The sequence below is a fragment of the Lycium ferocissimum genome, unplaced genomic scaffold, assembly GCF_029784015.1.
Source record: "Lycium ferocissimum isolate CSIRO_LF1 unplaced genomic scaffold, AGI_CSIRO_Lferr_CH_V1 ctg3230, whole genome shotgun sequence".
NCBI lineage: Eukaryota > Viridiplantae > Streptophyta > Magnoliopsida > Solanales > Solanaceae > Lycium > Lycium ferocissimum.
The window spans coordinates 89,456-150,403 of record NW_026725369.1 but is presented as its reverse complement, the minus strand read 5'-3'; the positions used below and the strand labels follow the sequence as shown (position 1 = coordinate 150,403).

At 34.1% G+C, this 60,948-nt stretch overlaps 5 protein-coding genes across 5 annotated transcripts; 2 read left to right on the top strand and 3 right to left on the bottom strand.

Annotated features, from left to right (window-relative positions):
• The first annotated feature begins 9,536 nt into the window (after positions 1–9,536).
• LOC132044017 (G-type lectin S-receptor-like serine/threonine-protein kinase At2g19130) lies at positions 9,537–11,080 on the top strand. The gene has a single exon (XM_059434490.1). The coding sequence runs from the start codon at positions 9,615–9,617 to the stop codon at positions 10,869–10,871; it is 1,257 nt and encodes a 418-aa protein (XP_059290473.1). The 5' UTR covers positions 9,537–9,614; the 3' UTR covers positions 10,872–11,080.
• Positions 11,081–14,981: 3,901 nt separating this feature from the next.
• LOC132044016 (G-type lectin S-receptor-like serine/threonine-protein kinase At2g19130) lies at positions 14,982–17,857 on the top strand. The gene has a single exon (XM_059434489.1). The coding sequence runs from the start codon at positions 15,189–15,191 to the stop codon at positions 17,646–17,648; it is 2,460 nt and encodes an 819-aa protein (XP_059290472.1). The 5' UTR covers positions 14,982–15,188; the 3' UTR covers positions 17,649–17,857.
• A 12,269-nt stretch (positions 17,858–30,126) lies between these two features.
• LOC132044011 (uncharacterized) lies at positions 30,127–31,453 on the bottom strand. The gene is made up of 2 exons (XM_059434486.1): positions 31,176–31,453; positions 30,127–30,606 (listed from the first exon to the last, which is right to left on the bottom strand). Exons 1-2 carry the CDS (start codon positions 31,281–31,283, stop codon positions 30,238–30,240), a joined length of 477 nt encoding a protein of 158 aa, XP_059290469.1. The 5' UTR covers positions 31,284–31,453; the 3' UTR covers positions 30,127–30,237.
• Positions 31,454–37,498: 6,045 nt separating this feature from the next.
• On the bottom strand, positions 37,499–39,108 carry LOC132044015 (uncharacterized). Its single transcript, XM_059434488.1, has 2 exons — positions 38,658–39,108; positions 37,499–38,218 (listed from the first exon to the last, which is right to left on the bottom strand). Exons 1-2 carry the CDS (start codon positions 38,928–38,930, stop codon positions 37,811–37,813), a joined length of 681 nt encoding a protein of 226 aa, XP_059290471.1. The 5' UTR covers positions 38,931–39,108; the 3' UTR covers positions 37,499–37,810.
• Positions 39,109–40,710: 1,602 nt separating this feature from the next.
• On the bottom strand, positions 40,711–41,178 carry LOC132044001 (uncharacterized mitochondrial protein AtMg00810-like). The gene has a single exon (XM_059434482.1). It carries the CDS (start codon positions 41,176–41,178, stop codon positions 40,711–40,713), a length of 468 nt encoding a protein of 155 aa, XP_059290465.1.
• Between the last annotated feature and the right edge of the window lie 19,770 nt (positions 41,179–60,948).

The window sequence follows — 60,948 nt, the reverse complement described above, 5'->3', positions numbered from 1 at the left end:
GTCATCCATTCGGGTTGTTCTGGGCTTGGCTGCAAGTCTAGATTTAGAGGTTGAGCAAATGGATGTTAAAACTACTTTTCTCCATGGTGACTTAGATGAAGAAATTTATATGGAGCGAGCCGAATGAAGGTTTTGAAGTCAAGGGTAAAGAGAATTATGTTTGCAAATTGAAGAAAAGCTTGTATGGTTTAAAACAAGCTCTCGAGCGTGGTACGGTAGTTTGGTTCTTTTATGAGTCAACGGGGCTTGAAGACTTCTTCGGATCATTGTGTTTTTGTGCAAAAATTCTCGATGGTGACTTTATCATTCTATTGCTTTATGTTGATGACATGCTTGTTGTTGGTCAGAATTCTTGTAGAATTCAGAAGTTGAAGCAAGAGTTGAATAAGTCTTTTGCTATGAAAGACTTGGGACCAGCAAGGCAGATTCTTGTTATACCCCATTTAAACGGGCTAAATAGGTACAACAAATTGGAGATTCCTATTTTGTTTTATTTTAAGGAGTCGCCACCTAATTAATATAATGGTGAATTAGGGCACCTAATTATTAACTAAGGTAAAGCTAACTGAACCTCCGTTAACGATCTGCTTAATTTTCAATTCTAGGTAAGGGTTCTAATTATCCTAAAGGGAAGGGATTAGGCATCCTCTAGGATCCGTTAACTACGGTTTACCGGCCAAACTCAGGTTAATTAATTTAGATTAAATATAGTGCTTAAATTTTAAGAAAATAGCTTACAAATATCGCTAAAGTTTAAAGAAAAATAATATTAGCTAAAATGAAACTTAAAGAAAATAATTTATGAAAAGAACTTTAAAGGCTAATAAGACTTATAAAAAAAGTTATTAAAATTTTAAAGAAAAAGCATACAATGATGCTATTTAAATAATATTTCATAAATATTGCTAAGGCTTTAAAATGCTATTTAGAATAAGGTTTGTACCGAATATATTAACCTTGCATCAAAAAGAAACTTCAAATGCCATTTAAAACAAAGCTTATGAATGTTGCTAAGGCTTTAACTAAAATACTATTCAAAATAAGATTTGCATAAAATATGTAAGTAGAAGAAGGTGTGGACTCATGCAGCGTTTAATAAATATTTGACATAATTTAAGTGGCGAGGTATTAATTGGTTTTGTGCATTTTTGGGAGTATAAACAAAATACAAAAATAGCTAATGAGAGTTTTCTTCATTTTTTGTTAACTATACTTTAAAATATGCATAATTGACTCAAAACTTGAGGGTTATTTATAGAATATATTTGATTTTTATGTTTGCGTATTAGTGATGTTTCGAAATTTCTAAGATAGTAATAGATAAAACATAATTCTTTTGATTTAAGATATGCTATTTAAAAATCAATTATTTTTGAAAGTAAATATTGAGCTACTATAAACAACTTAAACAAATGAAGAAAATGAATTAACTTAATTGTTAACTTGAAAACTAAGTTATTTTGTAAAACATATTTGAGTTTATATTTGCGTATTAGTGACGTTTTAAAATATATATGATAGTAAAGATAAAATATAATTCCTTTTACTTAAAATATAAAGTCATGCCATTTTGCAAATCAATTATTCTGAAAATAAATATTAGACATTTTTAACATGAAAAGAAGAAAGTGAAAACTTATGGAATTAATTTTAGTCTTCCTTAAACTAACTACCCACTGCTAAAACTAAAACTACTAATTCATTAGGATTCATCTAAGTTAAGGAAAAATAAGATAAGGTTAGTCATACAAAGCAAATCAACATATACAACAATAAAATAAGATAGAGGAGAAGAAAATTTAATGGATCTGGCCCATTTTCTAGGCCCAACTGCTGCGAACTATTCATGCTGTTGGGTTTTGGCCCAATAGGTTTCCTTTATATATTGCTGCGGATTGGGCTGCTGTATGGGCCTTGACCCAAAATCATTTTATATAGCTGATGGGGCTGAATCGAGAGAGAAATGATGCTGGGCTTTTAGCCCAAAAAGCCAATGCGGAGAGAAAACGAGTCCCTCGGACCCGTATGCGATGATCATGCATGAAACGAAAGAAAAGGATTAGTATATAATAAAGGACTAAGACATAAATAAAGGAACTAAGTACGCAAATTGAATTAGCGCATAATACAATAATAGGACAATTAGAGAAAATGTCCAAGCTCAAATAAGACAATGATAAAGAAAACAACTGAAGCCATGTGATTTGTTTCATATTACTGAATAACTTAAGCCCAGCAAAGTCATATTCCACATTTTGAACAGAGGTCCATCGAATAGAGAAAAGAATTCCAATATCATCAACACTTAATGGTGGAATTAACTATCTAGGATGATACTTTCAACATACATTAGATATACTATCATATATATGTCTAGATAGGTGTACAGAGTTGAATATACTCTGTATATATGAGCATATGCCCTCTATATACTACAGTTACTCAGTCATATAAGAGGAGAAATAGGAAAGAATGATCGTGCTAAGTCATTTAACATATAAAGAATCCTGTGTGGCTAGCATCAAAGAACCAAAATGAAGACAAACAAACCACCAGATCAGTGCACAGCAATATAAATCCCATCAGCATTCCTTTGACACTCTTTTTAGTTATACTAGAGAAACATAATGATCTCAACCTTCACATGGACCAAAGAAACAAAGCATCATGCAAGAATACATAGTATTCCAACTCATATAGTGTCCTTAAATGCACAAGCAAGTTTAAGTTCAACATGAAATGATCATGCGGCACATATAAAAAAAAACTAGTATTTTTATCTAACAAAACACACCAGGTAGCCTTACAAATCCAGCAGGACATTATAATAGACAAGCGAGATAGCACCCCGATATAGGCAGAACCCTCAGACAGCCACAACATGGCATGCCTTAATCAATACAAACTGCCTCACGGTATCAAACTAGCTGCCAGTTTTATAGCTTATGATAATACCCAATTCCGTACTTTAATTTAATTTCTTACAGAGGCAAACGAACAGAACAAACAAAGTATTTCGTATCGTAAATATGGAGGCAACAGTCACCAGCTTCCCTCACTGCTTTAACAAAATTGAAGCAATTGTAGGTGCATTGAAAACATTCTAACCAGCTGATTATACTAAACACAGAAACTCAATTATAGATATATCGAAACAGTAGCAGCTAGGCTTAACACTACACTCTCATCAACTGAAAGTATCTGTTTCCTTTAAACCAGTGGTTCCCTTAGTATAGTATCGACATCATATTACAGCAGCCAACAATTAACAGAGACAGACACAATGATGGGCATAGAACAGCGGCAAAATTCCACTTGTTGACATGTTTAAGACATCATTCCAAGACATACAAAAGGCACTCCAAAGAAGGGGGACACGACATCTATTCATCAAATTCGACCCCAAAATAGGATCTCAAACATGTACCATGAGTTTCCCAGAACACTAGATAAATTCACAGAGGCTACAAGTTACGTTTAACAATCCTTTTATACACATTATGTGATTTTGGAATACCAAACCAATCGACCTAGACTCATATCATGGGCACAGATTTAATAAGAACAACAACAAGATTATACGCTAAGCAAAATGAAGGACCAGAACTTGAACTACTTCCTCCTTTAGCAACCAGTTTTGAAACTACAACCAGAAGTCATTGAAAAATGGGCATTCAACTGTCTCTTAACATGGTAAATATACATTTATGACCACGACACATTTTGATATAAATTTATAATGACATAGACTTAAAAGAGTATGCTTGATCACGCAAATTGAATCAGAGGTAAGATCATGTCTGTCTAGGACTGCTTTAAGCTATGATAGTGCACAAAACATGACCACCCTTAATGGTACAGGCCATCATGAAGGAAGCAGGCCTATTAGCATACTTAACTTATTTGTTCCAAACCACAATATTACACCTACCAAACAAAATACTACTAGACTAATACATGTTCTGCCTACATTGTTTGAAACCCATCAACATCTAATCTTCATCATAGAATGGCCAACTTAATGTAACAGCCGAATTGATCTACATGGAATGCTTACTCAACATGGCCACTGACCCGAATGACATTTTAAGGGAGCTAATCTAACATGCTGGGTTAACAACCAATTTTTAAGTTTAACATAGCATGCTGCAACAGATAGGCAAGCCATAAAGAACTAAATCAAGGTAGCGAAGAAGGGAAATTATTCATCTAATCTATAACTAGCACATGAACATACTCACACATTCAAACCAGCTAAAACCAAACTGCCATACCTAACATGCGCAATTGTATAAACAGAATTAACTTAACAACTAAACCATCATGCAAAAACCGATTAAGCCCGGATTAATATCAAACACAACAAACTTATCCATTAAAATAAATTAATCTAATTAATCGGCATGTTTTAAACTTCACGGTAATTAAAGAAACATAAATAAGGCAGAAAATAAAAAGGGAAAGGGAGAATTACCTTCTTCGGGTGCAGCGAAGTGGGTGTGGGTTTCCGATCTAACCCGAACACTTCAAACCTCCGAGTTTGCGTAGCTCGAATTCGAAGCAGTACCAAAGCAAACAAAAATTAAAAATTGATTTAGTATTTTTGACTCGATGCTAAAAAGACAGTATCGCGACTGCTACAAGATTAACAGACAGGGTATTCTAGGCAGCTAAAATGCATATTTTGTGAGGAGATTTGCGACTGAAGAACTCATTTTATTTGGGATTTCGTGGCTGAAAGACTTGTATTTTAGGGATTCAAGGGCGGTTAAACTTATATTTTCCAGGGGGGTTTTCCTGATCTCCGTTTTTTCTTAAAACAATTCAAAACTCCTATTTATAGGGTTTTCCATTCGATTTTTAAGAAAAGAGAAGGGAAGTGCGGTGGGTGAAAAGGAGAGAGGAGCGGGGAAGAGCGGCGGTGGTAGGGATGAGAAAGAAAGAGAGGAGAGAGAGAGAGAGGTGTGAAGAGGGAAGGGAGCGTCGGTGGTGGGGAGAGACGATGATGAGAGAAGAGAGAGAAGTGTGGGGGGGGGGGGGGCGTGAAGAAAAGGTGAAACCCTTAGGGGGTTTCATTTTTTGTTAAAATGAGAATTGGGTCGGGTCGTGGGTTAATAGGCGGGTCAATTTTCTTTTGGGGCCGAATTGGTTGAAAATGTGGGTGCTAAGGCGGATGAAAATAATGGGTTAGCGATTTGGGCTTGCTATTTTAAAATATTGGGATGGATGGAAGAAATTTGTTTGGCTTCTAAATTTAAATAAGAGACCCATTTTAAATTAATCATATGCGAGTGTGCTAAAATATCCCCAAATATAAAATATGTATTTATTAGTATTTAGATGAAAATAAAATGATGCGTAATTGCCGTGCGATAATATATTTGAAATTCAACAGTAAGTAAATGCTATTATTAAATTATGCGAAGATAAATGCGATGCGTGTGCATAAGCTGGTAAAAATGCTGAAACGATAAAAAATACGACTTATAATAATACTGGTAATAATAATAATAACACAATAATAATAATGATAATGATAATAATAATAATAATAATAATAATAATAATAATAATAATAATAATAATAATAATAATAATAATAATAATAATGGTAGTAGTAACGGTTGTAAAAGATAATGACAGGATAATGAAATGCCGGTATTAATAAAGCTAATAATTATAGTAAAAAACGCAAATAATTATTTTTAAAGTTGCCAAAATATTGGAAGCGAAAAATAGGTATCTCGGAGGAAAGGTGGGACAAAATTGGGTGTCAACATACTCAAATGACTGTTCCTGATCAGACTTATGAGGGATCAGGTTTAACCAAAGATGAGCACTCTCGGTTAGGTTCCTACTACACAAAACTCACATATCCTGGATCGTCTCATTCTCTCCGCATCCGCTCACTTTGCGGGTAGAGTTGCTACTCATAGTGTTTTGCTCAAACCTTGTCTATTTTCAAAGGTTGATAGTTCAGTATGGATCATAGACTCAGGGGCATCTGATCATATGACCTCCAAATTGTCTCTCCTATTTAACATTAGACCCCTTTCTATCCCCTGCCTTGTTTCTTTACCTAATGGCTATAAGGTCAAGGTAACTAATACTGGATCTTTAAATCTGTTTCCAAATTTTACTCTACATAATGTGTTATATGTTCCTACTTTCCAATACAATCTCATCTCTGTATATCAATTAGCTTCCCAGTTTGATGGTGTTGCCCATTTTACCAAGAATCTGTGCTTTTTTCAGGACCATTCTCAGAGGAAGCCACTGGTTCTTGGTAGGTTGGACAATGGCTTATACAAGCTGACTATTCCTCCACCTGCTAACCCCTGCTACTTTTGCCACCTCTTGTCCCTAGTCATTCTATTTCGTTAAGCTGTTTCGTTTGTAATATTCGATTTAAACATCTTGTTTTGGTGATGATTTTACCTCTAATGTTTCTCTAAAAAACATCTGTATGTTATTCCGTGAATATTAATAAAATGGATGTTGTGTGGCGTTTCAGGCTTGGCCATATCCCCTTTTCTAGAATGAAAACCATTCTGTCGCTATTAAGTCATCTTTATCTTCTACTCAATCTTTTCCTTGTTCTATATGTCCTTTAGCTAGACAAACTAGGCTTCCCTTCCCTTCTAGTGACATCCATTCTACTGCCATTTTCCAATTAATACATGTAGATACCTGGGGTCCTTATCACACATCCACTATATCTAATGCTAGATACTTTTTAACTATTGTTGATGACTACTCTAGATGTACTTGGACCCACTTGATGGGGGCTAAGAGCAATGCTTTTGATTTGCTCAAAGCCTTCATTGCCATGGTTGACACTCAATTCCACGCTGGAACAAGGCGCGAAGTGACAATGCCTTGGAGTTGGGTTCTAGTCATGCTGGTTCTTCCTTCTTTGCTGAGAAAGGCATCACCCATCAGACTTCCTGTCCACACACCCCACAACAAAATGGGGTGGTGGAAAGAAAACTCTCGTACACTCTTAGAAAGCTGCTGGGGCAGACCTTTGCTTTTCGCCCAAATTGCCCATTTCTTTTTGGGTATTTTGTCTTCAGTGACCACATATCTCATTAACGAGGTTTCCTTATCTCGTCCTTAATAATAAGAGTCCTTTTGAGATATTATATGGCATTCCTCCTACTTATGCTCGTTTAAGGACCTTTGGATGCTTGGCGCTATCTTTTACCACACCTAAAAGTCGATAGACACAAGTTTGATCCTAGGTCCATTCCTTGTATTTTCTTGGGCTATCCCTTTGCTAAAAAGGGCACAAATTATACAATCTAGTTTCTAAATCTGTTTTCATCTCAAGGGATGTAGTCTTCCTTGAACATATTTTTCCTTTTTCTACACCACCTCAGGACTCACCTACTACTTGCCCTCTGTCTTCAATACCTGATGATTGTTCCTTTTCCCCTTCTCCTTCCTCTTCTGTCCACCCTGATTCTGCTCCTCCCTCCCCATCTCATTTTGCTCCTGCTACATCAGCTGCATCTCCTTTCCCTCCTCCTGCATCTTCTTCCCCTTCCCCTCCTCCACCTGCTCTAACTCTGCTTTGCCGACCATTTATTCATGTTCCCCGACGATCTTTCTAGGCCTCATCATCCTCCCAAATCTCAAAGATTATCATTATGACCTTCCTCCCTCATCTCTTCCTCTGCTCGTTTCCTTAGCTACTCCTCCGAAAATCATGTGTTTGAGCCTAATACTTATTCTCGGGCGACCTCGGGTCTCGAGTGGCAAGATGCAATGAGTAAAGAATTTCAGGCCTTGGAGGCTAATCATACATGGGCCATAGTTGATCTTCCCTCTGGTAAGAAACCCATAGGGTGTAAGTGGGTTTTTAAGGTAAAGTACAATGCAGATGGTCACATTGAAAGATACAAAGCTAGGCTAGTTGTTAGGGGGGACACACAAGTTGAAGGGGTGGACTTTCATGAAACTTTCTCTCCTGTGGTTAAGATGTCCACTTTGTTAAGACCCTGGTTCTTTATTGCTATCAAGAAACAAAGGCCTATGTTTGATTAGATGTCAACAATGCCTTAACACATGGAGATTTGGATGAAGAGGTTTTCATGAAGTTGCCACACGGATATATGCCTCCTTCCTCCCTTCCTATGCTCATCACATTTTAAACTTCCAAAAATCACTTTATGGCTTAAGACAAGCCTCTAGGCAATGGTATGCCAAACTTTCTCAAGCCCTTTCTACCAGAGGTTACTCTCATTCCATGAATGATTATTCTCTTTTTACAAAGCTTTCTGGGGATTCAGTTGTGATATTAGCTGTCTATGTTGATGATATTATACTTACTGGTACTGATGTTGCTGAGATTTCCTCTCTTAAAGCTTTCCTTCATGAGCAGTTCAAAATCAAAGATTTGGGGTACTTGAATTATTTTTTAGGCATTGAGGTCCTTTCTTCCAGTTCTGGTGTATTACTTCATCAGAAGAAGTTTGTCCAGGATTTATTACATGAGTTTCATTGCTCCAATGTCTCTTACCGTTACCGTGCCCTCTCTTGAATTGAATGTCAAACTTAAAGCTCGCTACGGTGATCCTCTTCCTAAGCTTTGAGGTTTATAGGTCCCTTGTTGGGAAGTTGAATTTTTTAACTCATACCAGACCAGACATTTGCTTTGCTTTCGATCTCGCTCTCGGTCGATTTATCAAGCTCCTGTGTTCCACACATGTACCGCCGCCCCTTCTTTTTTGAGGTATTTGAAAGGCCTTACCGAGCATGGCATTTTCTTGAACAATGGTCCGGACTTGTCTCTTCTTTGCATATTGTGATAGTGATTGGGCCTCGTACCCCGATTCCGGAGGTCATCGTCATTTTCTTGTGTTCTTCCGGGGCGACCTTATTGGTTGGAAGACGACGGCCAGTTGTTTCCATGTCTTCTGCTGAAGCTGAGTATAGGGCTATGAGCAAAGCTGTCGCTGATCTTGTCTGGCTCTCTCGGCTTCTCGCTGATTTTGGTTTGGGCTCTTCATCTCCTATTCCCTTGCTTTGTGATAATCAGGCAGCCATCCACATCGCCAAGAATCCCGTATTTCACGAAAGGACCAAGCACATTGAATTGGTGCGCCATACGGTTCGGCCAGCTTCGGGGAAGGTCTCGTTCATCTTTCACATACCTCTTCTCGTACTCGAGTGGTCGACTTTGTTCACTAATGTTCTTCTGGTCTGTTCATCATGATGCTTTTACCCGAAGTTGGGGGTGTTGGCACCTCCAACTCGACTTGACGGGGTGTTGGACTTATTCGACTAGCCCATTAGTCTTAGTCCACTTGGGCCATTTCATTTATTTGTACATAGGTCGGCCCAATCCAAATGGTCGGGCTTGATTGTATTATTATGTATGTTGATATATGCACTTTGTACAGCAGACTGATCATTCAGATTTTTCATTTTCAATCTAATATACATTCTCTCTCTTCTTTATCTCTCTAAACTTTGAACTCGTTCATCAATTTCTTCAGATTGTAAGTTTCTTTCCGCTGCTAACAGAATCTACCTGTTTGAATAATTGCAATTGCACTGCTTATGCTTATGGCAGTTCATGCTCGATTTGGAATGGCGAACTCTTGAATATGCAGCAAAGCTCACAAAATGATGGTACGGGCGAATCGATCTATGTCAGGTTAGCTGCATCTGACATCCCAAAATCCAAGAGTAAAAAGGGAATTCCAATTGGTGTTTCTGTGGGGTCTGCTGCTGCCGTAGTGATCGTTTTGGGCCTCATTTTTGTTGTATACGGGAGAAGGCGTAGGCATATTGTTGGAAGTGGGAAAACAGTGGAGGGTTCATTAGTTGCGTTTGGTTACAAAGACTTGCAACACGCGACTAAAAACTTCTCGGAGAAGTTGGGTGGTGGAGGCTTTGGTTCTGTTTTCAAAGGGAAACTATCTGATTCATCTGTTATTGCTGTTAAGAGGCTAGATAGCATCAGCCAGGGAGAGAAGCAATTTCGATCAGAGGTCAGTACAATTGGGACAATCCAACATGTTAATCTTGTACGCCTTCGTGGATTTTGCTCTGAAGGTAACAATAAACTGCTGGTTTATGATTACATGGAAAATGGATCGTTGGATTCACATCTTTTTACCGAACAGCAGTCAGATGTTATGGATTGGAAAACGAGGTACCAGGTGGCGCTGGGGACAGCTAGAGGATTGACTTATCTCCATGAAAAGTGCAGGGATTGCATTATACATTGTGACATAAAGCCTGAAAACATCCTCCTTGATGCACAATTATGCCCCAAAGTAGCAGATTTTGGCCTGGCAAAGCTTGTTGGGCGCGACTTTAGCAGAGTTCTTACTACTATGAGAGGAACAAGAGGTTATCTTGCACCGGAATGGATAACAGGGGTGGCCATTACAGCCAAAGCTGATGTTTATAGCTACGGGATGATGCTTTTGGAAATTGTATCAGGGAGGCGAAATTCGGAGAATTCTCAAGATGGGAAAGTAAAATTCTTCCCTAGTTGGGCTGCACGTGTAGTAGTTGAGGAAGGCGATATCCTTAGCTTATTGGACTATAGGCTGGACAGAAATGCTGATGCTGAGGAGGTGTCAAGAATATGTAAAGTCGCGTATTGGTGCATCCAAGATGATGAATTACAAAGACTCTCAATGGGTCAGGTTGTTCAGATTCTTGAAGGAGTTTTAGAGGTGAATTTGCCTCCTCTCCCGCGTTCTCTTCAAGTTTATGCAGACAACGACGAGCATATAGTTTTCTTCACTGAGTCATCATCGAGCCAGACTAATTCACAAGCTCAGAGCAAGACTTCAAGTGCAACATCTCAATCCAAAAGCACCACAAAGTCTACGAATTCCAGGTCTTGAAGATGACTTTCAACTACTTCTTGCAATGTATATCATTAGTAACTATTTCGAATTACCTATGCTTAGCTGTGTAAAATCATTTAATGGTTAGCCCTAGCATCACCTGTTGAGTTTGCTGGGTTCGCTAGTTCTATTTTATTTCATACTTTTGGTAATTTTGTGGTGAATTTTAGAGTGCAGAGTGAATAAATACTTGAAAAGATTTCAAAGTGTGGAGTTAAGTTTCTACCTATTCTTTGAATTGATATATCTAATTATAATCTGATAGTGAAAAAGGTTAGCAAAAGAGGTATTCCTATTTATATTCTCATGTGTGTAGTATACCTGATTGATAATAAAAGGTTATGCCAGGAAAGTTTTCAAATTTATAGTTTACCATGGAAGATAAACAAGGAAAGAGGCAAAGAAGAGTGAATTTTTACCTGTATGGATTTTCTTAGAAGACGAGGTACTAAACCATTTTAACTGGTGGATTGACTTAGCTCACTTTTTTTTTTTTTTTTTGTAATTAGAAATTTTTTTATGCGGGAAGAAATATTTACAGTTATGCAATGCGAAAAGTGTTGAAGGGCAAAGTCCTTTAGGAATTAAAGTTTTGTCGTGTCCGGCATAACTTGCGTGATATAATCTAAACTATGCTGAGCAAAATCTAAAGTTATGCCACGCGAAAAGTGCTTGAAGGGCAAATGTTAAATTACACTCCTAACAGGAAGTAGATTCTTTTGTAAAAATGGAACGCCCTTAGAAGATTTAAGATCAAATTATACTCTGACCAGTTCTGTTACAAACATTTAGTTTGGTATATATTATCAGATTGCATAATTTGCTACTGTTGTCTAGAGTTCCTGTGGAAGAATGTCTACATTCACTCAAAGGTATTGTTACTTAAAATATCCTGTAATTCACTTGCTTCAGATAATTTTTTGTGATAGGTTGCTTCAAAGATAATTCACACATCTGAATGTGACTTTCTATTTCTTTTTGATAATTTATGCATATAATCAGCAACTCCTTTTGCAGCGAAGGAACATAGATTAAACGTTTGGCACTGTTTATCCATTGAGGAAATAGCTCCTTTGGTTCTTGACTGGTAACACTGGCAATGGTCCTCTTCTCTAGAGAGATCAATATGATCCCATGGGTCCATAGTCTCATATATGAAATGTAGGTTAGACCGCTAAAGAAACTATATATTTGCTGGATGATAAAATGCGGCATCTCTCCCTCTCTCTCTCTTTTGTTGTATGTTTCTGACTCTCTTGCAGTGAAGTTCCAGACCTCCAGGAAACGCTAGCCGATCATTCCAGTTAATGGTGTATCCAATGGCCACCCCGTATGGTTCCAGACTCTCCACTAGAAAGTCAGGTATAAGAATTCTCAGATAACAAAGCATTTTATACCTGTTTCGTCTTTATGAACTTTTTTAGCAGGCATTTAGTCCTGTTGGTTTGAAGGGAGTTCAGTTGCACTTCTTTCTTTAGTTGAGTTAAATACTTAAGTTGGGTTGAAGTGTACACTTTTTTGCCTGACAAATATGCATACTTTTTATGCACTTAACTATCTGGTTCAAGGTCTAGATCTGTAAGCTAAACTGTTGTTTGACAATATAATAACATGCATAAATTTCTTTAATACATGGGTGGCCACAAATGTTTCTTTATGATATTTGTTGATAAAAATGTTACATAACTGTAGACACATTAATGTTCTTTTTAAATGTATACCTCCTGACTATGAATATTTTAAAGATAAACTTAATTTCGAAATAGTACTTTGTGACTGAGTATCAAATTTGGATGAGAAAGAAGGGTAAAAAAATGATGTAGCTATTTGATGTCTGACTGAGTCTTGGCTTCTGGATTGTGGCTTCTAGTCCTTCATAATCAGAGTATTTTAAGGTTCCAAGGTGTGTTTTCATTCTTACTGAATTGACCTGACTGGTGTTGTCCCATTACTTTGCTCTGTACTTGTGGAAAATACAGAAGATCTTGAGTCAACATTTGTTGGTTTGACTGATTAGTAAAGAAAAATATTACTATTAGTTTCTGCAAGATTACCAGCAGTATTAAAGAAAATATTTAATTTCTTACAGAGTTTTCCTTCTTTTTTACTAAAGCATCCTTTAGCTTGAACCTCATTATCTCCCTTAAACAGTTGTCCTTTCTTGTAGGAATTCGCTTCATTATTTTTTAAGTTAAAATGTTAGATTTATGTATCTTACTTGAAATCTCATCTGGTCCATTGCGAATTTTGTGTTACCTTATTTGCTTAGTGTATATTAACTGTGTAACAGAAATTGTAGATTACTTGATCAATTATAGGTAAGTGATGAGTAAAAAATAAGCCTATCAAATAGCAGTCCTCAACTTCTTTGGGGACTTGGTTTAGCTATATCGATTAAACAATTGTCATTCGTCGAAAAATTATAAGCTGAACATCTTTTGCCGGAAATTACTTTGTGTATACAGAAAACAACATTGTGTATATAGGTCAAAATTACGCTTGCTAAAAGTCCTAGCTTCCCCACTAGAACTTTGTGGGGGAGTTGAAATTATTTACTTTCTAAAGTTGGTAATACTATGTACAAGTTATCAAAAAGTAAATGGTAAAATGATGCTCACCAAAATGGTTGAATCCAAATTAACGTTTTCTAAAATATATGGTATTTCCTATCGTCCACTTCGTATCTGTGCCCAATTCGCACGAAATATGAAATAGGATGTGGATGGTTGGCCAATGAATTGTGGATGTATTGTCCATCAGTAGCTTTCTTGTTCAAATTTTTAATGATATTAATTTGTACATCAATTATGTAAATACATATTATTCAATTTCTTGCGCGTTGTCATAGAGAAAAAAATGGTGCATCTGATAGTTGGTAAGAGAAACCTACTTGGATCCGTTTTAGAGGCTGTTGGGTAAGCATTTATTGTTCTCCACTATGAGTTAATGTGGGTGGCTGAGACTTATTTCAATGTGATAGTGACTTATCAAATTATGGCTAATGCTATGTTAGAATTTGGTGCTGGTGATATCTATTGATGCACTAGTCCAATGGAATTATCGGATTTAGCTAAACTAAGTGACCGTCATATGCAACTTTGAATAATCTCCATTTGATAAGTTTTTGCTACAATGGGTAACTGACTTTTCTTTCTCATAGATAGCACGTGGGAGGACTTTTTCCAGCTGTGTTTTCCATTTGTGATAGAATGACTATCATGCCCCTTCCTGGGTTGCTCATAGTTCGCATTTGAAAAAGAAATACTTCTATTAATTTTTTTGATAATCCTTGTGTCCGGTTGGGTTTGTGCACACTTCGATTAATTTCATGCCGCTAACCCTCATCAACATAGGTATCGGATAATTCTATTCATCAAGGATTGACAGATAGGAAAAGATCACATATTTTGTTTCTGTTGATATTTAAACCTAACATTCATTCTTAACTTACTTCATTGACACTAAATTACATCCTTATATGTAATTGCTTCCATTATTTATTTTTCGTGAAATGAAATGCAAGGACTTGCTGATAGTTGAAAAAACAAAGTCATGCTATTGTGCATTAATAACATATTCATGGTTTAATGGTTGATCCTTGCCAGATGAAATATTTGTTCAGTTCAGCTATGTCATAAATGAACTTTGCTGTTGTACCACAAATTTATATATTTGTCAATATAATGCTTTCAGCCACGACCGGCGATAAAATAGTTTTATGTCTGCCATAGACTATATATTTTGCAATTATGATGCACATGCACCAAAAATCTCGTTATTCTCCTGTTCTCGTATAGAAGATATGAATTGCTTGACCAAATATTTTGACCCACAAATAACTACTAATTGGAATTAGGCAAGGTAAATCTGGTCAATTTTGAGTATTTAAAATTTAAACAATATAACAATTAAAGTTTGTTTAGACTCTTATGTAAAAATTTCACCATAGCACGTCACAGTGATTAATGTAAAAAATTATTTTCGCCATTTATTAGTAAAAATTAGTCCATGTTCCTGTTTAAGCATCTTTCTTGTTTTATTCAAGTACTAATTCTCTAATTACTTCTTTATGTTATTTTCAATTTCAGACAGAAGGATTAAGGGTGAAAATGTCAATTTAAGATAGCCCTGTTGACTTGACGCCAGACCAAAAGTTCTGTTTTCCAGCAGTCATATATGAAAGTGTTTGTTGCCCATTTTCAGACTGACCCATTCTTCAAGATAGATCCCATGAATGGTTTCTTCCAAAAAATGATAATATAAATCTCCTTTGTACATCATATCTTTGTCCTATCCCCAAGCTCTGAGCAAGAAATGGACATAAAAAACAGTTCTTTCCTCTTCATTTTTTTGTTTTACCTATGTTTCTCTCTCAAAACCCATCTCTCCTATGGAGCTGACACTATTTCTACAAATCAATCTCTTTCTGGAGACCAAACAATTACCTCTTCAGGTCTGAAATTTAAGTTGGGTTTCTTCAAACCGGGTAATTCTTCCAACTACTACATAGGCATCTGGTACAATAGAATTACACAAACTGTAGTTTGGGTTGCAAACAGGGAAATACCTGTTTCTGATAAAACCTCTGCAGAGTTAAAAATCTTAGATGGTAATTTAGTACTTGTTAATGAGTCTAAAACTCCAATTTGGTCCACAAATATCAGTTCCAGCAAGTCAAATTCTGTGGTAGCAGTTCTCCAGGATGATGGTAATTTAATCTTGACTGATAGGACTAATTCAGGACCACCACTTTGGCAAAGTTTTGATAACCCTGGCAATACTTGGTTGCCTGGTTCTAAACTTTCTTACAACAATGTTACCAAAACAAAACAGCTTCTTACTTCATGGAAGAGTTTGGATGATCCTACACCTGGCCTGTATTCTCTTGAGCTGGACCCAATTAAGAAGCAGTATGTTATAAAGTGGAATAGAACTGAGCAATATTATGACACTGGATCATGGAATGGCCGTATTTTCAGCGGGGTGCCTGAGATGAGATACAACTATATTTACAATTTTAGCTATGAGGTCAAGCAGAATGAAAGCTATTTTACGTATTCACTTTATAATGATTCTATCATATCAAGATTCATTATGGATGTCTCTGGACAGATTAAGCAACTCTCATGGTTGGATACTTCAAATCAGTGGAATCTGTTCTGGACTCAACCAAGATCACAATGTGAAGTTTATGCTTTTTGCGGGCCATTTGCTACCTGTCAGGAAAGCTTGCCCTTTTGTAATTGTTTGGATGGTTTCAAGCATAGTTCAGAGACTGATTGGAATCAAAATGATTTTTCTGGAGGATGTAAGAGGAAAACGAAGTTGCAATGTGGCAACGCTAATGGGAAGAAAGATGGATTTTGGATGTATCCCGGGATGAAAGTACCTAAAAATTCTCAAACTGTTGCTGCTGGGAGTGCTGCAGAATGTGAATCTACCTGTTTGAATAATTGCAATTGCACTGCTTATGCTTATGGCAGTTCATGCTCGATTTGGAATGGTGAACTCTTGAATATGCAGCAACCCTCACAAAATAGTGGTACGGGCCAATCGATCTATGTCAGGTTAGCTGCATCTGACATCCCAAAATCCAAGAGTAAGAAGGGAATTCCAATTGGTGTTTCTGTGGGGTCTGCTGCTGCCGTAGTGATCGTTTTGGGCCTTATTTTTGTTGTATACCGGAGAAGGCGTAGGCATATTGTTGGAAGTGGGAAAACTGTGGAGGGTTCATTGGTTGCGTTTGGTTACAAAGACTTGCAACACGCGACTAAAAACTTCTCGGAGAAGTTGGGTGGTGGAGGCTTTGGTTCTGTTTTCAAAGGGAAACTATCTGATTCATCTGTTATTGCTGTTAAGAGGCTCGATAGCATCAGCCAGGGAGAGAAGCAATTTCGATCAGAGGTCAGTACAATCGGGACAATCCAACATGTTAATCTTGTACGCCTTCGTGGATTTTGCTCTGAAGGTAACAAGAAACTGCTGGTTTATGATTACATGGAAAATGGATCGTTGGATTCACATCTTTTTACCGAACAGCAGTCAGATGTTATGGATTGGAAAACGAGGTACCAGGTGGCGCTGGGGACAGCTAGAGGATTGACTTATCTCCATGAAAAGTGCAGGGATTGCATTATACATTGTGACATAAAGCCTGAAAACATCCTCCTTGATGCACAATTATGCCCCAAAGTAGCAGATTTTGGCCTGGCAAAGCTTGTTGGGCGCGACTTTAGCAGAGTTCTTACAACTATGAGAGGAACAAGAGGTTATCTTGCACCGGAATGGATAACCGGGGTGGCCATTACAGCCAAAGCTGATGTTTATAGCTATGGGATGATGCTTTTGGAAATTGTATCAGGGAGGCGAAATTCGGAGAATTCTGAAGATGGGAAAGTGAAATTCTTCCCTAGTTGGGCTGCACGTGTATTAGTCGAGGAAGGCGATATCCTTAGCTTATTGGACTATAGGCTGGACAGAACTGCTGATGCTGAGGAGGTGTCAAGAATATGTAAAGTCGCGTATTGGTGCATCCAAGATGATGAATTACAAAGACCCTCAATGGGTCAGGTTGTTCAGATTCTTGAAGGAGTTTTAGAAGTGAATTTGCCTCCTCTCCCGCGTTCTCTTCAAGTTTATGCAGACAACAACGAGCACATAGTTTTCTTCACTGAGTCATCATCGAGCCAGACTAGTTCTCAAGCTCAGAGCAAGACTTCAAGTGCAGCATCTCAATCCAAAAGCACCACAGAGTCTACGAATTCCAGGTCTTGAAGATGACTTTCAACTACTTCTTGCAATGTATATCATTAGTAACTATTTCGAATTACCCATGCTTAGCTGTGTAAAACCATTTAATGGTTAGCCCTAGCATCACCTGTTGAGTTTGCTGGGTTCGTTAGTTCTATTTTATTTCATACTTTTGGTAATTTTGTGGTGAATTTTAGATTGCAGAGTGAATAAAAACCTGAAAAGATTTCAAAGTGTGGAGTTAAGTTTCTACCTATTCTTTGAATTGATATATCTAATTATAATCTGATAGTGAAAAATGTTAGCAAAAGAGGTATTCGTATTTATGTTCTCGTGTGTGTAGTATACCTGATTGATAATAAAAGGTTATGCCAGGTAAGTTTTCAAATTTATAGTTTACCATGGAAGATAAACAAGGAAAAAGGCAAAGAGTGAGTTTTTACTTGTATGGATTTTCTTAGAAGACGAGGTACTAAACCATTTTAATTGGTGGATTGACTTAGCTCACTATTTTTTTGGTAATTAGAAATTTTATTATGAGGGAAGAAATATTAACAGTTATGCCGCGCGAAAAGTGTTGAAGGGCAAAGTCCTTTAGGAATTAAAGTTTTGTCGTGTCCGACATAACTTGCTTGATATAATCTAAATTATGTTGAGCCAAATTTATAGTTATGCTGCGCGAAAAGTGCTTGAAGGGAAAATATTAAAGACCACAATTTTGAGGGAGAAAAATTAAAGACCCCCCCCCCATCTCCGAAATAGGGCATTTGTACGAACGACCCTATTTTAAACTATAAATGGACAAGCTGGATCTAAGTCGAAGACCACCGTGGCTCCAAAAAAATCCTGGGCAATTTGCACGATATCCCTTATTTAGGGGTGTTCTTCACCTAATATCCCGAGGTTCTGGGTGCGAATCCAGAGACAGTAAAAAAAAAAATTACAAGGCAGAGTTTCGTAACAAAATTTGGCCTATTCGGGCAAAAGTTAGCGCCAAGACAGTGAGCAAACTTTTGCCAAAATTAAGCATTCTTAAGCGCAAACATCCGCCTGCGCCCAACTTTTGCCCGAATAGGCCTAATTTTAGGGAAATGTTGAGCCTTAAGGCAAAGGTTCCGTGAAAGCCTTGCCTTGTGAATTTTTTCTTTTATTTTTATTGAGCAGGTGTTCGAACCCATAAGATCGGATATTTTCGATCACTTTTTTAAGCAAAGAACAAAAATTAAAGACCAGCAATTTGACGAGCAAAAATTAAAGATCAGTGTGTTTGAAGGACAATCCGCATAAAAAAATGAAAAATGCTCTACTTGTTCATAATAACTTTTGGGCCCAATTTGAGTTTTATAGTGGCCTATTTCCACGATTTCCCTTATTTGGGAGTGGTCTTTTATTTTTACCCCTCAAATTGGTAATCTTTTATTTTTGTCCTCCGCTAGAAGCCCTTAGTTTCTGATTTCGAATTCCCACTAAGTAGAAAATTAAAATAAATTTCACAAGAAGAGTTTAGATTCGCAAGGAGGCAGATTTTTGCTACCTTCAGGCAGAGTTTGAAACTCTCCCTTAAGGTACAGTTTGCACTTTATCTTATCAGGCACAGTTTGAGTCAAACTCTGTCTGATCACGTAGAGTACCTTAAGGTTAAGATAGAGTTTTGCATTAAGGCAATTTTTTTTTTTTTTACTCAGTTGGAATTTCGCAAAACTATGCCTTAAGGCTTAACTTTGACCCGAATAGGCCTAACTTTGCTACGAAACTCTACCTTGCGAAATTATCTCTTTTTTTTTTTTTTTTTTTTACTGAGCAAGGATTCGAATTCCAAACCTCATGATATTAGGCGAAGGTCAAAAAATTAAGACCACTAATATGAGTGCCAAAAATTAAAAACTAGTGCATATGAGGACCAATTCGCACAAAAAAAAATGTTTTATAGTTCAATGTAGATGTGCACTCAGGCCATCTTCAACCTTGCACTATTTTTTGCACCATCACTATTCATTAATAATTTATTATTATTTTTTTATTATATAACACTTTTAATTTAATATATTATAAATTTTAATTTTTACATTTAGATTCCTAATATACCTATTCATCTACACCATTACTATTCATTAATATTTTATTATTATTCACTTCGTAATGCATTAGTAGAGCATTTATGGGAGCAACGTACTAATCATGGAAGTTGAATATTTATGTAGAAATTAAAATAAATTCTACCTTAATGTAATAGTATTTATTTAATTATATTTTATCAATGATTTCACTTTTATTTAAATTCTCTATGAATATGTATAACGTATAATATTTGCTTACAATTTATATTATTTAAAATTTTATGGTATAAAATAATTTTATATTAAATGATTATATAACAAAGGATTATGAATTACATGGGATGGATATGTAAAAAAAGAAAAAAAGGATTTTTTTTATGAAATTAAAAATAAAATTTAAGTAAAAGAAAATAATATAATATAAAAGAGAGAGAAGAATATAAAAGGAATATTCTTTTTTGATGCAAAAAATAATACAATGAATTGGAGTTAATTTGCACTATTTTAGTTCAAAAAATGGTGCAATGGGTTGGAGATGCCCTCAGTAGCCAACTTTATAGGGGCTATTTAAGTTATACATCTAATGCTGTCAGAAGTACTTAACTTGTACTGTAAACAGCTGTTGCTGCTCCTCCGCTTCTTCCGCTTTCCATTTTTTCAAAGTCTTGAGGGTACTGTGGAACTCCAATAGAAAAATGACAGAATAATCTCTCACCATGGATGCTTACCAAACTTCGATCGCCCAAAAAGAATGCATTGTTCAGTTGGAATTATATGAGCTTATGGGCCTTGTAGTAGCCAATTGCATAGTAGTAGCTAATTAGATTTGGTAATAAACTTTATTTTTTTGCGCGGGCTGTCCTTTAAATCTTGGGACTCAAATTAGTGGTCTTTAAGTTTTGTTCTTCGCTTAAAAATGTGGCCGAAAATATCTTGAAGTTTTGGATTCGAACTCCCGTTCAGTCAAAAAAGAAAATAATTTCGCAAGGCATGGCTTTGCAAAAAGTTTGTCTTATGCAGCAGACTTTTTTAAGGCATATACAAAAGTCTTTGTATAACGAACTTTTACTTAAGGTGTAGACTTAGTTTTATAAGGCAAACTTTTAATTATGACTTAAGGTAAAGTCTGCCCCATAAGGCAGAACTTTTTCTTAAGGCACAACTAAAAGTTTGCCTTATAAGATAAAGTTTTGTCCTCTCCGGCAGACTTTTAGTTATGCCATAACTTTTTGCAAAGCCTTGCTTTGAGATTTTTTTAAATTTTTATGACTAAGTCGGAGTTCAAACCCAGAACCTCGGGGTATTTTAGACGAAGAACAAAAATTAAAGACTAGCAATTTGAGGGGCAAAAACCAATCAACTGCTGATGTGGCAATCAACTACTTATTTACTTGCCTTAGTTCAATCTGGTCAGCCCATGTCGTGCCTGAGGACGGCAGCAAGCCTGCTAGAAGGAAATAGACAGTAACGGGCTGTTTGGTTTGCTATTAGTTATACAGGAATTATAATGTAATGGTAGTTTGGATTTTTATGCTGGTCTATTTGCCGTGAGCTCCATCAAAGCGAATGAAGGAAAGCACTTTGTAATAAATGATTGCTATTAAAGAATTGCTTACTTTAAAAGGACATTATTTTTGTTAAATAATTTAACTCAGCGTTGCTAATACATGATTCTTATTTCTTCTTCTATCTCGCGTAAAATGATATAGAGATTCCTATATAACTTGATACATATATTGTTATCACCAACCAAATGTTGCATTAATTATGCAGCGATTATCATTGTCTTTCTTATATGGCCAACCTAATACTGTATTATCTTATGTGAGATTTTACACTAGATTAAATGCACCAATGCCACAACCAAACGATCACTAAGTAGGCATTTGGCCATCAATTTTCAAGCCAGCGTTTGGACATGCATTTTCAGTCATGGTTTTAAACCCCAAATCATCCAAAAAGGCATGATTTGGGGTTTGAAACCATGGTTTCAACTTTTTTAAATATAAAATATAACTCATAAGTTTATATTTTGTAAAAAAAGACCCATAAGTTGATAGATATTTTTAACAATTACTCCCATCAATCATTTACCAATCTCATTAACTTCCACCAAATTTTATTTATGTCTACCAACCTTTTAATTTATCTATGACTACCAATTTTATTTATTGAACTAAAATTTAATCAATTGATGTTGTCTTTTTAGAAAGGTCTTCTAGTATTAATTTTGAGCCGGTTGTTATGAATTAGTGTATTAATTTTTGTTAACTATAACTTGCTCATTTAGTAAGATTGTATAAGAACGAGAATGTTTTGATAGTTTTCACAACCTGTGGGGTTTTTATGTCTATAAGAGAAAATACTCCTTAAAATATTCAAATTGCATGTCAAACCATGTCCAAACAGGGCCTAAGTATAGGGTAAAGGATTGAAGTTAAAAAAAAAAAAAAAATGAGAAATGGAGGTGGCACATCTTTATGCAATCGGCTTGTTATATGTGTGTTGTCTGATCGAAGTGACTTTTCCTCTTTCTTTCCCTAGCACCTAATCTAAGACATACCAAAAAGAGGAGAGGATATTCTTCCAATAAAGTAGAAAAAAGAAAATAGTAAAACAGAAAGAAAAACTTTTCGAGAAGCATGAGGGCTAAGCAAAGGCCATATGATTGAGATCAATGATGAATGTCTTTTAAACGCATTGTATTTGCAGATGAATGAATTTAGGTTTAAGCCCCACCAGAATTCAATATATAAGTAGAAAAAATATCATATGACACAAAAAAGAGAAACTGAAAAAAGACACTTTGTAGCAATCAACTAAACACTCAAGTGGGAGTTAAATCTTTGTTGAACTAAGATATTGTAGAGGACTTTAGCACGCTTTTGCTACTAAAATTTTATAGCAAAAGCAGAAGCACCAATATTTTCTCCCACTCGTCCCCTACCTCTTTTTCTCTTCTTCAAGGATTTAAGGAGGCATTTCGACATAAATTGAGTAATATTTGAAATAAAAGTAGCATATAAAAGTAGCATTTAAAGTTAAAGTTGAAAAATGGTATTTAAAAGTTGAAATTATGTCTGGATATGTATATCACTTAAAAAAACTTGAAATTTTAAGAGAAAAAAAATTCACTTAAAACTTCATCTCAAAAACTAAAAAAGAAACATTCCAATGCATAATCAAATAAACCACCAAAGGATGTGGTGCAACGGATGGGGCTGCCCCTCCTTTAATTAGAGGTCTCGGGTTCGAGCCCTAGGTATGAAATTTTTTAGGTAGGGAGCACTTCTCCCCAAATGGGCCTTACGAGGCGCCAATCCGGATATAGTCGGGCTCTATTGCAAGTACAAAACACCGGGTGGAAAACGAAAAAAAAAAAAAAAAAAAAAACGTTATGATTTTTTTTTTTTTTTTTGAGAAGAAAAGGAAAATACCCATGTCCAAATTACTGTAAACTATATACAGTCACAGGGTAAACTTTTATTTTGTTTTATATTACTCCATTCGTTTCGAATAAGTGGTGTTTTTAGTTTAAACATACTCCTTAATAAAATTACATGTTCCTAGAAAGTAAGAAGTGTTTTTACTAATTTATTCTTAATTAATCAAATGCCTTGAATAATAAGTAGCTCTTTAATGATTTCTTGATTATGTAAAACTTCATTTATTTAAATAAAGGTAAAATTGAGGTAAAAAATCAATGCCTTCTCAATTTTGTGAAACACTACTTATTTGGAAACAACATGAAAATATAAAATAATATCTTATTATGAAACGGAGGGAGTATCGTTTAACTTTAAATAGCAAGCTAATTCCATTTTGTAGAATCAATAAGTATCACAAAAAAAAAAAACAAAAAAAAAAAAAAAAAAAAAACAACTTTATTATGTAAATATTTTTACGTTCGGTGCATCGAACTGAAAGATGTCCCGAAATGGACTGACCTGCTTTTGTAACACGGGGGAATTTAAAGGGTTATTTCCATTATAGGATTCACCTAAAAGCTTTGTCCCATCAAATATTGGAAAATCACTTCTTACTAGTTCTTTCTCGTTTTTATTTCTAATTGTTAAAGATTATGCAAATGCAAATTCATTCAAGACAAGTAATTTGCTAAATTGATTAATAACGAAAAGCAAGGAATTAAGAAAAAGCAAATGGTAATTTCAATAATGATCATTAAACTTTTACTTATTATATCAGGAAGTATCATAAGAAGTCGCTTAAGTAATAGCTTATAACAAGTAAAATTACTCAACTGTGCCCAATTATCATAAAAAATGAGTCATTGTTTCCTCGGAAGATTTTCTAGGTAAAGTTGAATGATTGTATTTTAGGTGCTTTTAAGTCGAAATAGCTTTTAAGTGCTTTTGTAATATTTGGGTAAAATAAAAAAATACTTTTAAATACTTAATCTTAAGCAAAATAATAAAAATAAGTCAAAAGCCATAAGCTCATCCAAATAGGCTCTAAATCTCGTGATACTTAGGTAAGATCAATGACTTTTGTACAAGAAATAAAAATTACATGATCATTTATAAAATTAACAAAAAAAAATATACCAATATGTAAATATGTGGACGGGCTAGCCTTTAAAAGTCTAATCCAAGATCCAAATTTATGGAGTAATAGTATAGTTCTCCTTCCGGATCAAAAAGAGTGTCTACTTAGAGCTCGTTTGGATTAGTCAAAAAAGTAATTTTTAAGCATAAGTGCTTAAAGTACTTTTTAAGTGTTGAAAGTTATTTTATAAATAAACAGTTACGTGTTTGGATAAAAGTGCTTAAAGAGTTTTTAGAAGTAAGGTTGGTATTGGAATTAACGGAAAATATAAGGGATCAAAGGGTAAGTTGTTTGTCAAACCAAAATGACTTTTAAGTCAAAAAAAAAAATAAAGTTGGGGTTGAGTAACTTCTTGGTTTTGGCTTATTTTAAGCACTTTTTAACTTAATTTAAGTTATTTTCTATTTTACCAAACACTCAAATGAGTTAAAAAATGGCTTATAAGTTGATTTTGACCAACATATAAGCCAATCCAAGCGGGCTCTTAGCCTACTTTTCTTGGTTAAAAAAGAATATCCACTTATCAAATCAAGAAAGAATTAAACTTATTTTTTCAAATTTGCCTCTATTAAGGGGTCGTTTGGTTGGAAAACAGTTATCCCAGGATTACTTATCCCAAGATAAGTTATCCCGAGATTAGCTACTCCACCCTTTCACAGGGATAATATAACATTATAATCCCGGGATAACTAATCTTAGGATTAGTTATACCGTGATTTTATCCTAACCAAACGCGAAATAAACTCATCTCAAATTTAATCCTAGGATTATTTATCACTTATCAATTGTGCCAAACGAGCCCAAAGTGTTATGTGATCAGATCCCAATACCTATTTAATTAGGGATAGTTTAATCGAGTTACCTATTTTTTTTTTAAGTTAGTATTTTCTTAAGAAGTGTGTAAATGGCTAAGTGGACATTCTTTTTTATCTGGAGAGAGTACATGGTAGCAACTGTTCTTTCTCTCTTCTTTTAGAGCTTACATGCATTCACCGCCTATAGAAAAACTTATTCTTTTTGTCCAAATTTATGTGATACGTTTTTCTTTTTAATCTGTCTAACAAAAGAGATACATTTTTAATAATGTAATTCAAAACTTTCTCTTATACCCTTAATGAAACGATTTACAGCTAGAGGAAGGCATAGTGTGGTAGACACCGATTATCATACCGAAATCAAAAAATTTTATACCGTGATTTCGGCAATATGGTATTTGGTATGCATTTAAAAAAAAAAAAAACTATTTATAAAGAAAATACCGAAATTACCGAATACCATATCAAAGTATATAGTTACATATACATTTTAGTATATATTATAATACTGAACGATATATAAACTAGTATTAGTACAAAACTAATTGTTTAGGTATTATAAATTTGACTACTCTTTTTTTTTATTGAAATGTCTTTTTTGTGTAATTGATTTACAATGTCTGGAAGCTAGAGGTGTTCCTGTAGCATACATTAGAGCGATTAAGGACATGTATGAGGGAGCCAAGACCCGGGTAAGGTCCGCTGGAGGTGACTCGGAACACTTTCCAGTCACGATGGGCTTGCACCAGGGGGTCCGCGCTTAGCCCGTTTCTGTTTGTTGTGGCAATGGACGCTCTGACAAGCCACATTCAAGGAGAGGTACCGTGGTGCATGTTGTTTGCATATGACATTGTGCTTATTGACGAGTCGCGGAGCGGTGTTAACGCGAGACTGGAGGTTTAGCGACAGACCCTGGAGTCGAAGGGTTTCAAGTTGAGCAGGACTAAGTCAGAGTACTTAGAGTGCAAGTTCAGTGATGGGAGTCAAGTAGAGGACGAGGACGTGCAACTGGATACTCAGATCATCCTGAAAAAAGAAAGTTTAAAGTACCTAGGGTCGATCATCCAAGCGACTGGCGAGATTGACGACGATGTCACACATCGTATTGGAGCGAGATGGATGAAATGGAAGCTCGGGGAGGATCATTGTGAGATAAGAAGGTGCCGTCTATTCTAAAGGGAAAGTTCTACAAAACGGTGGTTAGACCGGTTATGTTGTATGGGATGGAATGGTGGCTTGTTAAGAAAGCACATGTCCAGAAGATGAAGGTAGCTGAAATGCGGATGCTGAGATGGATGTGGAGAGATAGGATTCGGAATGAAGTGATTCGGGATAAGGTCGGTGTGGCCCCTGTGGTGAATAAGATGCAGGAAGGGAGATTGAGGTGGTTCGGCTATGTACAACGGAGATGCGTTGATGCGCCAGTGAGGAGGTGTGAGAGGATGGCGGTGGTGGGCCCGAAAAGAAGGAGGGGGTAGGCGAAGAAGGCTTGGGAGAGGTGATTCGGCGGGGACGTGGCGTTACTCATCCACCGAGGATATGACGGTGATAGGAGTGGATGGAGGTCGAGCATCGTGGTAGAGGGCTAGTGGGGGGCGCGAGGTTTCCTTTCTCGTATTAGGAGTATTTTATCCTCGCTTTGGCGCGTGTTGGTCTTGCCAATCTTTTCGTTTTATCATGACTTCGTTGCTTTTGCAATTTCTCATTTTCGCATTGTTTTGATTTGCTTATCCGTATCTGACTCTTTTCCGTTGTTTTCCTTGTTTTCTTTTTAGCCGTAATTCTTTCGAAAACTCTCCCTACCTTCTATGCGGTCTACATACACTTTACCCTCCTCAGATCCCATATTGTGGGATTCAACTGGATATGTTGTTGTTGTGTAATTGATTTACAAAACGGATTGCTTGTACTATTTTTTGAATTTTACATGCGTGAGATGTTAGTACGATATAATTGAGACGTTTCTTGAATAGGCGAAGTCATAATTCTATACGATATGATTATATGTAAGTCGAAGTCGAATAAACTATGAGAATTACTGATTTATCGTACCGTAAAATAATCGAACTTCAGAATACCGAAACATACTGAATTAATTTGGTATGATAATAGTATAGTAATTTTAGAAATCGAAAACCGAAATTACCGTACAGAAGTTCCAAATACCGTACCATTCCCACTCCTATTTACAGCCACACAAATATTTATGACTTGTTTTAGACTATAAATTTTAAAATCTTTCTTTCTTTTAATACTCATACTTAATTAAACTATATCGCATAAATTGAAAAGGGAATATAATCTCCTGAACACCCGTTATTTCTAACAGCTTTCGCTAAAGCAGCAAGGGGATTTATCTATCCGACAATTGAAAACTGTGTATAATTTATTGCTCTCCACGTGTAGTACTTTAGTACAGTAGTGGTTTGCTTATCCTTTTGGCCATGGATAGTTTTTTACCCTTTTCGTTGTTCCCAAAAACAGTTTAGACATAAAATAGTTAGTACAATTTTCAAAAGTTTTCACAATTTTCATTCCAGATCATTCATAAAGATTTAAAAATAACTTTAATTCCCGAATAACATTTTCAATTTAAAAGCAAATACTACTTTTTTCAAATTTCACAATTTTTACGTCAAAACGCCCACTTAGTGTTTGCATCTCTATACTTGGATGAAAAGTAAAAGGGATCACAATTGTGTACATATTTGATTCTGGCTTCTTTTATTTGTTTCCATCATAATATTCATTATATACTGTAATATTTAAGTAATATATAATCTAGCTAATACACTGCCAATCAAATTTCAAATAATTAAACTAGGTTAATAAACATGTCGAATAAATATTCAGTAAAATCCTAATAAGCTTAATTAAAAGAGATTATCATCATATTATATTCAACATTATCTATTAGTATTCTCTTCGCTAGTTAGTGTAAAAGTAAAAGTATCAGTATCAGTTCGTGTTGTGCCAATTTGTGAGTATCCTTTAATTGCTTGATTTAAAAAAAATAAAAAAAATAAAATTACACTATATTGGCGCTCACCAAAATTAAAAATTCAACAAACATGGACATGATAGTTTGGTGAAAACACAAAATAAAGGTGAAAGAAGCAAAATGAGATCTCATTCTATAATTTCTTATTTTGTTTTGTTTTCTTATAACCTAACTTCAGTATTAAGAAAAATTTAAATAATTTATGAATATTCCATGCAAAAAGTTTGGACACTTTGCGTGATGCTCGTGGCACAAAGTTGATCAAGAAAAGGATGAGAATGCATATAATTAATCCCATGCTCCTCTCCCAAAAGCAAACTTGAGGGATAGCGACAATCAATTGTTTCACGAGGCAATAATTTTTATAAGCTTCTTCCTTTTTTTCATTTTTCAAACAAGTTATGATAAGCTTAGCTTTTTTGCTTTTATTTAATGTGTCAACGTAGAAAATGACGTTTGATGAGACAATAATTTGGATAGGCTTCTTCCTTCAATTTTTCATTTTTGAAACGAGTTATGTAATTTAAAGTTTAGCATTTTGCTTTTATATATGGGAGCCGCTCATCAAAAGTAATTACGATCTCTAATCATATATATAAAATATACATTATTTATGTTATATAACAACAATATTAACAATATACCCAACATGATCCCATAAGTGGAGTTTAGGGAGTTTGGGATGTACGCAGACCTTACCCCTATTTGGTTAGAAGTAGAGAGACTGTTTCGATACATCCTTGGCAATAAGGAAAAATACTCTCTATGTCTAGTGGGAATGAATATTTATCTGGTTTAGCCCAATTTTTCCTTAAACACTCCGTATACACTATTATACACATGTATATATGGTGAACACATTGTTTTTACCTAAGTGTATAATCTTGTACACCGTGTGGTATAAGCACTATTGCGAAAAAGAAGTTGTATAAAGAAGCGAAAATATGGCTATGTAGGTGTTATGTTGGGTATAATTTTGTTAAAATTCCTTTATGTAATGTGTGTGTGTACAAAATATATATATATTGATTATTATTTTGGCGGGCGGCTATACGGTGTTAAAGTCCCTCGTATTTATGTACAACATAATGATATTATTCTGTATTTGAAACTGGCTAACCTAACTAATATAGATTTGTTACCAGTAAACTTATAAATAAGATCAAACACTTCCTATCGAAAGATTATTCATTCTCAATATTTAAATTTGTAATTTCTATTCAATGATGAAAGAATGCTAACGATCTCATCACATCCCTTGTGGATCATTAGGTTGGTGGGACAAGAATAATAATTTCGGAATATTTTATGAGATTATTTTATCCTGCGTTTGATAATGGATATTATGTAGTCCGAAAATCAATGGTGCGATGAGTTATCCTATATATAAGGTGAGATAAATAATTCCATGAAATATCCCAACTCATGAAATATTATTGTATGTCCCATCCGTCAGCCCAACGACCCTTTAGGATAGGAGATGATTCCTAAGCAGTAAGCACTAAGCAGGGTCAGATCCAACCTTTATGGTACCAGTATCATCTACACTTAATATTTTCAATGTGAAAAATAAATTTATGTATAAAGTTTATTTAATTTCAATAAATAATAAATATGAAACTTATAATTCTACAAATATAATACGCTTAGTGCGAAGAACATTAAAAATTATGTTTTATTTATATATTACATATATTGAATTTCTTTAACTTTAATTTCAAAAAAATAATAAATATAAAAACCCCCGAACTCATCCTCAAATGTGTCTGTCAAACACACCGACTTACATAGTATTATATCTTCATTTGTTAATATATATTATAATTTAATTATGTCATTTTTTTAGCTAAGATTAGCCAAGAACATCAAAAATTATGTTTTATTTATATATTACATATGTTGAATTTATTTTTTGCTTTAATAAAAATCATATTTAGAGGTTTGAGTGTATATTTATTTTTTATATTTTGATTTTTTATATTTTGAACCTGTTAGTTAAAATTTAAGCTCCGCAATTGTTAACACAACCCACAAGAAGTTCGTACTAAAGATTGAAAAATATGTAAAAGAAAAAAAAAGGACTCTGAAATTAGTAAATGTTAATTTACCATGCTCATGAGTAGAGAGGGATTTTCCTTAATTTTGCCTCTGTTTTCTTGTTTCAGTTCCAGCAACTACATACGATTTTCCAATTTCCGGTTTCCAACTAAGGTGAAAAACATAACTCCGAATGACGTTACAACTATTGCATAGACCTTACCAATATAGATAAGCAAACATAAAATGAAAATAAACAAATATACCCAAAACGAACTAGAATAATAGACTTTGTCACATTCTGCTGAACCATTTTTAGCTTCTTTCTGATCATATGAACTTGATGAATTTGATCTTGATAATAACTCATCTTCAGTAGTAGAACAAGAAGATGATGATGATGATGATGATAAAGATGAAGTTGAATAGGAAAGTACAGATGATGAAGAGCCTGCTTTCTTTAATGACTTGTCTCTCCTAGTACTCCTCTTGCCTTTTGTTTTCAACTGCAAAATTAAAGTGAAGGCACCACAGTCAAGATTTAACCATGAAAAGACATAAGACTTACAAAAAAAAAAAAAAAACTGAATTTAGCTATAAATTTTGTAGCTAATCTGCCGCAAAATAGTTCATAGCTAACAGATTTTTTTGATAATCTGTCGCCAATCCTAAAATAGACGCAATTGGTTGAGGCAATCAATAAATAGTAGACACGCTTAAAAATAAGACGTAAAACTCAAGTCAAAGCAATCAACTGGAAATCGACCAGTTAAGCTAGCCTCTCAAGTCAAAGCATGCATCACATATCATTATGCATAGCTTATTAGTTGTGCTGGTCTCTCCTTAAAAAAGGATTAACAACAGATTTTATCATTTAGCTACACAATTTCCTGAAAGCTAATTCCTTTTCACTAGGTACTCTATTAAATAAGTGATAGAAAGTATATCAACAACAACACACCTAGTGTAATTTCACAAAGTGGGGTCTGGAGATGGTAGAGTATATGCACATCTTATCCCTAATTTAGAAGGTAGAAGGCTGTTTCCGATATTCAAAAAGAAAAAGAGGACTTACAGTTGAATCTTCTTTGTGATGTCTTTTTACAGAAGACCGATGTTTGAGAATAACAGAATCCTCAGCAACGTTAATAGGTCGAAAACAGAGGAAAAATCTGTTCTTCATTGATTTGTTTCACTTATGGATGGCTGATTTAGGAAAAAAGAAAAATTGGAGACGAGAATTTATGAAGAGAGTGGATTTATATTATTAAGGGAGGTTGAGACCAAGAAAAGTGGTTCTTGTTTGCCAGGTGGCAATTCGGCTACTTAGGCCGGCCTCACCCTTTACTTCACTCTTTGACAGTGAGAATTGGTGGAAAACAACCAACTAATTTATGTATTTATGTCACATCCGACAACAGGAATAGATTACGAATTTCACAAGTAATTAATTTACTAGGTACACTTTGAAGAATTCAAATGGAGTAATTTTTAATCCCAATTTATGTAACATAATTTTTTTAAAAAGCTGTTTTGATTAGCTGGATTTTAAGTAACAAAAACACTTTTAAATGTTGGCGCTGATTTTATAAATAAGTAGTTATGCATTTAGATATAAGTGTTGAAGTTTAAAAAAAAAAATTATTAAAGCATTTGATAAAATAACATTGATAAAACTTTTTCTATTAAAATAATTGAAATATCCTTTGAATCTGGTGGCACTATAAAGAAGGTGAATATTTCAAGTTTTTACTTCTTATTAATGTTGTATGTATTAGTGAAATATGATAAAGAGAGTTTTACTTTGGAATAAGCAAAGCGACTCATGAGTTACTCTTGATCGATCAGGTCACCGTATGAATAAAAATTTTGGAGAGATATATCAGGAAAAGATCTCAATTATGCCCTACAAATCACTATTCAAATAATCTCCCCCGAACATGATTCAAAATGGTCGAGCAACAGAGGTAGATGATAACGTCGAAAACTCGAGATTTAAGGGATCAGATTCTATCTTATTAGGAGCTCACAATCTCCACACTAATAACAACTAAGTTGTGCATAGGGTTAGGGAAGTTAGTTAGTGAGGTCAATTACATTTATTCTATTATAATTGTACCTTATCTAATTTTTCGCATGAATACAATATTACTCTATACTGTTTTTTGCAAAGCAAATAATTGTTCATTCATTAAGCAATATCCATCACCGTTCGAGGAGATTTTTATTATTCAGTTCTTTAATTATAATTAATTATTGTGTTTATTATTTTGATTGCTATTTACTGCATCGATTACTTAATCAAATGATTACCAATATTTGAATTAATTGCGTTGATAAAGATTTCTGTCAAAAAAGTTCAACTAGTTTCCCTAATAAATAAATTTTAGGTTAAACAGTTTGAAGCCCACAGTGGAGCCTTCACAATATTAGTTATCCCAAGGTATTTTAATCCTTCACTGAGTTGTGTTTGAAAGCAAAACAATGAATGACGAACAATATTTGGCTGCTCTTCAAGCTGCTGCTAAGGCATGTGATGCTGCTGAAGTCCCAAACCCTGAATGAGGAGGCTATTGTTGATGTGGAAGGAGACTTTAATGATGACAGTGAACAAGAAAAGGGCAAAGAATAGAGCCATCTGAGTGTCGTGGTAACCCCACACCCCTTATGGAGCCACACGTCGAGGATGCTTCACGGCCATGCCGCGTTGACAAGGGTAAGAAGTATAGCATAACCTATGGACTGACATTATGACATGAACACAAAATTCGATAGTGTATTGTCTTCTTTGGCTGCCAACAAGAACACAAGATCGCTCGCGCAACCAAGGACAACTCTAATCTAAGGCACGCCAAACCCTGCACCGAAAAGTTCTGGTATGACGGATATTCCAAGTAATTCGGGAGTTTGAAGGAACTCGGGAATTGGTGTAGTGGTTCAAGAGACTGTGTCAACAGTCGTTGCTGAGCCACAAAACCCTTTCTTGAAAAGCATATTGAAATGGACTAGATATGATATGGATACATCGAATGCAATTCATAACTCTAATAAGAGCTTGGTCAGTACCACAAAGGATATGGGAGTATTGACAAAGAGCCATGAGTCAGACGCTGTAGTTTCAAAACTTAGTCCAACTACGACAGATGATATTGACTTGGGCGATGACATTTTCGGTAGGGATGATGAGGATGATATGCTAGACATATGCTTTGATAAGGTGGCCAAGGATGGGGATCTCTCACCTAGGCAACAAAGAAGTGGAAGCAACAAAAGTAAAAAGAAGACACATAGAAGGCAGCATAGTTGGGATGGTAAGGAGACTGAGGAATTTGTTTCAAGGCACCTACCGATGCGACTGGTAAAGCAAATCATTTGACAGTGTCAACAACTTTAACAAGATCCAATAAATCGAAGAAGTGATGAACTATCAAGTGTTGTTGGACAAATTTGAAGAAAAAGACCAAAAGAAAATACTTCAGGTTATTTTAAACGAGCAAGTTATATTTTTTAGCTCATACATGTATAAAATGAAGTTTGAGGCTGATAACCCAACTTTATTCTCGACTTTAAATTTTTACATTATTTAAGCATCCTCCTTGTAATATCATCATAGAGTGTATTATAAACTCTGTGATGATCATAGAATATCTGGTTTTCTCTAGTTCTTATTTTCTTCATGCTTGTTAAGTAGTAGAGGTTCATTACCTCATTAGGATTAGGAAGGTAAGGTCTAGCCCCCCTTATTTGTACTCTTCTCTTTGAGGTTCGCTTTTATTATTAATAAAAAACTAGCCCTACGCATGTGCCTAGCGGATTCGCTTTAAAAATCAAAAAATGGACTAGATGAGTAGGGCGACCGGATCCATCAGATCCCAGGGACCTCTCGGATAATTAAAGCCATCGATGTGCAAATGTACTCTCAGCAACCTTGAAGGCTGAGCGCTGCCCCGCACTAATTCTCTAAGGGGTCGTTTGGTAGGAGGGATAGGATGGGCGATTATTAATCCATTAACTGATCGAATTAATCCTATGTTTGGTTGGTGGGATAACTTTTTTGATATCCCATCCAATCCCATGTAGATGGGATAAAAGGTGGGATTAGTAATCCCACATGAAGGTGGGATTAGTAATCCCATCTTATCCCACCCAATCCCATTTACATGGGATAACTTATCCTCCTACCAAACGACCCCTAAAGGTTCAGAATGCCAGATTCTCAAGTATGGGCGCTGTAGCAGCTATATTTAGGAGTGATTGGTGTGAGTCTTAGACTTTCTCGTGAGGTAAACGATGGTGTTTTGGGTGGGCATGGTAGAGGTAGGTGTTTCTAATTGTGGGGGTTACGTAATGTGACAATTGGAGAAGTTGCTTAGCGTCTTTAGGTGACTATAAACAAAAAACAAAACAAAAAAACATGTTCAATGGGCATAATTTGAACAAAAATAACATATTCAATACGTATCACCCTTAATTTAGATGTCAAAATGAAGAAATTTGACAAATTTAGGATGCCACCTACAATATACGTGATTAACATATGTTTCAAAAACTTTCTTTCTAAATGTCATTTACAATCATATACCAGCATATAAGATGAATTTGATAAATCTTTTTCTTGACCCAAGTGTTGCCTTGCATCACGAAGTCAATTGACATATAAGAGTCCAGCTAAGATATCTCGAGCTTGTCGAAACCTTAAACTTAAAATTCTCCGCATTTGTTGCAAGTCCAAACTTGATCACATTAGAGACGGTGGGATCGATCTTTTTTAGTAATTGTATTACTGTAAATGCTCTTACTAATTGAAAATCGTATAGTATATGTGGCTATGTGCTATACGATTTGAAGTTGGTATAGCTTTGATAGAAAAATGGCCTATTTATACTCTCATTGTTACGCAAATAGCTCAAATATACCATTTTCAACTAACGGAAGTGGAAAAAATAATCAATTTTAGAAATATTCTTCTAACTTTTTTTATTAATATAAAAACCAAGAAAAGCCATGTGAATTATTTTTTCGATTTCAAAAAATATTTTTAAAATTTTTTGACCAACCAAATATAAAAAAATTGAGAATATTTTCCTTCGTACCAAACACATCCTTAGCCTCCAAGACTCTTTATTTTCCATTTTAATTGAAAAAATCAGAAAAATAATTTTAAGGTAGATTTTCTCTCTTCGTTCAGCCGAAAAGGATATACTTTAGCTATTTGTGCATGTTATTCGCAGATGACATAGGCCTGATTGACGAGACCCACAACGGAGTGAATGCTAAGTTGGAGGTTTGGAGACGAACTCTAGAGTCTAAAGGATTCAAGTTAAGTAGGACCAAGACAGAGTACATGGAGTGCAAGTTCAATGATGTGACACATCAGGCTGGTGTAGAAGTGAGGCCTGGTACCCAAGTCATCCAAAAGAAAGGAAGTTTCAAGTATCTTGGCTCTATTGTACAGGGAGATGGGGATATTGAGGATTATGTCACACATCGTATTGGTGCAGGGTGGATGAAATGGAGGCTCGCTTCAGGAGTGCTGTGTGATAAGAAGGTGCCACCAAATCTTAAAGACAAGTTCTACAAAGTGGTAGTGAGACCGACTTTGTTGTGCGGGGTGGAGTGTTGGGCAGTCAAGAACTCGCACGTCCAAAAGATGAAAGTTGCGGAAATGAGAATGTTGCTATGGATGTGTTGGCACACCAGGCGAGATAGGATTAGGAATGAAAATATCTGAGATAAGGTGGGAGTGACATCGGTGGAGGACAAGATGCGAGAAGCGCAACTGAGATGGTTTGGGCTTGTGAAGAGGAGAGACACAGATGCCCCATTGCGGAGGTGTGAGAGGTTAGCTATGGACGGTTTCAGAAGAGGTAGAGGTAGGCCTAAAAAGTATTGGGGAGAGGTGCTTAGGCAGGACATAGCGCAATTCCAGCTTACCGAGGACATGACCTTAGATAGGAGGCTATAAAGGACTCAGATTAGGGTAGAAGGCTAGTAGGTAGTCCCACGTATCCCGTTGTACTAGTAGTCGTAGTTTTGATCTTCATTTTCTTGTCCTTTGATTCTTGCAACTATATGTTGTTTCTTGTACCACAATTATCGTATTTATCTGTGGTAGCTACTGCTTCTTTTTCTCAGACTGCTTTATCAAGGCTTTTGTCACTTTCGTTAGTTTCATTTTCGTATTGCTTTGAACTGTTTGTGCATATCTAACCTTTTCTCGTCATGTTTTCTCTTGAGCTGAGGGCCTTTCGGAAATAACCTCTCTATCTTCCGAGATGGGGGTAAGGACGTCTGCGTATACTTTACCCTCCTCGGATTACCCCATCTTGTAGGGATTTCCTTGATGTTGTTGTTGTTGTACTTGTACAGTACATGAGTATATTTGAACCTTTTGCCAAAAAGAAATTATGCATTAGCTCATAAATGGATATTGGGCCATGAACTAAAACAAAAATCGCATAAATTCAATAATTTGGCAGATGTGTAAGTTTTAAACTTGTACCAATCTATACGACCAAGATATATTTGAACAATTCCTAGTCAATTAAGACAAATTTCATAAGTAATAAAATATTGACATCGGTGAAATCAAGATCGACAAAATACTCGAATTGCTAAACATTGGCATATTCATAACATAAAGAATCAAGTTTTAACTTATCCTCATAGTTCCGTACTCTCTTTGTCCTAATTTTGATGATTTATTTTTAATTTGGCATGACTATGAAAAAGATAAAATATGTGAATTGTTTAATGCAGTATCTGTTGAGGAATAAGTAGTACTATGATTTTCCGACATTTCTCATAAAGACATTAAATTCAAAGGATAATTTTAATGAAAAAGCAGTCGTAATGAAACTTTTTTGTAATATTTAAAATCAGGACCATCTATCCGACGAAGAGTACAAAAATTTGAGACAATCTAAATAAAATAGTGGTAAGACGCATAGTTCGAGAATTGCTAGAGAATTTTCATACTATAAAATAGGATAAATAAAATAATATAACATAAATACTGAATGTGAGTATTTTTTTTCCTATAATGTACTCTACATAGACCTCCACTTTGTTTACCAAATTTAAGTTAATATAATTTGGTGTAGTTATAGTACTAAAGCCATAAGCAGGAATATTTTCTAAAAAAAACAGCACAATAATGTTCTTCCTTGAAATTTTGCTTGATTTATCCTTGCGCAAGTAACTTTGATTATTTACATAAAGTTTTATGAATTGGAGTGATAAATTTTCTGCTAATGACTTCTATAATAGTTTAGTTTAAAAAATATTTATATGTAACAATTGGAAACTATCTTATAGCCTGTTTGGCCAAATTTTTAAAATATGCCATGTAAAAGTGAATGGAGGGAGTCATAGTAAAACAGAACGAACAAGCATATCTGTAAAACTTAGCAAACATTTCCAACAAACGTTAATTTCCAATGTTGTATACAAGAACTACAAGGAGAATATCTTCGTTACCCTCCCTAAAAATATGTAAAAAAAAGAAAAAGAAAATACTACACAAAAATTAATCACTCCTACAAATACTAGCACTAGTAATTTTATTGCTGGTACTAGCATCCAGTGATATTCCAAAAGAATCCCGAAAGCCAGAGTCTTGAAGTATTGTTCACGTCAAAAACTTTACTTTTCATTTCAGGTCAACAATTTAATACTCTCTGTAATGACTTTCGATATTGACTTTGACTTCTACTTCGACGACTTCAGTTTATTTTCCCATTGCTGGAAAAACTGATTCCGGTAAGGAACAAAATAAAGCCATGATAGTGTTAACACTATGGCCCAATATTTACCAAGAAATATTGTCATGAAGAGAGCAAATATAATCAAATACAACAAGGAACAAGACTCCTTTTTGTTCTGGTCACATGATGTTAAAATATTACTAGTGTTTGGATTTGTCCAATTTGATGATAACGACTTTTGAGATTCATGTGAAACTGAACTGATCACTTTTTCCTGTAGGATTCGATTATCTTCCTTGACTTCAATTTCTGGTTTAACTGATTCATGATTATCCAATTTCTTGAAGCATTTTTCATCTTTCTTATTCCAACTGCTACTTTTCAATTCAAACTCAAGTTGCTGAATATTTCTCTGTACACCCCATAGATTTATACATGAAAAAAACAAGAAAAAAAAATCGTCATAAATCAGAAAGCAGAACAAAGGGAGTGATTGTGGGCTTTCTAAATTATTAAATTCCATTTGAAATGATATTAATCGACTAAAATTGATTAGGAATTGTTAAGGATTTTGATCAAACCAAGTATGATTCATAGATACTTCCTCCAAATTTATATCGAACGGAACAGGGGAGTCAAACACTTAATTTTGGCTGTACTTCTTCGAAATTTTAAAATAAAATTACTCATGAAAACTACTATAAACCAACATAACTAATGAAAATATTTACCAAAAAAATGAAAAATTGTACTAGTTGTTTGACTTTCCAACCAGTAACACATTCGTTTTAATACTGATTCGACAAGCCTAAGGAATTAAATGATCACTCAAGAGAGAGAGAGAGACTTACCACAGGATCTTGAGACAAGATGGCTTTAAACAATCGAGGGAAGTACTTGTATGAAAAGATTTTCCGACGAGAATAACTTGGAAATTTGTGGAGGCTCTTATTATTATTATGCTTCAAAAATGAAGGTTTTGACAAAGATGACAAGTCCTTTTTCTCTGGTTCTTTTCTGAAGACTTTATTAGATGAAGAAACAGTATTTGGAGAAATAAAATCAGTAGAATCATCTGTTTCTACAACAGCAGGACAATAACAAAGGCACAGGTTTTTCTTCATGGTTAGTGGTTACAGAATTTGCAGAGAAGTTTTTTTTTTTTAAAGGCAGTTTTAGTTTGTGTGCGACATAAAAGGAGTAAGAAAAGGTGCGAGGATAGGAATTTTTTTAACACGAAGAAAAATATCAAATATGCTTTCCTTTGTTTGGTGACTTATTTGACACTGTTGAATCAGCAAGTTAGGCAGTTTGGGACTTTCTTATTACACTATTATTACTAGTATTAGTATTAGTATCCGCGCGATGATATAAAAAAAATTAATCATAAAAAAATATAATATTTTGTTTATTTGAGAATATTAAATTATTATTGTTAGTACTCGAACAAAGCGAATATTATATTATGGCTTTGAGAATATTAAATTATTATTGTAGCTATGATCATCTACAATATTTGCTTTACTAATATCTTTAAATCCAATTCATTTTGAACTTTTTTATTTTTTTCTTTTCCTTTTCTATAAATAAAGTGAATACTAAATGGATTATGTAGTCTTATTAAGCCATTTATCTTTTCAAATTACTAATTCTTCTCCCTCGTGGGCATACACAACAATTAAAGCAATTAATTAATATTCATACTAAGTTATCTTGCATGTTTATATATGAAAGAATTGATATTTTACGTTCTAGCAAACAAATTAGTCCCATGAACACTTCCAAAACTATTCAGTACATCAACTAAAATGCTAAGTTTTTCATCCATCAAAATGAATTCAGGTAAAACAATACGAAAAAGATTCTAGCAGTTTGATTTTTTTTTCCCCTATCTATTAAACCATGAGAACATGAAAGTCATAACAGAACATCCTAATAATGGAAAGATTATAATAGTTTTATTTTTTTTCCCTATCTATTAAACCATGAGAACATGAAAGTCATAACAGAACATCCTAATAATGCTAACATTAGTTTCTAAAGAGCCAAGATGTTGGATGTTTGTCTTTGGATGCAATATATCCACAGCCAACTTTGTTGCTTGCTACTCCAAGCTTCTATTAACTTTTCTTCTTTAGCCTATGTATTTCTCTTTGTTATGCATAGAGTGATTTTTGTATTCCCTGTCCATCTTTCAAACGAAAAGCCATTTCTTCTTTATGTGAACACCTGAAACTGCTTCTATTTCCTCCAATAACACAAATAAAAGGTGATTGTTGTACATTGTTATAATGTGTGAATATACACTGAATATACAATGTCTTGATGATCACAAACTGAAATAATAGAAATTGTAAAAGTGGAGGTAATCGTATGGTGATTGAGAGATGATGAAGAAGAAGAAGTAATGATCATTAAAATGTGATAATTCAATAATGAATACAATGGATCATATTTATAACTACTCACAAGCCTAAAGTTAGTTATAACTAACTATGAGAACTCTATCTTCTAGAAGCTTTTAAGTCCTTAACTACCTTTAACTACCTTGACATTTATACAAAGACTGATATGTTCTATCTTAATTATCATTCACTAAGTATCATCTACACTCCCCCTCAAGATAGGTGGTGTAAAAATGTTAAGAACCCCTAGCTTGAGTTTCAAGTACTCATGTTGCATTTTAGTTAATCCCTTTGTAAAGATGTTAATTGGTTGTTCCTTTGTGTTGATATATTGAGTTGTGATGATTCCTTTCTGAATTTTTTCCCTAATGAAATGGTAGTCTATCTCTATATGTTTTGTTCTCTCATGGAACACTGGGTTGTGAGCAATCTATATAGCTGCCTTGTTGTCTGTGTGTATAGCAATAGGTTGATCAATGTTTAAGTTTAATTCCTTTAGTTATCCCAATAGCCAGATCAGTTCAGCTGTTGTAGTGGCTAAACTTCTATATTCCGCATCTGTAGAACTCCTTGACACAACTTTTTGCTTATTTGACTTCCATGACACAAGTGAATTTCCAATCTTAATCATGAACCCTGTCATTGATGTTCTAGTTATAGGACATGGAGTCCAGTCTGCATCACAATATGCAGTTATTGTATGATTGCAACTGCTTGAGAGTAGCAAACCTTGTCCAGGTTGGTGTTTAACATATCTTACTATCCTTAGTGCAGCTTCCATGTGTGATACCTTAGGATGTTGAAGGAATTGACTTAGACTCTGAACAACAAATGATCTGTTAGGCCTTGTTACAGTCAAATAAAGTAACTTTCCTATGAGTCTTTGATAGGCAGCTTGATCAGCTGGAGTATCTTCTTCATGTGTTGTCTTGATCTGTACTTTTTCATCTTTAGCTTTGGCCTGCATTCCTTAATCATACTGTTTTGAAGTTAGTTTGACATTAGGGTCAATCGGTGTGCTAGCTGGTTTGGCACCTGCAAATCCCACCTCTGATATTAACTCGAATGCATACTTCCTTTGATGCATTGTGATGCCCTTACTTGATCTTGCAAATTCAGTCCGAAGGAAGTATTTTAACTCCCTGAGGTCTTTCATTTTGAAAGTTTGATGTAATGCTATCTTTGTTTCTTCAATCAGTGTCAAGCTATCTCCTGTGGTTAACATGTCATCCACATAGACAAGTATGATCAAAGTACCTTGATCATTTTTCCTGACAAATAAAGAGTGATCAAACTAGCTTTGTTGAAATTTGAAACTGATTAAGGCTTCAGACAGTTTTGCATTCCACTGTCTTGGTGCCTGCTTTAGCCCATACAATGATTTGGCCAATCTACATACTGAATTCTGCCTCTGATTGGCGAATCCCTTGGGCAACTCCATATATATCTCATCATATAAATCTCCTTGTAGAAAGGCATTATACACATCCATTTTATGTGTCATTTCTATGTTGCTGCTAAAGTCAAAATAGTTCTGACTGTTACCATTTTAACTACAGGTGAGAATGTTTCTTGATAGTCAATCCCTTCCTTTTGGTTATACCCTTTAGCTACTAACCTTGCCTCGAACCTCTGAACTTCACCATTTGCTTTATACTTAATCTTGTAGATCCATTTGCAGCCTATTGTTGTTTTTTCTTGACGCAGTTTAACTATGTCCCAAGTGTGATTGTTCTCCAAGGCTGATATCTCATCCTGCATTGCTTGTATCCACTTTGGATCTTTAACAGCTTCATTATATGTAGCTGGCTCTGTCAAAGTTGAGAAGGCAGCAATATATGCTTGATATTTGGGATTCAACTTGTCATAGTGAATGTATTTGTTCAGTCCATATGGAGCTTCTTTATGTATATTCAAACTGATAAAATCCTTCATCCATGTTGGTGGTTTTTTACCCCTTGATGACTTTCTTATTTCCTGAACTGCAGTAGTTGAAGCTTGTATAGCTATTTGTTCAATTTGAACCTGCAAGTCTATTGTTTGTTGACTTTGTAACTCAGACATTGTCTCTTGTGCATCAATTGGCATAGTCTCAGTGTTTGTACTCACCATTTAATCTTGTATCTGAACTTCATCTTGCCTATACTCAGGCAGATTAAGGTTGTTAAACTAAATATAGTTAGGCCATAGAGATACATCCTCAACTGCAGTGTCTTTGAAAACATAGGTGGATGTTGTATCCTTCTTTTGGAATGGAAAGATACCTTCTTTGAATATTACATTCCTGTTGACAAAGAAACTATTATTAGCTAAGTCATATAGCACGTATCCTTTTAGCACATCAGAATAACCCATGTGTATAGCTGTTTTTAATCTTGACTGTATTTTATCATGTTGAGTCATATCTTTGGCAAAACATAAGCAACCTAGTACCCTTAAGTGGTTAATATTAGGTTGTTTAACATAAAACCTTTTAATATGGTGAAACACCATTAAGTACTGCAGTAAGCAATCTATTAATCACATGAACTGCTGCTAAAATGCAATGTCCCCAGAAATCAATAGGAATATGAGCCCGAAGTCTCATAGCTCTAGTAACCTCTAAAATTTGTCTATGTTTGCTTTCAGCCACACTATTTTGTTGTGGTGTATATACACAAGTCCTTTGGTGAATTATGCCTAATTCTTGAAACATATTGATGCAAATATTATTCTAAAACTCTGAGCCATTATCAGTTCTGATAACTTTGATAGTTTTGTCATACTGGTTTTTGATAAGTTTGAAGAATTGCTTTAAATAAGTACACACATCAAACTTGTTTTTTAGTAGCACTACCCATATAAATCTTGAGAAATCATCAACAATAGTTAAAAAGAACTTATTGCCATCAAAAGTAGGAATTTTATAAGCACCCCATAGATCTACATGAATCATTTCAAGTCTGTCACTAGTTTTTATACTGCTAGGTTGAAATGGTAATCTAGTTTGTTTGGCACAAGGGCATATTTTGCAATTATTTATAGTATTCGTCACATCACTAGAAGTACGAGGAACCAATCTATGTAAAACTGAATGAGAACTATGTCCAAGCCTCTTATGCCACAAACTAATATCTTGATTGAACATTGTATTCTCAGGATTTTGCACTGCTAAGCTGATATGTTTTCCATTATATGTATGTTGATTCAGCAACAAGTATAGTCCAGCTGCTTCTCTGCCAATCTCCTTCACCCTCCCAGTGAAGAGATCCAGAAAAACACAAAAGTTAGGGAAGAACTTTGCAGAATATTGCAATTCTCTGGTTAGTTTTGAAACTGACAGTAAATCGTGCTTGAATTTTGGAACCAAAAACACATTAGATATTGTGTTGTTCCTAGATATTGAACTAGTCCCAATATGAGACACTTGAGTAATGTCACCATTAGGTAAATATACTCTTTTTGGAACTATAGGTTCACTTATTGTTTCTTTGTTCAGTAATTTTGCATCAGAGGCCATGTGATTAGTGGCTCCTATATCAATGATCCATTCAGGACTATTGTTATCAGAAGCTACCATTGCCATGTCCTCTAACATACCTGCTATACTACTTGCTGCATTTGCTGAAGACACAGCTGCATTTGCACTATGATTCTTGTTTAGCAACTGAACAATCTGATCATAGTGCTCTCTAGTAAATGTAATTCCTATATGAAGTTGTGCATTAAAAGTTCTTGCATCAACACCATTGACCACCTGTTGTTGTCCATTCTAAGGGTCATATGCTCCCATGTTATTACCATATCCCAAACTAGAACTTGTCCCATTCATACCATATGGCATTGATGTTTGTTGAGCTTTATAGTTTTGAGTATTGATAGTTCCAAAATCACAACTTGAACTTTCTCCTACCACATTATAAGCAACACTATATCTTTGGTTCTGATCAGTTTTCCTATCTACCACACCTTTCTTGGACTTGAAATCAGAAGGATAACCTACTAGTTTGTAACAAGTGTCTTTGGTGTGAACTTTACACTTGCAAAAATCACAGATCAAACCATTATAATGTTTCTTGAATTTCTGATGTCCATACTGAGTTGAACCACCTTGATTCACATTGTTTCTTGAGTACATTGTCAGATCAATATTTCAACTGTAGCTCTTGGATTAGACCCTAAAATTCCAGAATTAGTCACTGCTTTTTGTGACTCATCACTGATAACTAGAGAATAAGCCTGATTTACATTAGGCATAGGGTTCATCATAAGAATTTGGCTTCTAGTCTGTGAGTAGGGATGAACACGAAAAACCAAAAAACCGAACCAAAAAAAAAAAAAAAACTCGACATTTATTTGGTTTGATTTGGTTTGGTTTTTAAATTTAAAAACCGACTATATTATGTTTGGTTTTGGTTTCAAGTCTAAAAAATCGAAAAAAACCGAACCAAACCGACTTTATATATACATCTATTAAAAATTAAATTTGTATATATATGTGTGTGTATTTTAATTTTTTTATGAAAAAATTACAATTTATATTGTGTTTTTATACTCTTGGTCTTGGGCCATGCTTTTGAATTAAACTAGATTGGGTCAAAATATTTTGATGGACTTCTAGTGAAAGGGGCCCATCTTGCACGGTTGAACCCAAAGCAAAAGTAAGCAAAATGTGAGCTTCATCTACAGAGCACTCAACCACTCACAATTACAATTTACACATTTGTATTGCATCTTTCTTAAAAGTTAAAAGTACACTCTTCAAAAACCCTAATTCAAGAGGTGTCCATAGAAGCAGTGTCTCCCTGCAATGATCATGTAATTTCGTCTCTTAAGCATCTTCTATTATCTTTTCGAGTATATTGTTCTTTGTATTATTATTTTCTTCTTTTTCTTCTTTCCTTTTTCAATGGGTGATTTAGAAATTACTTTTCTGGTCCATGAGAAAAGATTATGCCATTTTCGAAGCTTGGTACAGTGAAGCAGTCCATTTTGGGACGATGAAACATTAGGGTTTGCAGAGAGTTTTGATTTTCTATTTTCTTTCAATTTGTTAAAGAGAAGAACTAAATGGAGGAACCAAATAAGAATAATTAACAACGAAATAAATGGAAGGTGGGGGGGGGGGGGGGGGGGGGAAAAAAAAAGAGGGAGTGAAATTTCTAGTTTTTTCTATCATCATTTTTTTTAAATTTGTCTTCACCTATGATTCCATCTTTCGTCTCTCTCGCAGATGGAACCAAAAGCTTCAGAAGCAGAGACAATTTCTCGACCAGAAGGTAACAAAAAGCGAGTAGCTGATTCAAGTATTCCCTCTCCTCCAAAAAAGCACAAAAGAACAACACCGCCTGAAATTGATCTTGGCATTGAAACGGGAAGGGAAACATCTCAAATTTGGAAATACTTTTCCAAATGTATTGATAAAGATGGTAAGCGAAAGGCCTTGTGCAATTATTGTGCTAAAAAATTTGCTTCTAATAGAAGGACAAATGGGACAACTACATTATGGAATCATTTGAATAACACTTGTAAAAAGTCCCCTTTTAGATTCATTGACAGGAAGCAAGGGAGAATCAGGTCTTACTCTATTGAAGGAGGGGGACAAGGAGGTAATTGTGGTACTGGTAAGATGGAAAAAGTCGTGTTTAATATCAACAAAGTGTGAAAGGCTATTGCTGAATTTGTTATAATTGATGAACAACCATTTAGAGTCGTCGAAGGGGAAGGTTTTAAGAGATTGATGTCACTTATTTTGCCTAATTTTGTTTTGCCGTCTCGTATGACTGTTGCTGATTGTTTGAGAATCTATCACGAGAAAAAAGAAAAGCTGAAAAAGCTTATTAAAAACCAACATATATGTCTCACTAGCGATACATGGACATCGCCTCAAAACCTAACCTATATGGTTATAATTGCCTATTGGATTGATGATAATTGGAACTTGCAAAAGAAAATTCTTAACTTTTTTCAAGTTCCAGATCATAAGGGTGAGACAATTGCAAAGGCAATCGAGGCTTGTTTGATAGATTGGGATGCTGACACTCCATTCACCGTGACCCTAGATAATGCTACTAACAATGATGCTGCAATTATACACTTGAAGGTGAGGATTGATGACTGGAAATGTATCATCTTGAACAATGACTTTCTACATGTAAGATGTAATGCTCACATTCTGAATTTAATTGTAAAGGAAGGGTTAAGTGATCATAATGAGTCCATTTCTCGGGTCAGGAATGTTGTGAAGTATGTTAAGTCCTCTCCTTCCAGATTTGCTTCATTTAAGTTGTTTGTTGAAAAGGTAAAAATAGATAGTCATGGTCTTTTAAGTTTAGATGTTGAAACTAGGTGGAATTCAACATATATGATGTTGAGTGCAGCTATTAAGTTTGAAAAGGCCTTTTCAAGGATGTTTGTTGATGATCACAAGTACCAAAAGCATTGTCTTTAAATGACTGGGTGCAGAGGGCATCCAAGGGGGGATGATTGGAAGAAGGTAAAAGGTTTTACAAAGTTTCTTGACATTTTCTATCAGATTACTTTGCAATTTTCGGGAACTTTGTATGTTACTTCAAATTCTTTCTTCCATGAGCTTTTTAATCTTCTTGGTTTTATTAAAAAAAAATTCTCATGGTGATGATTTGGTGTTGATTGATATGGCTGATAAGATGCAAGTCAAGTTTGATAAATATTGGGGCGATTTTGATAATATAAATATTTTATTATTTGTCGTTGTTGTATTGGATCCCCGGTACAAGATGAGTATGTGAAGTTCATTTTTGCCAACGTTTATGGTAGTTTGGTGGGAAATTTGAGATTGGAGAAAGTGATGAATACTTTAACTCGCTTGTATCATCATTACCAAGATTCTTCTTCTAAGACTTCTGATATTAATTTGGGAGGTCAATTTAACATGTTGACTGAAAGTGATAGTGGCGAGATATGTCAATCACAATGGGAAAAATATTTGCAAGAGGAAGATAATGTTGGAAATAAGAATGATCTTGAGAGGTACTTGATAGATGATATGGAGTTAACCAAAGATTTGAATATCATGGCTTGGTGGAAAGATGCAAGCAAAAGATATCCAATTGTTTGTAGGATTACGAGAGATGTTCTTGCAATTCCTATTTCTACTGTTGCTTCCGAATCGGCTTTTAGCACCGGAGGATGGATTCTTGATTTATATCGAAGTTCTTTGTCCCCAAAAACTGTAGAAGCTTTAATTTGCACTCAACAATGGCTTAGGTCAACTCTCAAAAAATACAACATTGAAGATATTCTAGAGAAAATTCAAAAACTTGAAATAGTTGAAAAAGGTAATTTTATACCTTTAACTCTTTGTGAATATGTTTAAGTTTTTGAATTCATTTAATGTTAATATTTTAATTCTTTTCTTTCAGAATATCCCGATGATGTTTTGAGCATTGATTAGCTCAAATGATGGAAGAAACTTCTACTATATTCTCGTTGCTTGAAGTTTTGGATGAATCTTGTTTTAATTTACTATGTGAAAGAGTGTTTTACAGGACCATATTATGATTTTGTTATTGTAATACAATTCTTTTTAAAGTTGGATGATGAAAATGACATTACTATTTTCTGTTTGTGTTGAGCCCTCTATTTAAAGTTGATTCATGTGTTGAGCCATGTTTTATTTTCTGTTTATTCATATGTATGGTGTGTTAAATATGAAGTAGAGACTCATAAACTTTAATAGATTTTTCGAGCAGTTTCATAATCCTAAGCTTGCCTGAAATTATAAACAAAATGGAAACTGATTGAAAAGACTTCTCTTTAAACTGATTGAAAAAACTTCTCTTTCTCCATTTAGGATCTCTGAATTGCAGCAAGACCTTCCATCAATATTTCATGAATCTAGCCATTGTTAAGATTTATTATTCTACTTAAAAGAAGAACAAAACAAGAGCCACGTTTTCTTTGCTGTATAAGATTTATTATTCTTTTGTTGTATAAGCTTTATAAACTGACTCTTTATAAGCAAAAGAGTATGATTGCTAAAGCCATGAGATACTATGCAAGAAGCTCTACTAGTACTGTTAGCACTTTGTCATGTTTCCGTTATCAACTTGCTGGTGTACAATATTTTTGGGGGTGGTAAAAGTCATCTCTATGGACTATGGTACTAAAGGGGCATCTTTCTATTTGAGGAATGGCTTTAACAATTCAACTTTTGTTTTGTGCTAGCTCTACTGTTCTTGGCAATACTACCCATTGCTAAGAATAAGTATGCTCCTGAGTTTAGTTTCAGGAGTGACTGTTCTTAGCAATACTATTTCAAATAAGTTTAAATTCAAATAGTGACTACAAGGTGTTTTAAAAACCAACAAAAATCGAAAAAACCGACAAAAACTGAATAGTAAAAACCGATATAGTTTGGTTTGACAATTTGAATAACCGACTCAATTGGTTTGGTTATTTTTTAAATAAAAACTGATCCAAACCGAACCGTAAGCACCCCTATCTGTGAGTATGAATCATTTAACCCCATCAAGAATTGAAACAACTTCATTTTTTGTAAATGTTCTACAAACTCTATCGGCTTTAGAGTAGTTACAACCAAGAGCTGGTACCATTGACTCAAACTCTATCCACAGACTCTTCAACTTTGAGAAATATATAGACACAGATGTTATAGCTTGGTTAGGGTGGCTATCTCTTTATGTAGATTGTGGGTTCTTGAACCATCAATTTGATTGAATCTTTCACATAAATCTTGCCATACAACCAGAGCACTAGTAGCATACATGATCCCTTCTAGTAAATTCTTTGAAACAACATTCATTACCCAAGAGAGAACTATAGCATTTACTCTTTCCCAATGACCCACATAGTTTCAGGGTAATTTTCTTTACTATAAGCACCAGTAACCAACCCCAACTTATTTCTTCTTAATAGAGCAAGTTTCATAGAATTCAACCAGATAGAATAGTTTTCAATACCCGTAAGTTGGAAAGAAATAATATGTATTCCACTTACATCAGCAGGTGACAAGAATAGAGGATAGTTGTAATCAATATACATAGAATATACAGTGTCTTGATGATCACAAACTGAGATACTAGAAACTGTAAAAATGGAGGTAATCATATGGTGATTGAGAGATGATGATGACGAAGATGTAATGATCATTAGAATGTGATAATCCAATAATGAATACAAGGGATCATATTTATACAAATTAGAGTTAGTTATAACTAATTATGACAACTCTATCTTCTAGAAGCTTCTAAGTCCTTAACTACCTTGACATTTATACAAAGACTGATCTTCCCTTCTATCTTAATTATCATTCACTAAGTATCATCTACATACGTAATTGAAGATATAATAAATAAACTTAAAATGGTAAAGCAGAATGGAGATCGCATCCAAAGTTACAGCACCATGAAAAATTCATGTAAGATTGAAATTGAATAGGATTATGAAAACTCACTATTTGATAAGGTATATTTTACGGTTTACACAATACAAATTCTTAAGTAAGAAAGTTATATACACTTCAAAATACAACTATTTATTTCGTTTAATGTGATTGCGATATTTTATAGTGTACACGTAATTATACGTTTTGTTATCTTCTATACTTTTTTTAACTAAATGTAACATTTGCACTTTATTTCTAGGCATTTCAATTTCAACATGAATGCACTATAATAAAAAACTTATATACAGGTCATTATCATCAGATAACAAAAGTGCTATACAGAGACACTAAAAACGGTAAATGCTAGCATTTAACCTAGTAATTAGCAAGTAACATACAATATTTGAGTCAAACGATAATAAAACATCATATGCTTATAAAGATTATATTGTTCCTTTACCTTATCTCACTTAGTCAATATAAGTAAAAGTATATAGGCAAACGTTTTTCATGTCATCATCACTCCTTCTCTTGCGTGCATATGCAAACTACGTTAGATAATATGTAGATTTTTTTATACACATATGCAACTTAAAGTCGGGCGACTTTATGAAAAGCAAAAAAAAAAAAATGAACAATGTGAAAAGTAATCACATAAAGAATTCATGAATATAAAAATAAAAATAAAAATAAAAACATCAACATTGAACTAAAAATAACATAAAGCACAAATGCAAAGAGAAATGGAGAAGCAGAATGGAATTATAAATGCATAATCTCTAAAGTAACAGAATCAAACATTGACTCGGTGCTAAATCTCATTACCTTCGAGAGGATGTGTATTGCACTTTGTGATTTTCTTGTATATATTGTCAATTCATACATGTAGGCAGAACATGCAAACTTCAAATCAGATAAATATGTGTAACACCTTGTACCTCCTAACTAAGTTATGTTCATGATTCAGAACTTAGAAAACCAGATGGGAAGTGTTAGGATTAAAATTCGTTTCAGTTAAGGATTTACGCCTTATTATACGGACCGTACTTCTGGCCGTATAATGAAATACGGACCGTATTTCGATCCGTAAATCTTGTTGGGAAAAATCTTAGTTTCTGTAATTTGCCAATTGAAATACGGTCAGATTACGTATTTGAGACTGTAAAATCAAATACAGATAGTATTTGGTGCCCGGAAAATGGCTGACGAGGAAAACAATATAAATATGCGTTTTCAGTCCTTTATTCTATTTTTTCATCGTGCCAAGCCCTAGCACGAAGGTTCTCTCCTCCTACCATTCTAACACACAAAGGTAAGCCTATTCCAAGCCTTTCAAGTGAATCTAACTTATATCCACGATTTCTAAATAAGAATTCGTTATTCCTAACCTAGGGTTTTTAAGAAAGCCCACCTCAAGGATTCAAGATTAAGGCTTTTGGGGTTCTTTTCAAGTTCAGACCATTAGTTACAAGTTTTGGAGCATTAACAGGTATGTAAGGTTTCTATCTACGTGTAGAAACATCATTGTTCTTCCCACGTCACGTTTTTTCATGATTATACAGAATTTCACCAAAACTAGGGTTTCTAGCTATGTTCATGATAACCCTAAGTGTACCATGATATACCATGTTGTATTATTAATTCGTTATTGTGTTCTTAATAGTCCATTTTGGGTATCGAGAATCTGTCTGTAATCTATGAAAACCCATACTTTGCTTTCCATGGGTTCTTAAATGCAAGATATGAACTTTTATGTTTATTTTCATGAACTTTTACAAGCTTCCATGCTTTCATACAAGTTATACTTTATATCTATTTTCATGTTAGAATACAAACACGAGTCATGTTTACAATCATGTTTATATAATTCATGGGCTATTGAGCCAATTATATCCATGTTCATGTTTTGAGAGTTGCACAGATTACCGAGAAGGCTCAAATAGCCTGAAACTACGTATTCCAGCGTAGTTTAAAGATCGCTCCGCCTAGTTAGGATGTTACCTTCATGTTTACCCATTACGGGTTATTGGATCCATTCATGTACATGTTCATGTCTTATACCCCGACAAGGTACATGACGGCTTAGCTGGTCGGGTAGAGATCAAACGTCGTGTACTTACGTGGTGGTTACATGTCGGTTATCCTAAGGCTCTCCCACTTAAAATATTTTACTCATGTCACACATATATATTCATGTCAAATGATACTCATGTTCATGTTCAGCTTCTGTTTCAGTCTATTATTTCATTTTCCATGCTTATTTCATTCAATTGCTTTACATACCAGTACAATTTGAATGTACTGATGTCCCCTTTTATTTGCCTGGGGGCTTGTATTTCACGATGCAGATTTACAGGACGACGGATCAGCTCGTTAAGACCTTGCACGTATCAGCTATTGGTGAGCCCTATCTCAGTCGAGGTTTTTTCTTTATTTATTTATTGTCAGTCATGCAGTTAAGGTATGCCGGGGGCCTTGTCCCGGTAAACAGTTTAGCAGTCATACTCATGTCAGAGGTTTCATAGACTAGACTAGTCAGTTATGTTATGTCAGATGTTCAGAGTCGTATAGCCAGTGTTGGCTCATTACTTATTATATTTTCAGACTAATTTTGCATCATGATATAAACAATATTTTTAGTATTACTATGATGTCACATGTTTTATTCAGACTATGCATGTTTATATTATATTCCACATCAATATATGCCCCATGTTAATTCAACAACCCATGCGGTTTGCTCGGTCACATGCAGCAAGTCACCGAGGCCATGGTTCGGGGTGTGACAATACATCACTGTAAAAAATAAAAAATAAAAAAAAACAAAAACAAAAACAAAAAAACAAAAAAAAAAAGATAAATTGATTGTGAGAAGGGGGAATGAGAGAAGTTTTAAAAATTGATTCTGGGTGAGCAGGTTTAGTTTGCTATAAAGAAGGAGTGACAACGTGATTTATTTTTAAGAGTTACATACGGTTACAATCTCTTTTATTTTGTAATATAGAACATATATAGGAAAAATAGGGATTAAAACAAAAAAGATTGTAAAAAAAAAAGAGAGAAGATAATATGTATTCCTAAATTTTAGCAACTTTATAAATTGTGGGTGTACTTTTTTATTTTATAGCGTGCACGTGTGCGTTAGGAATTAAAAAAAAAAAAAAATTGTAAAAAAAGAAAGAAGATAATTTTTTTTTTTTTGGAAACTCCAGGAAAACCCGCAGCCGCTACAACCTCTGCCACAGCCTGTGCCCTTCGGGTGAGCACTTTGTGCGCACTGGGTAACCCCCCCCCCCCCCCTGTGGAATAGCCTGCAAACCCCACAGGAGATGTAACCGCACTAGGCAAGCCCTGTGCGACAGGCTCGACTGAGAAGGCATTAGGGGTGGGTTCGAACCCGCGACCTCCCTTAGGGAGGCCTCCCCTCAAACCAACTCAGCCACACCCGAAGGTAAGAAGATAATTTGTATTCCTAAATTTTAGCAACTTTATAAACTATGGGTGTACCTTTTTCTTTTTTTTTTTCAAATTGTGCATGTGTGTGTTTGTGATTTGTGAGTAGGCCGCGGAAATATGGTGGCCCGGGTGGGGCGGGGGGGGGGGGGGTGGTATTAGACGAGTTAATTAGTTTTTTTAAATTTTTTTTCTCTTTTTGTCTTTTCTTTTCATTCCTTTTTTTCTTTTTCTTTTTATTTTTTAAAATAGGAAATTTCTTATGAGGACACTTGTCATCCTATCATGCATTTGCCTCTCCTATTCTATAGGGATAGATTTCATTTCGATTTAAGTTAATAAATTAGTGTAATTTTACTAATTTGAGTAAGATCAAATGATGTGCTTCAACGGATTGCATAATCGTCTTTTTTGGCCAACCATTTTTTGTAAAGTTAAGAAAGGGGAAGAAACCTGATACATATCCCAACTACGCCCGTGTTAAATTGAGTGTCTCAGTTTGACTACACATGAAGTTTAAGAAAATAAAGATTTTTTTAATCTTATAATCTTAACTAAAAAATGTGTGTAATATACCATATATCTTTTGAATTGTGGTCTTAAACATGTTATATGGGATGTTAGTTAAAGAATTACCAAATATAAAAAGAGATATATTTTTTCGAATCAGACTAACAAGAAAAACAAAATATTTAAATTGAAACTGAGAGGAGTATAAAAAGATAATACTCCCTCCGCCTCAAGTTATTTGATACCATTTGACTAGGCACGGAGTTTAAGAAAGAAAGGAAGACAACTTTTGCCCATTTTTTTAATTTTATTATAGAGCCTAAAATTGGGATATGAGTTGGGAAATTTGCACAATTGCCCTTATTGGGGGTGGTCTTTAATTTTTGTCCCTCAAATTGATGGTCTTTAATTTTTCTCCCTTCACTAAAATCTCTTGGTTCCCAGTTCAAATCTCCGCTCGGTCAAAAATTTAAAAAAATTTCGTAAGGTAGAGTTTGGATTCGTAAGGCTGACTTTCAAGCAGGGTTTGGATTCCTTCAAAAAGAGTTTGAAACTCTGCCTTAAGTAGAGTTTGACTGCAAACTCTACCTTTATGCATAAGCCAAACTTTCCTTTAAGACAGAGTTTTGTCTTCAGGCATAAGGCATGGAGAGTTTTTTCTTTTACTCAGTTAAAATTGTGCAAAACTCTGCCTTAAGGCCTAGCTTTGCTACAAAATTCTGCCTTACAATTTTTTTTTTTTTTTTTTTTTTTAACTGCGCCGGAATTCGAACCCCAAACCTCATAGTATTTAGCGAAGGAAAAAAAATTAAAGACCACCAATTTGAGGGATAAAAATTAAAGACCACCAATTTGAAGGCCAATCCGCACAAAAAAAAAATGATATGAGTTTGATACAAATTCTGCTTTGAATCTTCAACGGACAGGCCATAGAAGTCGCTTAATTTGGGCTTAGAATTCAATACTCTAGCAAATTATTAAGGGAAAAGGACATATATGGCCGGTCGGCCATAAATAATCCCACCCTCTAATCCAATTTTTTCCAAACTCAAATTATACCCACTAAATTAATCCTATTCATTAGCCAAAAACTTAAATAAGACAATTTTCAAATAAAAACCCAAACACAAAAATGTTTGAGGCGATTTTTATATATAATATGTGTAATTTGTGTACAAAATATGTATCAGTACCTATCTGTAATGTATAGTAACTATATAAAATATGAATCACTAAGGTATGTATCATTTGTGTATATAATACGTATCATTTGTGTATATAATGTGTATCAAAGACAAGTAACCGCCCGTATAGAATAGAAAATTGTATCATTTTTATATATAATATGTATCATTTTTTGTATAGAAAGTGTATATATAATTCCAAAGATGTATATAAACCGTATCGCTTGTATAGAAAGTGTATCATACATATAAAAAATGTATGATAAAAATCGTATCATTCTGGTATATAATATGTATCATTATTGTATATGTAAAAAAAAAAAATCATATCATTGTTGCATAATATGTGTATAATAAATGTGTAATTAACATATAATTTATGTAAAATAAATGTATGATTAATTCTAACATATATATATAAAATGTATAATTCTTGTATATAAAGTATATATATAATTCCAATATATGTATATACGCCGTAGTTGTACCGAAATTGTTGGTCGGCTTTTCGATTATTTTTTAGTAAAAGCTGATCGTCGGAGATTAAGCCCAAATATCGACCAAACGTAAAGCATTACGGGCCATTGGACATACAGTGTCCTTTTCTCAATTATCAATGGGCCAAATGATGTTACTTTACCAACACACTAATGGGCTACCTTTGATTCTGTTTAGAGGGGCAAAAGCCTCTCTTTTTCTCCTTGTATTTGATATGGATTCTGCTGGTTATCACAAAAGGAAACTTTGGGATCAGTATTTTAAATTGTTTTTCCGCTTTTGATATTTGTGCTAAGTTAATTGTTTTAAATTTAATGAAAAAAATTGGACTAAAATAACATTGAGCTGAGCGGTGGAGACGGTAAAGAGATGTGGACAAGCAGAATCAGGCAAGTCATGACAAATTGACATGACATCATACTATATTCAACTTAGCTGTCCTGTTGGATTAGTCACAAACAATATACCGGATCGCCACATACTCTCTGTTGACACAAAGCGTAGCTTGTTTCGAAAGCTTGCAATACACCAGCTCTATTGCAAGGGCAGATATATCATTTGCCCGTAAATCGTAGCGTACCTATTTTTTCAACATATGCAAAAAGGAAGACAAAAATTGAATATCAATCTCGTAGGGACATCCCAAACAGCAAGCAATTTCTTGGATTATGCTTTAAATGTCGAAATCACTAAAATTTTTGTAAGAGTCTGATTCTCTCCACCAAACGGTAAATGGGCCATGATGGTTTCCCAACTCACTAATGGGCTAGCTTTCTATCCTGTACAGAAAGACAAATGATGCAACATTACCTTGACAAAATTGCACGAATTGACCTTCAAATGAGCTGGTCTTTAATTTCTGTCCTTCAAATGGGCTGATTTTCAATTTTTGTCCTTTACCAATTGAATTTATGCTAATAGGTATAAGTTCTTTAAGGGCAAAAGTCATGCGAGACATAACTTATGAAATATTATCATACGAAAATATAAATTTATGTCCGCAAAAAGTTATTTGTTACAAGGGCCAAAAACTAATGACCAGAACAAAATAACGGCAAGAGCACCAATGACTTCGTATCCGATTATGGACTGTAGCTTTACCTTTTTGTTAAACAAATATGAGCTTGTTTTGGATGAGCTTATAACTTATGGCTTATAAGCATAAGTTATAAGTTAGGAATTAATTTATAGCTTTTGGCTTATTTTTATTATTTAGACTTAAAAACAAGTGTTTAAAAGCACTTTTTATTTTACACAAACACTACAAAAATGCTTATAAGCTATTTTGACTTAAAAACACTTAAACAGGCTCTATGTGTTTCTTGATTTAAATTGAGTAAGAAAATCTTTTTTCATTTTGATTAAATTCGTCAGATAGAGTCGATTGGTAAGTGACCTTTTCTCTCAAACCATCAATTCAAAATAAGAACAATAATAATAACAAACAAATCCTTTCTTATCCTCGATCTATCAATTCGAAAAACCAAATTAAAGATGCACGCCAAGTGGTTAACGTAGATTAGATTGATAAAATCGTAACTTAGTTTACCAGAAGAATGTTTAAAATTCATAATTTTGTTGCAATGTAGGACCAATAATAATATGGGAACAATGATATCCCCTAAATCTCTAATCGTGTAACTCTTTTTCCTTCGCAGTTCTGTACTTCTGCAACCGTGAGTAATAACAAATTCCTTTTAAGATACTATATAACAAATGTGGATTTTTAGTTGATTACTTGTTTTTAAAGATAATAATTACTAGTAATATTATATATATACACACACTTACTTCGGTTCACATTTCATTGATTATTTTGAATATGATCTACATTTTATATTCTTTCTAATATAAGTCTAGAAGATATGTATTTCCGTTATTTTCAATTACTTTATGAGTCGTATCAAGATAAATCGATAAAGAAAATTGAAAAGAATTGATTTTAAATTTTTTAAAGTTTAGCTCTCTCAATATATATGTCCGGTAGGATTAAAATCTCGAGGAGACAGAAGAAAAATTGAAAGAATTGATTTTATGTGTAATTCTTTTGGTAGTTTATGTATTTGGGCACCCCACCCCCACCCCCTCCCCCCCCCCCCCCCCTCTTTTTTTTTTTTAGAAAAAATATGTCCAGAAGATATGGAATGGCCAGAAACTAGTCTTTGAGCAGATGTGAGATAAGGATAAAATAAACTTTGATTTAACAGTGAATTAATCTTTTAGTTCTTTCCAATTCACTCAATCCGTTCTCACCCGTAATTTTATGTTTAAAAAATTGAATGCGTCTATTCTCATGTGTGAATGGAAAGACATTTTAAAGAAATGTGAAACCTTTTAGCGTACTGATAAAATAATAAGAAAACCTGATGACGTAACTCTATTACATGGTGTAAATTTAAAGTGTGAAAATGAAGCTCCGTGTCGCTAGTATTAGTGTGACCATGACCACCAGGTCCACATAGATACCCTATATATTTTTTATATATATATTTCTTTTCTTGTCATTGATACCCTACTTACTTTCACAAGTAAATTGGTGTTGAAAAAAAAATAACTGGCTGGAATTGTACGCTCCTGGTTTAATTTCTAATGCAACGATGACTTTTAGGATTATGTTCTGGTCTTCTGTTTATAAATATTTTGTTTACTTAAACTTTCTACAATTTTGTGATTCATAACACGTTATACATAGAGTGAAAAGACACCTTTGGAAGAGTCATAAGTCATCACCATTTGGACTCAAAAAGGAAAAGAAGAAATAAGAAAAGATACGTTCTAAGTAGTAAGTCTTCATTTATTTGACTGACCAGCTTGGGATGATATTGAGAACTAGCGACTCAATAGTGGAAAACTCGTGGTTAAGTTACGACGAAATTTAATAAAAGTTGAGACAGCCATCAGCAATAAGAGGTTTGAACCAAAAATTAGAAGAGTTAGTTATATACATTAATATTATAGTAAATAATGCTTACACCATCATATCATATTTATCTATTGTAGCAGGTAGCTTATCTTACATCTAAGATTAAGAAATCTCACATTTAAGGAGACTTACTCATCATTGTAGGTATTCTTTTGAATCCAACGACTTCGAAAAATAACAGGTAGAATGTTTGATCTAATATATATATATATATAAAAAATAATATATATATATATATATATATAATATATATATGTATATATATTAAATTCAAAATTCAATTTTTAATACTTCAAATCTTCGTTCTAAATTAAAGAACTCATAAAATTATTTTAGTTCCGCTTCCACAATAATATAAACTTTTTTTACAAATACAACATATATGTCGGTTGACCAAAATATCCTTTAAATATTGAACGACTTCTATACCCTTAATGAGCTCTAATCCTATTTATTTTGAACTTACTTCTTGAACCAAAAAACCTAATACTATAAACATAAAGCACGTTAGTGATATTCTTCTCTTTAGGGACAATCCTATTACTACTAGGAAGTAGGAACTAACTAATTAAGTAGATTAATTAGGAACTTATTTATTTAAAAGTTAGAAAATCCCATCTATTAAAATATATACTCCTTTGCACAAGAGTAGGTAATAATTATTTTATACCATATTTTGTTAGTTTTGACAATACCTCACCATGAAAGGCCATAACTAGAGACAGTACACGTTTGAGTTCTTTGGAAAGGATTCAAAATTCTAAAATCTCAAACCTAGTAGATTCAGGATTTCGTAATATAGCTGTAAGTTGCTACGAATATTTTTTGTTTTATTTAATCATCCAATTGATACATTTAAGTTTTTTCTTTCAATCAAATGTCATTATTATTTTTCTTGAGAGGTATTCCAGTTAACTTAAAATAATATGCAGAATATAACTCGTAGGACCATAAGGGTTCGTAGTATTTTAATTATTATTTGTTTGGACTTTGACATAATATATTTTATTTCTAATTTTTCTCAGCCAATATTGCGATGTTCTAATTTTACTTTTTCATAAAACATATGAATAATTCAATTTCTTGAATATTTTAGAATCCAAGCGAAAGCTAATAGGTTCTAATAGAAAGAATTAGTACGATTAGATATGTAGAATATAAATTATGTTAAATACACCCCCCCCCCCCCTCAAAAAAAAAAAAAAAAATTGTAAGTCCTTACTCCAATTTGGAAAGCTTGAGTTTTTTACATTTAAATTTGAGTAAAAAATGATTATGTTATTTGTATCAAGATTTTGAAAACTCCATGTTGAACTTGAGATATAGATTAACATTATTGGTAACACAGTAATATTATAGCCTGTTTCGGACCAGCTTTTAGGAGGTCAAAAATGTTTTTTTCTTCTTCTTAAAAAGTGCTATATTAAAAAGATGAGGTATTTGACCAAACTTTTGGGAGAAAATAAGATCTTTTGGGAAGTAGCAGAAACTGTTTTTCAAAAGCTAAAAAAAGTAGTTTTTTCCGAAAGTACTTTTCTGAAAAACACTTTTGAGAAAAATACACTTAGAAGCACTTTTTAAAAGTTTGGTTAAACACTAAGTGTTTTAAAAATTAATTGGTCAAATACAAACTGCTTCTCACCAAAAATAGTTTTTTGAAAAACACTTTTCAGAGTAACTCATTTTAGAAGTTTGGCCAAATAGGCAATTAGTCTGCAAAAAGGAACTGTTGGTCAATGTAACTCTCAAACAATTTTATGTGATACTGGTGAATTTTAACTTTAGTTTGGTTTAATATTTATTGCATTCATGATTAATTAACATATTTTTTCTTCTCTTCTTTGTGGATATTCTCAAATGATAATTTGTTTATGCCAATAGTTTTTTAATTTAATTTCTCGACTTAACTATAATTCGATATTTTACAAAGAATTTTTTGATTCAAAACACTTAAGTAATAATTGATATGGTATTAACGTGCGAGAGACATTCGTACAAATTAGTACGTGTATATATATATATATATATAAAACATAAAATAAACTCAAAAATAAAAAAAGAAGCCAAGAATGCTTTTTTCCCCCCATGGATAATCGAATCAATACAATACAAATGAAAAAGGTGAAAAAGCAATGTCGCTAAAGTTTGCCAAGTAGTAATTATTATGATCATAATATAATGTGTAGAAGTGACAACCTTGAACAAAACTATTGTTGTATCATCAAGTATACGCATCAGCCAGTTGGTATTAATTGTGATAGGTGTTGAATTGTGTAACCATCATTACAGGGATTAAATTTTTATTCATTCACTTGGTCATAGATTTTAGGAGCATATTTTAAAGATTTATTTTCAAATTTTTGTTTGATCATAAAATTTTTACAGATTTTGAAAACAAATCTCCAAATTCTCAAATTCTGGCTCAAACCTGTTTTTGGGCCAAGACTATGTTTTGATCTTTTCAAAACTTTTAAAAACTAACCCAAACTTTTGTATTTTATAAAAAAAACTAATCTATTTATGACCCAAATAATTCTATCTACCATGTTCCTCTATTAAAGTCGTATCTACCATATTTCTACAATCCCTTGCTCTCTTCTATAAATTGAAGATTGTACAATGTGGAAAGATTGTATTAAAGAATAGCTAGTTATTATCGTTTTTTTTTTTTTGCACGGATGGATCTTTCAATTGTAATTTGAATTATAGTAGCTAAGTGTGTTATTGGAAATTGTTATTAAAATATTGTGTTCTGCATAATTTAAGATTAGCAAGTATGTATGTTTTGTATGGTTGGGTATT

What these genes read in the sequence shown, in the direction of transcription:
- LOC132044011 (XM_059434486.1), bottom strand. Translation starts at nt 31,283, where the DNA reads ATGAAGAACAGATTTTTCCTCTGTTTTCGACCTATTAACGTTGCTGAG. An exon ending in ATCACAAAGAAGATTCAACT is followed by an intron (nt 30,607 to 31,175) that starts GTAAGTCCTCTT and finishes TTAATTTTGCAG; the next exon opens with TTGAAAACAAAAGGCAAGAG.
- LOC132044015 (XM_059434488.1), bottom strand. Translation starts at nt 38,930, where the DNA reads ATGAAGAAAAACCTGTGCCTTTGTTATTGTCCTGCTGTTGTAGAAACA. An exon ending in TCTTGTCTCAAGATCCTGTG is followed by an intron (nt 38,219 to 38,657) that starts GTAAGTCTCTCT and finishes TGGGGTGTACAG; the next exon opens with AGAAATATTCAGCAACTTGA.
- LOC132044001 (XM_059434482.1), bottom strand. Translation starts at nt 41,178, where the DNA reads ATGCAGGCCAAAGCTAAAGATGAAAAAGTACAGATCAAGACAACACAT.
- LOC132044016 (XM_059434489.1), top strand. Translation starts at nt 15,189, where the DNA reads ATGGACATAAAAAACAGTTCTTTCCTCTTCATTTTTTTGTTTTACCTA.
- LOC132044017 (XM_059434490.1), top strand. Translation starts at nt 9,615, where the DNA reads ATGCAGCAAAGCTCACAAAATGATGGTACGGGCGAATCGATCTATGTC.